The 71,750-nt window shown below is 44.8% G+C and overlaps 4 protein-coding genes across 4 annotated transcripts in view; 2 read left to right on the top strand and 2 right to left on the bottom strand.

Annotated features, from left to right (window-relative positions):
• The window catches only part of piezo1 (piezo type mechanosensitive ion channel component 1 (Er blood group)), a 190,040-nt gene extending 175,326 nt beyond the window's left edge, over window positions 1-14,714 (bottom strand). Inside the window, 1 exon segment of the mRNA XM_061691070.1 lies at window positions 14,427-14,714. Within this exon segment, the coding sequence (XP_061547054.1) occupies window positions 14,427-14,490 (64 nt within the window). The 5' untranslated portion in view covers window positions 14,491-14,714.
• Window positions 14,715-23,553: 8,839 nt separating this feature from the next.
• On the top strand, window positions 23,554-30,287 carry cdt1 (chromatin licensing and DNA replication factor 1). The gene is made up of 10 exons (XM_061690131.1): window positions 23,554-24,103; window positions 25,148-25,282; window positions 26,252-26,493; window positions 26,623-26,817; window positions 27,343-27,488; window positions 28,078-28,178; window positions 28,267-28,455; window positions 28,543-28,695; window positions 29,009-29,210; window positions 29,332-30,287. Exons 1-10 carry the CDS (start codon window positions 23,717-23,719, stop codon window positions 29,505-29,507), a joined length of 1,926 nt encoding a protein of 641 aa, XP_061546115.1. The 5' UTR covers window positions 23,554-23,716; the 3' UTR covers window positions 29,508-30,287.
• Window positions 30,288-35,121: 4,834 nt separating this feature from the next.
• aprt (adenine phosphoribosyltransferase) lies at window positions 35,122-52,610 on the top strand. Its single transcript, XM_061690759.1, has 6 exons — window positions 35,122-35,683; window positions 40,476-40,579; window positions 43,345-43,478; window positions 50,180-50,258; window positions 50,763-50,852; window positions 52,339-52,610. Exons 1-6 carry the CDS (start codon window positions 35,595-35,597, stop codon window positions 52,539-52,541), a joined length of 699 nt encoding a protein of 232 aa, XP_061546743.1. The 5' UTR covers window positions 35,122-35,594; the 3' UTR covers window positions 52,542-52,610.
• A 9,296-nt stretch (window positions 52,611-61,906) lies between these two features.
• On the bottom strand, window positions 61,907-71,492 carry kcnk18 (potassium channel, subfamily K, member 18). Its single transcript, XM_061690879.1, has 4 exons — window positions 71,467-71,492; window positions 68,649-68,965; window positions 68,295-68,441; window positions 61,907-62,730 (listed from the first exon to the last, which is right to left on the bottom strand). Exons 1-4 carry the CDS (start codon window positions 71,490-71,492, stop codon window positions 61,907-61,909), a joined length of 1,314 nt encoding a protein of 437 aa, XP_061546863.1.
• Window positions 71,493-71,750: the final 258 nt, after the last annotated feature.

Below are 71,750 nucleotides of genomic sequence, written 5' to 3'. Positions count from 1 at the left end.
GTCCCCCTTCTTAAAAAGGGGGACCAACACCCCAGTCTTCCAATCCAGAGGCACTGTCCTGATGTCCACGCGATGTTGCAGAGGCGTGTCAACCAGGACAGCCCCACAACATCCAGAGCCTTTAGGAACTCCGGGCGAATCTCATCCACCCCCGGGGCCTTGCCACAGAGGAGCTTTTTAACTACCTCTGTGACCTCAAACCCAGAGATAGGAGAGCCCGTCTCTGAGAACCCACACTCTGCTTCCTTATGGGAAGGCGTGTCGGTGGAATTGAGGAGGTCTTCGATGTATTCTCCCCACCGACTCACAACGTCCCGAGTCGAGGTCAGCAGCGCCCCATCCCCACTATACACAGCGTTGGTGGTGCACTGCTTTCCTCTCCTGAGACGTCGGATGGTGGACCAGAATTTCCTCGAAGCCGTCCGGAAGTCTTTCTCCATGGCCTCACCGAACTCCTCCCATACCAGAGTTTTTGCTTCAGCGACCACCAGAGCTGCATTCCGCTTGGCCACCCATCAGCTGCCTCAGGAGTCCCACAGGCCAAAAAGGCCCGATAGGACTCCTTCTTCAGCTTGACGGCATCCCTCACCGTTGGTGTCCAACAATTCAAGGAAAGGTGGAAATTGGAATATTTTTTCACTGAAATATGCAACAACTGTGTCTGCCTCATTTGCAAGGAGAATGTGGCTGTTTTTAAAGAGTTCAATGTCAAGAGACATTACCAAACAAGAGATGCTAACACCTACGACAAGTTTAAAGCGAACGAACGCAGCGAAGAATTCAAGCAACTGGAAGCTAGTTTAATGTCACAGCAGCAGTTTTTCCCAAGAAATCAAATGAAAACTCCACAAAGGCCAGTTATGAGGTGGCAGCGCTGATTTCTAAGCACTGCAAACCTTTTACTGAGACTGAGTTTATCAAAGACTGTGTGATGACCACGGTGAAGGAAATCTGTCCTGAGAAGCAGCAAGATTTTGTCAAGGTTTGCCTGGCACGTAACACTGTGGCACGCAGAATTGATGAAGTGTCATCAGATATCAAGACAAAGTTGGGAGCCAGAGGAGATAAGTTTTGACTTTTTTTCTTTAGTTTGCGACGAAAGCACGGACGCATCTCACACTGCTCAGTGACTTATTTTTTTGAGGGGAGTGGACAATGAAATGAACGTGACTGAAGAGCTACTTGACCTCCAAAGCCTTAAAAAACAAACAAGAAGAACCGATTTATACTCTTCTGTTTGCGCCCCCGTAGATGACATGAAACTCCAGTGGAATCAAATTTCTGGGATTATTCCAGATGGCGTACCTTCCACGACCGGAGTGGATTATCAACAATAATATGCAACAAAGTCAGCGAAGAAGGAGGTAAAGCTGTAAAACTCTACGGTATCATTCACCAGCAAGTTCTATGTGCCAAACATCTCAAATATGAACATGTTATGAAACCGGTGATTAAGGCTATTAACTATATCCACTCCAAAGCGCTGTGCCACCGTCAGTTTCAAAAATTTCTCATCGAGATACATGCTGAATATGGAGATGTTGTCTATCACACCGACGTGAGATGGCTCAGTCGTCGCTCTGCACTGCATCGCTTCTACTCTCTTAGTCAGCAAATCGGAGCGTTCTTGGCAGAGAAGGGACAGCCTATGCGAGAACTACGTGACCCAGTTTGGCTGGTTGATGTGGGTTTTCTTAGTTGACTGTCTGTCATTTACAATGACTAATATAAAAATCTCAGTGAATTAATTTTGTTTTATTAGGATCAAAACCACTTCTGAATAAGATGACTTATTTCCCTGTTTTTGAACTTTAAAAGTTCAGTGAACATTTAATTGCTCATGATATCTCATGTCATTCAGACGAACCAAAAGACATGTTTAAGAATCTTGAAATTTTAATTAAAAGTCAAATACGAAAGGCAGTCTGGTTTGCTAAAATTTGTTTAGATTTATTGGTGTTCCATGTAAAAAAGAATGTCAGGCTAAATGGTCGGCCGCCCACATTTTCACCTCACCAAATCTGGCCCTCTTTGCAAAAGGTTTGGACACCCCTGTTCTAAGACAACCAGAACAGTCCAGTTGCGGTCTCTTCAATCCCCTGAGAATGAAATGATGTGGATGAATGAGAATATTGACAGGCATGTGCACCATCTGTTCGCTTTAGCTCCATCTTCTCTCACCAGCAACGCCCAAGTTCACGAACGCTCCTGATATTTCTCACTGTATTGTTAAATTGCTGCCACAACAGATTCTGTAAGGAAACCGTTTGTTCTGATTTTACTCTGACAAGGTATTAGATATTGTACCCATCAATGACTAAAAACTACACTTTACACTGATCTGATCAGCTTGATCGGTATCCGCCGATAATGAACATTTTATTCTGATCGGCTTTAATGTCATAATTTGCCAATGCTCCACAAAAGACATTAGTCCGCGTTGCCATCGTGTATAGAATATTTGAATCCAAAAGCTACTTTATTTTTAGCGTTGTTGCGTCTTTTGATGTAGTACTGTAAATATCTTGCAGTAAGTTTTTTTTTTTTTTTAAAACAGGTCGGCGGTGTGGGACAGACAGAACATCTGAGACAGAAAACACGTAGTGCCTGGATCAGACAAATTTGGTTTTTCACGATTGCACCATGTCAGACTACTGCAATGAAATCTTCCATTCCGATACCACCGCATCCCATCTTTTACGATCACTGGGCTTTATCTTGTCAACTCAAACGCGACCGGATACACTCATTACCATGGCAACGACAACAACAATGGATCGCGCCGTGTGTATTATAAGAATAAATGGGGAGAACCGTGGTGGTGGTCACCAGTGCTTGGGAGAGGACATTCATTTAGGTATGTTCACGTACTTTTAATACGATACGGCTCGCAAGCAGGCAACAAAACGTTATGTAGCCTAGCAAGCTGGCGGTAGTACTAATAGTTGTACGTGAACATTCAGGCGTTCTGTCGAATCATGCGCTAAAGTTTCAGTGTGTGTGAAGTATTTTTATTACAATAAAATAGTTACAGTACATTAGCACCCATTTCTGTCATGTCGGAATGTTGGTTTGACGTGACTGATTAGAATACATGACCTGGCAAGAGAATACTTAATGAAGATAGTATACAGTACACAAGTATATACAGGAAATGAACAAGTCATATAAATAGACACACACACACACACATATATATATATATATACATATACATATATACATATATATATACATATACATATATACATATATATATATATATATATATATATATATATACATATACACATATATATATATACATATATATATATAGATATACAGCACCCCATATTGACACCACAAAAATTGAATTGTTGAAAGTTTTGCAAATTTATTAAAAAAGAAAAACTGAAATATCACACAGCCATAAGTATTGAGACCCTTTGCTGAGGATGTAGTAGAAGCACCCTTTTGAGGTATTACAGCCACGAGTCTTTTTGGGAATGATGCAACAAGTTGCTCGCAGCTGGATTTAGGGATCATCTGCCTTTCCTTGCAGATACTCTCCAGTTCTGTCAGGTTGTATGGTGAACGTTGGTGGGCTATAATTTATACAGGATTGTACATTTCCCTATTACTCCACTGCATGTTTGAAATAAATGTTTTATCAATCAATAAAAAAAATAATGTAACTTTTGCCATATAGTGGAGTGGAAAAGCATGTAATTGTTCTGCCTGACACTATATGTTGCTGGCATAGATACTGCAGGTGAACAAAGACACATTGTTGAAATCAAATAAATACTTTTTGGCCCAGTTGAGTGAAATTGGATTATTTCCTGTGACACATGATGATGATCCTGATGATCGCTCACTGTACACCAATGTGCCTTACCAAAGTGGTTGGGAACCACTGCTTTATACACACACACGCGCGAGCATGAATTGGAAGAGCTATTTGGCTTTAATCTAATCTAAAGTGCCCCCCACTTTTTATCAAAAGTGCCCCTTTTTTTCTTCATGCACCCTCGAGGACCCTGCAGAGGGTGTAGAGCTGGTCCACTGTTCCACAGCCAGGACGAAAACCACACTGCTCCTCCTGAATCTGAGATTCAACTTCCCGACGGACCCTGCTCTCCAGCAACCCAGATTAGACTTTCCCAGGGAGGCTGACGAGTGGGATCCCCCTGTAGTTGGAACACACACTCTCTGGTCCCCCTTCTTAAAAAGAACACCGCTCGGGTTCTGATCGGGAAAGCCGTTCCACCCAATCCCGCCCTTCCAGGTCTCACTGTCCTTGCCCACCTGAGCATTGAAATCCCCCAGCAGAACGATGGAGTCCCCAGTGTGAGCACTCTCCAGCACCTCCTCCAAGGACTCCAAAAAGGGTGGGTACTCTGAACCGCTGTTTGGTGCATAGCCACAAACAACAGTCAAGACCCGTCCCCTCCAACCGAAGTGGAAGAGAGTCCAAACCCTCTCGAGAGGACTGGTTCCAGAGCCCAAGCTGTGTGTGGAGGCGAGTCCGACTATATCTAGTCGGAACTTCTCGACCTCACACACCAGCATGGGCTCCTTCCCTGCCAGAGAGGTGACATTCCACGTCCATAGAGCCAGCTTCTGTCGCCGGAGATCGGATTGCCAAGGTCCGTGCCTTCGGCCACCGTCCAGCTCGCACTGCACCCGACCCCTATGGCCCCTTCCACAGGTGGTGACCCCATAGGAAGGGGGACTCACGTTGCCCTTTCGGGCTGTGCCCGGCCGGGTCCCATGGGTGCAGGCCCGGCCACCAGACGCTCACCTTCAAGCCCCACCTCCAGGCCTGGCTACAGAGGGGGGCCCCAGTGACCCGCGTCCGGCAAGGGAAAGCTAGATCCATTTGTTTCTTTCTTCATAGGGGTTTTTGGAGCCGTGCTTCTCACCTAGGACTTGTTTGCCATGGGTGACCCTACCAGAGGCGTGAAGCCCCAGACAACTTAGCACCTAGGATCATTGGGACACACAAACCCCTCCACCACGATAAGGTGACGGCTTCCAGGAGGGGACAATATAATACAATCAATTAAATACAATTTATCATGGATAAAAATACTGTATATTTGCAGACAATGTTTATTATGATATGCAAATGAATTGGTGATGTGTATACAAACAGGTGCAATAATTTGTGTATACAAACGGGTGCAATAATTTTGGTGCTGATAAAGTAATATTGCAGGAATTTTGAAGTATGTGTGAGTGGCTCTTAAGTTGTAGAACTGGGATCCGGAGTTGGCAGGGGCTTGGAGGACCACGTGCTTCCCATCCTGTGCTCCTCAGCAGAAAGAAAAATGCCACCGCTCCTCAAACCTCTCAGCAATTTTCTTCCACTCCTCTGTGGTGGGCACAGCCATGAAGTCACACACCAGGTACTCCCAAGTCGCTGTTGCCACATCAGGGAATATCGTGGAGCCCCCAACACGGAAAATAGTGTTTGGTCCTGAATGAGTATCTGCAGAACATAAAACCTTGAACTTTGACCACAGTTTTATTCAAGATACTGTAGTAGTCTAGACACATAAAACATAATGATGATAATCACATACAGTCATGGCTGAAAACATTGGCACCTCACAGGACCATGACTGTATTGTCTATTTTATATATTTATCGGGGGGGGGGGGGGGGGGGGGGGGGGGGGGGAACACAACAACAACCTCATATCCTTATTTTTCCAGTATTTAGCAATCAGAAATAGTTTTGTAAATCCCAATCGACCTAAAACAGAAACATGTGAGACTTTTCATGTCAGACAGTCACAAATCAGGGGGGGGGGGGGGGGGGGGGGGGGGGGGGGGAAGTGTACCGTCTTGTTATGTAATCAAAACTATGTTGAAATAACTAAATCACGACCGTACATCATCGATATATTGAATACAGTACATCAAACGGATACATAAAACGTGTTGCTCGTGGTTGTACTGCTTTATTGATATGGCTATATATTGCCGCTTTCCAAAATAAAAAAAATACATCATAAATTCATTTTGAGGTTGTACACATTTCATAGATGTGTACGGCTGTTGATCAGATAATGTTATCGATACGACCTCATTCATGCCATTCCTTTCATCAATCCATTGCTTTTTACAATTTGGCAGCATGATGTACAACCTCAATTCCAATGAAGTTGGGACGTTGTGTTAATCATAAATAAAAACAGAATACAATGATTTCCAAATTATGTTCAACCGATATTTAATTGAATACACTACAGAGACAAGATATTTCATGTTCAAACTGATAAACTTTATTGCTTTTAGCAAATCATTAACTTGGAATTTTATGGCTGCAACATGTTCCATTATAGCTGGGACAGGGTCATGTTTCCCACTGTGTTACATCACCTTTTCTTTGAACAACATTCAATAAACGTTTGGGAACTGAGGACACAAATTGTTGAAGCTTTGTAGGTGGAATTCTTTCCCATTCTTGCTCGATGTACAGCTTCAGCTGTTCAACAGTCCGGGCTCTCCGTTGTCGTATTTTACGCTTCATAACGCACCACACATTTTCAATGGGAGACAGGTCTGGACTGCACGCAGGCCAGTCTAGTACCCGCACTCTTACTACGAAGCCACACTGTTGTAACACGTGCAGAAGGTGGTTTGCCATTGTCTTGCTGAAATAAGCAGCGGCGTCCATGAAAAAGACGTCGCTTGGATGGCAGCATATGTTTCTCCAAAACCTGTATGTACCTTTCAGCATTAATGGTGCCTTCACAGATGTGTAAGTTACCCATGCCATTGGCACTAACACAGCCCCATACCATCACAGATGCTGGCTTTTGAACTTTGCGTCCAGAACAGTCCGGATGGTTCTTTTCCTTTTTGGCCCGGAGGACACGACGTCCACAATTTTAAAAAACAATTTGAACTGTGGACTCGTCGGACCACAGAACACCTTTCCACTTTGCATCAGTCCATCTTAGATGAGCTCGGGCCCAGAGAAGCCGGTGGCGTTTCTGGGTGTTGTTGACAAATGGCTTTTGCTTTGCATAGTAGAGTTTCAAATTGCACTTACGGATGTAGCGCCGAACTGTATTGACTGACATTGGTTTTCTGAAGTGTTCCCGAGCCCACGTGATGATTTCCTTTACACATCGATGTCGGTTTTTGATGCATCGCCGCCTGAAGGATCGAAGGTCACGGGCATTCAATGTTGGTTGTCGGCCTTTTCTTTTGGCTCCTTTTCTACCCAATCATGGCACCCACCTGTTCCCAATGAGCCTGTTCACCTGTGGGATGTGTTTGAGCATTCCTCAACTTTCTGTCTTTTTTGCCAACTGTCCCAGCTTTTTTGGAATGTGTTGCAGCCATAAAATTCTAAGTAAATGATTATTTGTTGAAAACAAAGTTTGTCAGTTTTTACATTAAATATCTTGTCTTTATAGTGTATTCAATTAAATATAGGTTCAACATGATTTGCAAATCATTGTCTTCTGCTTTTATTTATGTTGACCACAACATCCCAACTTCGTTGTAATTGGGGTTGTAGTTATTTCAACATCATTTTTGACACATTTATTAGCATTGTAGTAAACTTGCAGTGTGTTACACAGTACATATAGTGAATCTAAATTTATTGTGAAACACCAACTAATAACAAAACGAAACTGCCACTCACCGGAGACAATTGGACAGGTGCTCCGCAGCTGAGATGGAACGCCTGAAGTTTAGTAGTTTGTTGAGAAATCCTCGGACCGATTGGAGCCAACAGGTCGTCAAACTGGGCACAGGTTAGCCTCATGTAGCACTGGAAGCTACAGTCATCCAGAAGCAGCTCCTGGAGAAAGCGTGAAATTCACCAAGGTGCGTGCACCTCTGGATGGCGTTTGGCATTCCGAAGACGTTTGGACTTCCAATGAGTACAGAGCCACAATACGGGTCAAATCGCCGTCTATTGCTGCTCGTGTATCAGGGGGAAATTCTGTCTTCGCCTCCCGGAGGAGAAGCCCCTCCTCTTCCACGTTTACAGCGCTAATGAAGCAAATGCGCAGTCAATGTGTATTTTTTACTCCCGTGATCAAACTCAAGCGAGGGACGCGAGGCGAAGCGATCTTTCACATCCGGTGGGAACGTAGCATTCGTCTTTTTGGGGCGTAATCCTAAACTCAGAAGGTCCTAAAGACTGTACGTAGGCTTTGCCCAACATGGAGTGGTGTTTTCAAGCAAAAATACACACAAATACAAACAAAAGCAGTACAGAGTGTGCTGTGACGAGACGCCATTATGCCAGCTGGAGCAGCGTCACTGGCGTCGGGAAGAATCGATACTGTCTAAAATGTTAATACAGCTGACACCAGAAGATCGATTCTAAAATTGAATATCGATACTTCAGTTATTAAGGTACTGCATTTTCAGTATTGTATCAGAAAGGAAATTGGTGCTATGGATCATAAGCAGACACACAAAAGGAGCACATCGCAACATAAGCACAAGCGCGGCAAAAGCCCAAATCTATTTGCAGCGCCCAAAATGAATTGTGGTGGCCTGCCACAAATAAATGTATATGTGGGAAACCCTGGAATTATTTTTACACTCGAAGCGCACATTCAAACACAGTCTCAATGTTGTGTTTTACAACAACGCCTAATTACATATGCAACTTCCAGTGCAACCGCGGTGGCTGAAATTGCGAGGCCCGCGCTCAATGTCGCCAGTGATGGTCATCCGGCCACCGCCATTCACATGAATGGAAGCAAAAGATAATCCATAAGAAAAGCGCCCGCCCACAGGGTGCGGGACCTCCACCACCACGGCACTCTCGCCGTCCTGTGGGGGGGACACGGAGCAATCCCTCGTTGCCGCCGAAGACAACCAAGGCGTCACGTCGGCGAGATGAGTGCCCGCCCAAGTGTGCGCAAATCCCTGTGAAGCACACTTAACCAAGCGCTGGACCGCTGGTCCACCAATAGAGGTGAGCCGGCTGAGACACAAGAGAGGTGGCTGCCGCGAGCTTGTCCCTCGCACCCACCCATGTGAATGGAAGTGGCCGGACGACTGTCGCTGGCGACGATGAACGCAAGCCTGGCCGCTCCAACTGCCACAAGCAACGTGAAAAAACAAAAATCCCAAATACAGCCAGGTCTTGTTGTAAAACACAACATATGTATACTTTATAGAGTGTATTTTATGGCTCTGCAGGAGCGTTGTTTCATTCACGAACGTTTTGTTGAAAAGAACAAATCTTTTCTTTCGAACGTACTGAACTGAATCAGTTTATGAAATGATTCATTCTTTGACCTTGGCCGCCGCCCTGAGCGAGTCGGCCGGGAGCGCAAACGGAACTGCTGTAGCGTTTGGTCGCTCACTTCTGGGTCTTCGGCAAATGACCAATGAGCAGCCAGCGTGCAGGCAGTGATTTCCAACCTTTATATTTTACAATTGAAAAATCTCACGGCACACCAACAAACAAATATGTCACAAAAAGTGGATGCATTAATTACTGTTTGTACTTCCTGCCATCTAATAGAAGACCATTCATTTGTTCTGTCTGTCACTAAGCCTCACTTGCATAAATAGAGGATGTGTGTGATTTGCGATTCGCCAGCAATGTCACTCACTTTGGCGAATGACCAATGAGCAGCCAGCACTTGGCGAGCTGAATGTACTGCTGAACTGAATGTACTGATTAACTGAAAGTGAACTTCACGTAGTTCGCCACGAGTGCTTAGTTCGTTAAACGTCTTCGTTCGCGATAGCCACAAGTGATTCGTTTGTTGAACTTCTTCGTACGTGATCCTCAAAGGAACGATGTACTAGTACGTATGCAGTGAACTGTTCTGCCATGACTGATTCATGCGGATGTTTCTCCGAACTTGTCTGATGAGCGATACGTTCACGGAAGGAACGACGTAATACGCAGTAACGTACTCGTGACAGTTAACAGTTCGTCCTGACGTCCTTACGGAGTTAGCTTTCACTGGCAGTTTCAAGCTAACGGCTAATGTTGAGTCAGTCAAGCACATGAAAACAAGCACACACACACTCGGGGTGTTGGCAAAAATTGTTTGTCGAGTGTTGTTTTCTTATTGTTTGCATGTCAGTGCAACAAAACTCATTTTAACAACCAGACCTATACACATACACTTTATTGGTTGATTTGATAGATATGCCTGTTCGAGGTCAATCATGCCTACAAAGGAATACATCATATATTAATTGTATATTTAAATACTATACATAAAGTAGACCTGAGACTGATCTGATCGGAACAAAATGGGGAAAAATGTGTGTTGGTGGTCACCGGTGCTCAGGAGAGGACGTTTGTTTAAGGCTTGGTTGAGGTATGTTCACTTACTTTTAATACGATACCGCTCGCGGGCAACAAAACGTCATGTAGCCTAGCATCAGCTGGTTGTAAGTGAACTTGCAGGCGTTCTGTCGAACGGCCAGCATCAGCCAGTACCACAGGGAGGAGCTGAATGCACTACTGAAAAGAATGTAATGATGACCTGAAAGAGAACTGAATGTACCGTTAGCCACGAGTGATTCGTTTGTTGAACTTCTTCATTCGCGATCAGTTAGCCACGACTGATTCGTTTGTTGAACTTCTTCGTTCGCGATCCGTTAGCCACGAGTGATTCGTTTGTTGAACTTCTTCGTTCGCGATCCGTTAGCCACGAGTGATTCGTTTGTTGAACTTCTTTGTTCGCGATCCGTTAGCCACGAGTGATTCGTTTGTTGAACTTCTTCGTTCGCGATCCGTTAGCCACGAGTGATTCGTTTGTTGAACTTCTTCATTCGCGATCCGTTAGCCACGACTGATTCGTTTGTTGAACTTCTTCGTTCGCGATCCGTTAGCCACGAGTGATTCGTTTGTTGAACTTCTTCGTTCGCGATCCGTTAGCCACGACTGATTCGTTTGTTGAACTTCTTCGTTCGCGACCCGTTAGCCACGAGTAATTCGTTTGTTGAACTTCTTCGTTCGCGATCCGTTAGCCACGAGTGATTCGTTTGTTGAACTTCTTCGTTCGCGATCCGTTAGCCACGAGTAATTCGTTTGTTGAACTTCTTCGTTCGCGATCCGTTAGCCACGAGTGATTCGTTTGTTGAACTTCTTCGTTCGCGATCCGTTAGCCACGAGTGATTCGTTTGTTGAACTTCTTTGTTCGCGATCCGTTAGCCACGAGTGATTCGTTTGTTGAACTTCTTCGTTCGCGATCCGTTAGCCACGAGTGATTCGTTTGTTGAACTTCTTCGTTCGCGATCCGTTAGCCACGAGTAATTCGTTTGTTGAACTTCTTCGTTCGCGATCCGTTAGCCACGACTGATTCGTTTGTTGAACTTCTTCGTTCGCGATCCGTTAGCCACGAGTGATTCGTTTGTTGAACTTTGTCGTTCGCGATCCATTAGCCACGAGTGATTCGTTTGTTGAACTTCTTCGTTCGCGATCCGTTAGCCACGAGTGATTCGTTTGTTGAACTTCTTCATTCGCGATCCGTTAGCCACGACTGATTCGTTTGTTGAACTTCTTCGTTCGCGATCCGTTAGCCACGAGTGATTCGTTTGTTGAACTTCTTCGTTCGCGATCCGTTAGCCACGAGTGATTCGTTTGTTGAACTTCTTCGTTCGCGACCCGTTAGCCACGAGTAATTCGTTTGTTGAACTTCTTCGTTCGCGATCCGTTAGCCACGAGTGATTCGTTTGTTGAACTTCTTCGTTCGCGATCCGTTAGCCACGAGTGATTCGTTTGTTGAACTTCTTCGTTCGCGATCCGTTAGCCACGAGTGATTCGTTTGTTGAACTTCTTCGTTCGCGATCCGTTAGCCACCAGTGATTCGTTTGTTGAACTTCTTCGTTCGCGATCCGTTAGCCACGAGTGATTAGTTTGTTGAACTTCTTCGTTCGCGATCCGTGAGCCACGAGTGATTCGCTCGAGAACTGCAGTGTACTGTCAGTCATTCTGAACTTCCGGCGAATGACCAATGAGCAGCCAGCGTCAGGCAGCGCCGCTCAAACGGGGGAGGGACTAAATTGAACTGAAGATATACTGATGAACTAACTGTAACTGAACTGATGGCACTGTCATCCACGAGTGATTTGTTCGTTAAACTTCTTCATTCGCTACCTGCCAAGGAATGACGTAAGAGTACGTAAGCAGTGAACTGTCCTTCCATGAGTGACTCTGCGAACTAGTACGATGAGTGATTCGTTCACGCAAGGAATGACATATTATGCAGTGAACGAACTCACGAGTGATTTTAACCGTTTGTCCTTATCGGGATAGCTTTCACTAGTATCCGTTTCTCAAAGCTAACAACTATTTTTGAGTCAGTCAAGCAAAACAAAGCACACATATTTAACATGAATAAAAATTCATAATCAATGTCTATATGTACACATACGGCAGCACGGTGGGCGACTGATTAGAGCGTCTGCCTCACAGTTCTGAGGACCGGGGTACAATTCCCAGCCCCGCCTGTGTGGAGTTTGCATGTTCTCCCGTGCCTACGTGGGTTTTCTCCGGGCACTCCGCTTTCCTACCACATCCCAAAAGCATGCATGCTAGGTTAATTGAAGACTCTAAATTGCCCATAGGTGTGAATGTGAGTGCGAATGGTTGTTTGTTTCTATGTGCCCTGCGATTGGCTGGCAACCAGTTCAGGGTGTACCCCGCCTCCAGCCCGATAATACAGAAAATGGATGGGTCAAAACCAAAGCCGGGTGTTCGAGAGCTTGCTGACAGAGAGATAGGTTGGTGATAACTTTTTTTTTTTTTATCTCCCCGTCTTTCCAAGTTTACAATACGTGACAACAACAACGCATAGTCCTTCGTGAACGTGACCCCGAGGGATGAATCATTCACTGAATGAGGAAGCGCTTGAATTATTCTGTGAAAAAAAACCTTTTGAGCAAATCTTTTTCACCAACTGATTCTCGTGATTCAGTACATTGAAAAGAACTGCCGCGCCGACCACGACTCAGCGGCTCAGACTTGGTCGTTGAAACCCGGGAATGCTGTGTCGCTGTTTCGCTGAGTCGGGTGGGCGGGTAACAGTCACTAAGTGGTTAGGTATAATATGAATAGAATTACCAAAAATTCGTCATACAAATCCTGTCGTTTGCAAGCGGTTTTGGTGTTCAAAGGCTTTTGCATTCAAACGACAAACCACATCGATGTCAACCTTGAACCACATCACATACACATTTTGACCTATATTATGCATTAAACAGTGGGGGGGGGGGGGGGGGGGGGGGGGGAATTCTGATGGAAGGACACTTGTACAAGCGCAAAACATTATAACAACCCATAACGTAATCATAAGGTTATAAAGTTTATAAATCTACCCTTTTCAAATATAATAGGCCCATAACTGGCCAATAACATATTATAAAGTCCTTAACCTATAACATAATAACTTTTGTTATTATCTATGGACAATGTTACAGTGGTTGACATTTTTTTGTAAACAAATACATTTCTTCAGTACAATTCAGGGATATTTCACTTTTAAGTTCAATACATTTTCATTCAAACTGTGTTTTTTTTTCTGTATATAAACACTTAATGTTCAAACTGTGCATAATGTTACAATGGCTTACAATAATATATATATTTTTTTTTTTCAAACTGAGGAATCCAACCTCTGCCTCGATTTTGACCAACACTTAGGCCTACTACTCTACTGTATTTGAATGTCGGTCATTACGGTGGTACCGGAGGAGCCGATGATTTTGCAGGTGGTAGAGACGTTTGACAACCACTGGATTAAAGCATCCCTGTCTTTTCAACGCATGATGTGGAGTTCATTGTGGAGCATGGGTAGCCCCCCCCCCGAGTATTGCGCGCCCGCCCCCGCCCTCGCCCCACAAGTTGTACCGCCCTGCCTCTGAGCCTGCATTTCGAACAAGGTGTGCCCCAGGGGGCTAATAATGCATACATATCTCTTTGCCATTGCTCCTATATAAAAAAAATAAAATAAAAAAAAAACACTTGATTTCGCACCAGTGCGCTTCCACTTTCCACGTCACGTGTGCCACCCGATTCATATCCGGTTTGCGGTTCCGACACCCCCACAAGACACGCACCCACCGTGCGTGTCTTGTGGCCGTCGTCGAGATAATGTGCCCACTACGATTTTGGACACATCGCCGAGAGCGACATCGACGTGACATTTGCTCGGCGCACCTCGTTCGTTTTCAGCAAAACAAACCCAACAAACTTTATATTAAAAAAAACAACAACAACAACAACAAAAACACACAGCAAACTTTTTTTCTCCCCCCCCCCCCCATATCGCTTTCAGTAATGTGTCCACGGAGTAAAGATAAGAAAATAGTATTTTGTATTTTTTGTTTCGAAGAGTGAGCAGCATTCGGTTACGAATCACGGCAGCTGGAACGCCGCATAGAATTCTCGAAAAAGTCACAGTTGCCTTCAAAAGTCCGATGGCTTACCTGTTAGCAAGACGACTGGCAGACAAAAGCAGTAAATGAGCCACACAATCAGTTGAAGATCCATGTCCGAGCAGTTCGATGCGGTCTTTCAATTCATTTTCCACCCCCCCAAAAAAAAAAAATAGCCAACGAAATAAGTGACTGGTCGACTTTCGCCGTAGTGTTCGACTTCAAAACGCGTCGGAGGTGGAAGCAGAGGAAGGCGACTCATTGCTCATCGCACCGCTTTCTGACGGCGAGGGGAAAGCTGGAGTTGCATGTCTTCCGTTGGAAGGGAGCCCACTCCGAGTCATGTGGCTGGAAAAAGTGATTCGTGGGCAAGCGAGTGTCACAGAGGAATAATTCTTACTTGCCGCTCGGTCACCTCCCCTCTGAAAAACGCTCGCCGCGACTGCAGCGAAACGTTTATTTTGTCCCCCCCACTGCTTGAGTTGACATTCAACACGAAGACGCATTCTCAAACAGCTGTCAGCAAAAGATGCCACACCTGTTGCAAATAACCTTCTGTTTGCAAGTGAGTGGCGTCCTGCAGCTGCTCCAACCTTTTTGGACTCCTGCAATTCTCCGACAATTCCTACAATTCTTGCCAAGGACCCCTCGTATTCCTGATGTCATGGAAACAGAATTATGACTGTATGTTCACCCAAAATGCCATGTGATTTTTATTTTTTTAACAACCCCAATTCCAATGAAGTTGGGACAGAAATAAAAACACAATACAATGATTTGCACATCATGTTCAACCTATATTTAATTGAATATTTAAATGTTCAAACTGATCAACTTGATTGTTTTCAGCAAATAATCATGAACTTAGAATTTGATGGCTGCAACACGTTCCCAAAAAGCTGGGACGGGGTCATGTTTCCCACTGTGTTGCATCACCTTTTCTTTGACCAACATTCAATAAACGTTTGGGAACTAAACTTTCGCTAATTGTTGAAGCTTTGGAGGTGGAATTCTTTCCCATTCTTGCTTGACGTACAGCTTCAGCTGTTCAACAGTCGTATTTTACGCTTCATAATGTGCCACACGTTTTCAATGGGAGACAGGTCTCTAGTACCCGCACTCTTTTACGACGGAGCCACGCTGTTGTAACACGTGCAGAATGTGGTTTGGCATTGTCTCGCTGAAATAAGCAGGGGCGTCCGTGAAAAAGACGTCGCTTGGATGGCAGCATATGTTTCTCCAAAACCTGTATGTACCTTTCAGCATGAATGGTGCCTTCACAGATGTGTAAGTCACCCATGCCGTTGGCACTGACACAGCCCCATACCATCACGGATGCTGGCCTTTGAACTTTGCGTCCAGAACAGTCCGGATGGTTCTTTTCCTCTTTGGCCCGGAGGACACGACGTCCACAATTTCCAGAAACAATTTGAAATGTGGACTCGTCGGACCACAGAACACTTTTCCACTTTGCATCGGTCCATCTTAGAGGAGCTCGGGCCCAGAGAAGCCGGCGGCGTTTCTGGGTGTTGTTGATTCATGACTTTTGCTTTGCATAGTAGAGTTTTAAGTTTCACTTACGGATCTAGCGCCGAACTGTATTGACTGACATTGGTTTTCTGAAGTGTTCTTGAGCCCACGTGGTGATATCCTTGACACATTGATGTCGGCTTTTGCTGCAGCGCCGCCTGAGGGATCGAAGGTCACGGGCATTCGATGTTGGTTTTCGGCCTTGCCGCTTCCATGCAGTGATTTCTCCAGATTCTCTCAACCTTTTGATGATCTTATGGAGCGTAGATGATGAAATCCCTCAATTCCTTGCAATTGTACGTTGAGGAACATTGTCCTGAAACTGTTCGACTATTTTCACACGCACTTGTTCACAAAGAGGTGAACCTCGCCCCATCTTTGCTTGGGAATTCAAGCTCCTTGTCGACCCAATCATGGCACCCACCTGTTCCCAATTCGCCTGTTCACCTGTGGGATGTTCCAAACAGGTGTTTGATGAGCATTCCTCAACTTTCTCACTCTTTTTTGCCACCTGGTCCCAGCTTTTTTGGAACGTGTTGCAGCCATACAATTTTAAGTTAATTATTATTTGCTAAAAACAAAAATGTTTTTATCAGTTTGAACATGAAACATCTTGTCTTTGTAGTGTATTCAATGAAATATAGGTCGAACATGATTTGCAAATCATTGTATTCTGTTTTTATGTATGTTTAACACGTCCCAATCCTGCATGATGACAGCGGGAATGGGCTCCGGCACGCCCGCGACCCGCGTGAGGAGAAGCGGCTCAGAAAATGGATGGATGGATGTTCTTTTGCACTGAAGTCGGTTCACAAGAAACTTGCCTGATTTACCATTGTAGTCAAAGTGTGTCTCTTAACTGTTGTAGAAATTCAGTAGTTTTTGATGACGTCAAATTGATGTTTGGAGATTCTCGCGCATGCTTCCTGATGGAATGTCCAGCGTGGTTTCCTGCATGATTTTATATTCCGATCTGACCATTTTCCGGTAACGATGACATCGCGTTTGATCGGAGCACGGCATTATTTCATCTTAGCTCCTTGACCTGTTACTGTGTCAACTCCAAGCTGTTTTTGAGTTCGGTGATCTCTCGGCGAAGCAAGTCGGGTGTAATTGACAATTTCTTGTCGATTGAGAGGAGGACACTCGGCTGTGTTTCTGCCGAATCAAGTCAATTGTCAACAAATCTGGCTTTTTCTCTCTTCAGCGGCCGTTCAAGAGCGGAAGCTTGGATTCTCCACGATAGACGAGTTGGCCTTGACGTCGCTGTGAGAATCTCCAATGGCGCTCTGTGAGTTGCTGCTGTTAGCGAAGCTCGTGACGGAAAAGAGAAAGAACAAAGCAAAACAAAATCACAGCTGAAAAAGGAAAAAGAGAACATTTGTCTGGCGCCGCCATGTTTTCGTCTTCGGAGATCAAGCAGTCTCTCGCGTTGCCGCAGCATGCTCTCACGTTGTGCAAACGGTTTTGGCGCTCATGAGATTCTTGGCACAATGTTGTGTGTCCGTGTGTTTCTTGGCAGCCAAGGAATAAAGATTATTCGACCCAAGTACGTGTATCCTTTTACCCTGCCACATCGGTGACCCCAAGCAGCGGATGAGGAGGTGTCTTCCTCGGCAACGGTATCACCCCAGCTCTCGCAACCTCCCGTCGCCAGCGCCATAGCACAGTGACCCGGTTTAGTGGTTTCAGCGTGTTGAAGCGCTGTGCCACCTAATAGGAATCACTGCAGATGATCCAAAGTATTACATGGTTTTTACTGACCTATACCAACAGACAACGGGTCACGCTGTGCAGCTGTTACGCGCACCTCCAAGTAATGGAAAAAGTAATGTCGCACTTAAGCGACAAGGTACAGTGTCTTTGACTCGGAGAGGGCAGATAAGCTCCTTTCCCTGCCCGGGTTGGGCGATGGCACAGCAGTAGACCTTATGGACAATATGCTGTCGCTTTATGTCGGATGAAGGCGGTTTCATTTTCCCGCGCATTTTTCGACAGCAATTACGGTGTAGGTTAAGCCGATAGAGTCCTCCTTGCTGCGAGGTGGTTCGCGGTGCAGAGTGTGACGGCGGATCCCCTCCAGGCGGCTTCGGGGACGTGGAGCCGACGGTGGTGGCCGGTGTGGCCAGGAGGAAGTGACGCAAGAGGAACCTATGTTTCTTCCACCAGCGGTTCGGCGCAGAGGCTCGGCGGTGCGTTCCCCCCTGCACCTACGAGGCTCCGGGAAACGTTCAGTCGCGGCTGTGGGCGCCGGTGAAGTAAGCGAGCTGCTCTTCATCTCAGACTCATTGTCTAAGAGGCGTTTCCTGGTGGACAGTGGGTCTCAAGTAAGCTTGCTTCCTTCCACGGACACGGACAAGGCGGCTTTTGGGATGTGGGAGGAAACCGGAGTGCCCGGAGAAAAGCCACGCAGGCACGGGGAGAACATGCAAACTCCACACAGGCGGGGCCGGGGATTGAACCCCGCTCCTCAGAACTGTGAGGCTGACGCTCTAACCAGTCGTCCACCGTGCCCGCCTCAACATGAACAAATAACTTCAATATTAGTGTAGTTGAAGCCACATTCAATGAGCAACTTAGTGCAGACTTGACATGCCAAACAGCCACCTAAATGTAAACAAGCGCACCATTCTCAGTCCACTTCTTTCAAGACTATTAACTGATAGATAGACAGACAGACACAACTGGAGCAACCCTGCCGATTGTGCGGGGGTCCATGAAGGCAACTGTGTGTGTGTGCGCATAGTGTACAAATGAATGAACCTGAGTATTGTTCTCTTTCGAGAAACTTGATGTAGTGACTGTATTTCCAGCTTGAGTATGCCAATCCCTCTTCCCCGTCCATTGTGTTTGCGCCGCGGGCCGCTTGGGTGTACGTGGGTCGACTGACTATGTGCTGCAAATGTGCAATACGTCACGTGATGTCTGCCACGGGCGACTCCGTTTATAAATATTGCGCCTTTGTTTCAATATTGTTGTTAGTCGTTGTGGGCATTTTAGTTAGGGATAGCTAAGAATACAGTGTGTTTCCTTAGTTTTATTAGTCATGACTTAAACAAAGGTAGACTGACTCAATCCAGTGTCTTGGTGATTGACTTGCCTCATGTTCCCTAGCACTGTAGTTTGTGAATGATAAATAGCTGTAATTGTCTAAAATCACACGCGTATTAAGCTCTGGATCTCATCAACAAAAAAGTAACTCTGGGCAGATGTCAAAGTAACTGTAATCTGACTACTCTCACATAAAAAGTAAGCATTAGATTCCTTATGACGTCACCGGACCGCGCAACGCGTGACTTGGCAAAGTAACACTGACTGCGACTCACCACGACTCCATTCCTGCCATTTTTTGAAAAGTAGACCTGGTCTGCTGTTATCACCAGGTCCCCGTGAGCGCGGAGGATGTGTCTAATGACATGTGTCATGTCATTAGATGTGTCTGATCGTGGTAATAACCTTGTTCGAGCTGTTTGAACTTTCAAAGAGGAACTAGTGTCCTTTCTCGCCTCTGCTATACGCACTATTTATCGAACTACTGGCAATAGCAATACGGCAGAACACTAATATTAAAGGTATCCTGTACTCCTATGTTAGAACACAAAATGAATCTTTAAGCAGATGATATCATTCTTTATTTACAAGAACCCAAGGCATCACTTCAAACAGTTTTTAACTTCATTAAGACATTTTCTCAATTATCAGAATATGCTATCAATTGGTCAAAATCAATAATACTCTCTATAACGACTAACTCATGGAATCCTTCCTCCTGGTAAGGTCTATTCAGGGCTACTGGAGATGAGGGTCCGTCGGGAAATCGAATCTCAGATTCAGGAGGAGCAGTGTGGTTTTCGTCCTGGTCGTGGAACAGTGGACCAACTCTACACCCTTGGCAGGGTCCTCCAGGGTGCACGGGAGTTCGCCCAACCACTCTACATATGTTTTGTGGACTTGGAGAAGGCGTTCGGCCGTGTCCCTCTGGGAGTTCTCTCGGGGGTGCTTCAGGAGCATGGGGTGCCGAACCCCTGATACGGGCTGTTCAGTCCTTGTACGACCAGTGACCAAACTATGACACTGCCGGCAGTAAGTCGGACTCGTTTCCGGTGAGGGTTGGACTCTGCCAAGGCTGCCCTTTGTCACTGATTCTGTTAATTACTTTTATGAACAGAAGTTCTCGGCGGTCCGGTTTGGTGGCTTCAGTATTGCATTTCTGCTTTTTGCAGATTTTGTGGTTCTGTTGACTTCATCAAGCCATGATCTCCAACTGTCACTGGAGCGGTTCACTGGAGCGGGAACACCCCGGGATCCCCTCGGAAGAGCTGGAGGAAGTGGCTGGGCAGTGGGAAGTCTGGGCTTTCCCTGCTGAGGCTGCTGCCCCTGCGACCCGACCTCAGATAAGTGTAGGAAAATGGACAGATGGCTGGAACATGGAATCCTGCGGACCAAAATCCAAACTTTCCTATTCCGACTGGGGATATCAAATATCTCGTTTTAATTGTGCCAAAATGCTGCGTACCCTTCAAAATAAAAGGCTCCATGCTTAAAACAGGCAGTCAAGTTAAAACTTGCACATACAAACCATTTGACGTGATAAAACAGTTGCAAATAACTATTTTAACAATGCTATATTTAACTTTTAGTTGAAACAATAATGAATGAATATTCAGTCCATTGGGTTAGTTCCACACACATTGCCTTTGATTTCATAGGTTTGATATTGATACTGGTTATGAAGAACCCCAAGTCAAATGTTCATTTAGTTTCTGCTAAGAAAATGGATGTTCATCATTTGGACACCCTTTATTTAAACCATGCAAACCTTTTGGACCCAGCCCCCTAAAAGAATCAGAATCGAGAATTGTTTGGAACCGGAATCGCTCAAATTCAAACGATGCCCAACCCGAAGCAAAGGGAATGACAAACAAGTAAATGTAGAATATATATTTATATATATATATATATATATTTTTTAAAGGACAACTAACTGTCGGTAACTCTTAATTTAGATGATTTATAGATAACTCATAGATGATGAATTATTTTAGATGATAGGGAACAAGCATTCTCACGTCAACGAGTGAGGCTGGATGTCTTCGTTCTGCTTCGAGAAGTGTCACTGTCTTCTGAATTGGCCTTTCCGGGGAGACAGGTTTAGAGATGCGCTTCCTGCTGATATCCAAAATTGAATCACTCCTCATTAGTTTCACTTTCCTCACTCTTCCATTCTGTCCAGGATACACTTCGACGATCTTTGCCAAGCCCCATTGGTTACGTGTGCTTGAATCATCTTGCAGGAGCACAATGTCATTGACCTGAGCATTTCTCCGCTCTTTTGTCCATTTTTGGCTACGTTGAAGGTTTAGCACACTCCTTCCTCCACCTCGTACAGAAGGTATTGGCTAAGAGTTGAACACGACGCCACCTTTTCCGTAGCTAAAGATCCTCCTTGACTAACCTACCCGGAGGTGGGGCAACGATTATGGATTTCATTTCTGTGGTTTGGTGTCAAGGGTTCTGGGCTAGATAGGTCCCGAAGATGGTCGGTTGTAAGTGGTCTACTCTTGACAGCTGTTATGAGATCATACAGGAATCTTCGTAGCGAAGAGCTGTCAAGTTGTTTGGCTGATTGTTGAAGGATCGACATCAGCACACTTCTTATTGTTCGAGTTTGTCTTTCCCAAACACCACCTATGTGTCTTGATGCTGGAGTATTAATTAGAAACTCACATTCCAGTTTTTCCCATTTGGTTTTAGCCTTCTTCACACATCTGAAGATGAGAAATGACATAACCTTACTGCAAACGAGAATCCAATCGTAGCTTGTTGCCTTTGTCATTGGTCTGCATTGTCTTAGAATATTTAAGAGATTGCATAATGTGAAAATGCTGTTTCTTGGACCATGTTTATGATTATCATCTCTTTCTCTCTTCAAGCGTGCTAGCTTGACTTCATTTTTGTTTGTGATTTGTTTTCTCTCTCTCAGATAGCGCTGGAGTCTGGGAACAGCTTTGATCATTGTTGACCAGTCTGAGAACTTTTGCAGGCGATCTAGATGTGGCCTTTGTTGATTTGCTTGCGTATTTAGGACTTGAACCCTTTTGACTTCTGGGTCACTAATTGATAGCTCTCCCACCTTGAATTCACCACTGGATACAACTTTCTGCCACCGAAGGGCCTGTGAACCACTTTGATGTTATGAGCGGTTCAGCTGTCAGGCCTCTTGTGGGATGGTCTGCAGGATTTGCTTTTCCAACCGGATATAGGGCCACACAAAACCAAGTGGATCAAATACGGAAGCGACTGTGGCTAAAACTCCTCTTCGGGTGAGTGGATTTTTATTGACAACATCCCTAAACTGAAACTCATTGGATTCCACACACCGTTGTATGCCAACTTCCCATCCCATATGCATTTCACCTTGCGCCATATCCAAATCCTTGGCGGCTACCGCACACTCTTTTCTTGGGAGCATAGCTAGGATCTAGGTGCTGTTGGAAATGAACTTGTGCAACTGAATTTGCCCTTCCTGCAGAGCTCACGTGCCTCATTTACTAGCTCTATGGCTTGCCTGTCAGTGTCAACACTCACCAAGCCATCATCTACGTAGAAGTTGGTTTTAATGAACTTGATAGTGTCTTCGCTGTAATCTCTCTCACCTTCAGAAGCTAGGTACTTCAGCCCGAAATTGGAGCAATCAAGGGAGGAAGCTGCACCAAATCGGTGAACTTTGGTAGATAGCAAACAGGGTTTCCAAAATAAGAATCTCAGATAATCTTGGTCTTTGGCACACACATGAAACTGGTGGAACATGCGTTCGATGTCACACGTAATAGCCACTGGGCCCTTGCCCTTGACCGGCAAACAGCACAGATGTGCTGAAACCCAGTCCGACACCCTCACCCTCCCCATCCCATACCAGACCCCCAGGAACCCTTTGATATGTATATGTGCCCAGATGTGATTAGTGAGTAAAATATATACTGTGAGTGGTGTGAGTGTGTGCTCAGTGAGTGATTAAGAGGCATGGCTCCTGCTGGTCGGGCCCATTACGCCGGACAAGCACTGACGAAGAGGGCTACCCCACCCCCCAATTAGAAATGAGGTCATCAGAGGGACAGCCAAGGATAGATATTTCGGGGACAAAGTTAGAGAGAGCAGAGGTCGATGGTTTGGACAAGTCCAGAAGAGAGAGAGTGAGTCTATTGGTCGAAGGATGATGAGGATGGAGCTGCCAGGCAAGAGAGCTAGAGGAAGACCAAAGAGAAGGTTCGTGGATGTTGTGAGGGAAGATATGAGGGCAGTTGGTGTTAGAGAGGATATCGGCTTCCATGGAAAAGGATGACACGCTGTGGCGACTCCTCAGGGGACAAGCCGAAAAGAAGCGAAGAAGAAGATGCCACATCCATGATGGCGGACGCGCTGACGTATCACCGCAACTGGGCAACCCGCCCCTAGAAGGCGTCTACGTATTTATGCCTATGTACATGTTTTTTTTTTTTTTCTTTTTTTTTAATCCTTTGAATAAGCGCAGCCATAGTTGTTTGTGGTGTTCTTTATTTCTCAGGTTTTTTGTACACTCCAAGAAACATATTTGTAATGTAAAAAAGTCATATAACGGAAGTAAAATGTCAGTGCGGTATTATTTCCAGAAAAAAAAAAAAAAAAAAATTATACTTCCGGGCTGTCGGGGGCGGATATAGGCGCGATTCGACACCGCGGGAAAGTTATTTGTTCATCCTGTGGCCACAACCTTTTTTTTTTTTTTTGCCTGCGACTGAAGACTTGTTAAGTTTTCACCGTATTTATTAATCATGTCTCAGGCTCTGGTCACAGATTTCTTCTCCCAGAGCAAGAAAAGGACAGCCAGTTCGCTCAAGCCCAGCGACTCGACCAAATCGGGATCAGTCGCCTCTCCGAACAAAGACCTTTTCTCGAATTCAGCCTCGAGCCAAATCCGCGATGAGTTCGTGCGAATTATCGACGCGGCGACGAGTTCGTCCAAAGGCGAGTGTGCTCCGGGTAAGAAGCCCAAAGCTCCCCGGCCCCCCTCAAAGCGGACCTCGCGAAACGCGCAACTTGGGACAGACGCGAGTTGGGCCTCCGCGCGGCGCAGCGCAACGGAGAAGAGGCGTCGGGTGGACGCCAAGACGACAACGGCGGCCACAAACAAATGTGTCTTCTCGCACCCGAAACAACAGGTAAGGCCAAAGTCTCATACCTTGTTCGCGCCCTCGGTTGCCAGGACCTTTGTCTTTTGGTAAGCAGTCGTCCACCGTGCCGCCTGATTAAAAAAAAAACACACACAAACAAACAACAACAACAACAACAACAAAAAACGTTAGACATCAGACATGATGAACCCAATTATTATGATGATGATTATTATTATGATTATTATATTATTATTATCTCCAAGACTTCTGTGTTAAATTCTCGGACGACAAATTACAAATGCCTGATGCAGATGATAACAATGGACTGTGGAAGACAATTAAAAACTGATTTTGAAGCTGGCAATCATGTTAGTACTTTTCAAAATGTGTTGGTTTTAGGGCTGCAACTGGAGAGTGCTCACCTCGTTAGTTCAGCATGATATACTTTCTATTGAAAGTGTTTATATAACCCTTGTCCGCATGACCATGACACAGACATTGCATCTAAATTATAAAATGTGATAAATTTGTTGCACATTTCTATAGCCTGCAAAAAAGAAAAATGTGAAGAATCAAGTCTTAATTTGATAGAATGGAATAGTTCAAATACATCATTTCGCTTCAGTTTGTCATCCACTTGTCTGCATAATAACTGGTCACAGGTATTTGGAGCTGAAAAATACAGTATAATATTTGAGTTTAAAAATAAATCGACGAATGAAGACACAGGAATGATTACCATTCCTTTTTTTTTTTTTTTTTTTTTTTTTACATCAGCATAATTCTCCAAATTATCCCCACCGCTACAATGGGGACTAAGTATAATTTTCCGTATTTTTTTTCATTTAAAAAAAAAAAAAAAAAAAAGGAACTTTATTTGCGCTCATGTATTTACAGTATTACGTCAAAAGCCACGCGACAAGGCTAAAAATAAACTCTCTTTAGGATTCAAATATACTGTGCACGATGGAGATGCGGAGCGAATGTGTTTTGTGGAGCCGATCAGTGACGTCATTGATGGTATCGGTGAATGATGACATTCAAGCCGATCGGCATGAAATGCTAATTATCGGCCTCACCTTTGTCCAGTCGACAGCTGAGCCGGTGCCCAATGGAGTTCCCGAGCAGCTTTCGGCTTCAGCAGCCTCGTTTCGAAACCAAGCTAGCATCTCACCACAGAAGGACGCCATCAAAAGCAAGAAAAATGGAGGACAGGCGATACGGGTAACATTGCATGTGTGCTCAACCCGAATCGAATATATATCATCTGAATCTGCCGCCAAAAGTACACACCGCAACTGAACACACGCACACGGCCAAGTTGATCAGTGGCTCTTCACTGCGCATTATGACTGAGAGAAAAACAGAAGTTGAGGAGGGTGAGCTGGAGATGCAGCGTTGGCACACTGGGCCATGAAACCGCTTCGCCAATGTGGCCGAACAGTATGAAAATCTCCTACCCACACTTGTGCGTCGTTAGCCACACTATCAGCTGTGTTTATGTGGCCAAACCTTTGGCCGCGCATATCCAGTCCTCGCCGCCACTGGGTTAAAGCTTGAACGGCGCGGGCCCAATTACAACCAGGCTTGGAGCTGAACGATTCGGGGAAAATGAAGTTTATCTTCAGTACGATTCACTGAACACCAGAAATAGTCGATAGCATGACCAACACGACGCTGGATCCAGCCAACAAATAACTCTTTCCTGTAGGCCGGGCCTGAATGTTATGACGATGAAGAACAAATCTTTATTTGACTATTGAATTGTGAAAAGAAAAACCTTCCATTCATCATCATCATCATCAGTAGATTAGTGAGTTATTAATTTCACTTCATTCCTTGTAAAAAAAAAAAAATGGATGATGCTCTCCACTGCTGTCTGTCAGCCGAATATAAATGGCGAGAGTGAGGCGAGTGGCACTTTTCATCACCAATAGGAGTATAAAAGCTGTTGAAATGGTAGACGATCTGAAATGTTCATTGTTCTTATCCAATAAAGTAAAAGTGGTGATGATTCCCTTATTTGATAGTCCTCGAGAAGTATTTGAAGGACTTTATCGAGAATCTCTCCAATTCAAAACTTAAGTTGAAGATGAACATTAATATTCAAAATCTTTGGTGGTCAATATAATAGAATGTATTGAGCTGTCAGATAATTCTCTCGCCGCAAATCTGACGCAATCTATCTTTCAGACTCATTGTGGGGAAAATATGACAGCCAACAAGTTTCTCCTGATGAGGATCCAGAAACAAGCCGAGGAGTTCGCCACCGCCGCGTCGTGTACTTCAAATTCCGCACCAACCGTTTCATCCGCCATTGCTATGTCAATGTCAGCTGTGGCTCGAGCAAAAGAGCTGGCTGCTAAAGCTAAGAGGACAAAGGAGAAAGACTCTGAGGATGAAAAGATACAGAAAGAGACTCCAGCTCGGGAGAGGTGAGGTTATCATGTTTTTGAGCTTGCACTGTGTTGCGGTAAAAGTATGTACCCTTCTGTATTATGTGGCAGCAATGGTGTCCTGCCCGGGATTAGACGCCAAACTTTTTTTTTGTTTTCTCGTCTCAGTATTCAACAGCCAGCATACCAGCAGTATCACAATCTAGCCCAGGATACTCCCCCAGGCCTCTCCCTGCCTTATCAGTTCAAGGTACTGGCTGAGATGTTTAGGAGCATGGACACAGTGGTTGCCATGCTGTTCAACCGCTCGGAGACGGCGACCTTCTCCAAGATCAAAAAAGGAGTGCAGGACATGATGCACAAGTAGGTGTGACTGTACAGTGTTCCCACATCCATTTGTGCTTTGCCCATTGTGAACTGAATTGTGAATCATAGATTCTTTACTTTTTGGGGGGGACATATTTGCTGAAAACTTGCATGTTCGCTGGTTTGTGCTCTTGTGGACGTCATGTCCTCCGTCCGGGCCAAAGAGGGAAAGAACGCAAAGTTCAAAAGCCAGCATCTGTGACGGTATGGGTCTGTGTTAGTGCCAATGTCATGGGGAACTTGCACAACTGTGAAAGCACCATTCATGCTCAAAGGTACATACAGGTTTTGGAGAAACATATGCTGCCATCCAAGCGACGTCTTTTTCACGGACGCCCCTGCTTATTTCAGCAAGGCAATGCCAAACCACATTCTGCACGTGTTACAACAGCGTGGCTTCGTCGTAAAAGAGTCATACTACAGTCTTCAGAGATTGCGTTGTGCACAAGTGTTGGACTGGAACATCAGCTGTTGTATTTAGAATTGTAACATTGCACATTTGCCTTGTCTTGGTATCTGCAGGCGGTTTGAAGAACACCACATTGGCCAAATGAAGACGGTTTTTCCTGAGGCTTACAGCTTCAGACAGGAAAAGAACATACCAACGTACAACAACTGTATTAAGAAGGGCAGCTACCAGCTCACCATGGAACCTGTCATACTTTGTGGTTCGTGCTCTTTTTCTCACCTGAAATGCAATGTCGCTTGTTCAAAGAGTCAGAGGCTCAAAAGTGCATTTTCGGTTTTCGTTTCGCTCTTTACTTTTCACCAAAAGAAGACGGCCGAAGCGGGCTGTCGTGATGATTAATTAACAAGAGACAGGACGGCTAAGCTATCGTGACGTGTTGTCACAAAACACCAAAATAAGCGTTTGGATGATACTAGACTTGACACCAATCTGATCCGCTACACCCAATCGGCCGGATCAGGTCGGCCGATATTTTTTTATTTTGTGATCGGCTCCAATGGGGATGTTCAGCGCTGCCGTCGTGTACGAATCCGAAAGCCATTCTGTTTTGAGAACGGTCGCGTGCCCTTTTGAGCTGAAACTGTTGCGCTGTGGGCGGAAGTTCCGCTTCAGCGTCCTTGATCATCGAATCACAAATCCAATAGCACCCTTCTTTTATCGAACCGTCCATTGGAACCGTTACTTAGGTTCATGAGTGTTTTGGGTTACAAATGGGATCATGAAATGAATTAAGCAATAGAGGGTGCAGGAAATACTTTTATTGAATAACGTGCCGTGATCATTTTTAGGCCCAAAAGAAGGTCGACCCATCTTGACGGCCTCTGATCTTTTGGCGAGACGACACACCTTCCATCACAACCTCCTTTCGATTGCGAAACACCACCACAAGGTCGGCTTTAATCGTCTGAATTCTGCAGCAAATGCGTTGCGTTGGTGTGGATGAGGACAATTCTGATGCAGTCTCTCTTCTTTTGCAGCTTTTCCTCTCCTCGCTAGTACCTCAAGTGTGTGTGCCAGAAGAAAAACTGACCCGCTGGCACCCGAAGTTTAATGTGGACACTCTGCCAGCTGTGCAAGCAAGCTTACTTCCTCAACCTCCTTGCATTGATAAACTTATATCTGCCCAGGAGGTGTTGGACAAGGCCCATTCTTTCATCACACCCAAGGTCCTTCCAAAAGGATTTTGTGCTCTGCGCAATATCAACGCATTCCAATTTTCTGCGCAAATTTAATATTTGGTTTCTTTCACCCAGATGGAGAAAGCTCTGGTTTCTCTGGTTCAGAAGACGGGGGATCAGAATGGCCAATGTACAAAGACGTCTCCACAAAATCGAAACGGCACGCGAACGGCTTCACCTCGTATTCCAAATGCCCTGAATGGAGTTTCACAGTCCTTGTTAGACAGAGTATGTATTTCACGCGGTTTTTGTTTTGAGATGTTGCCCCAACGGCAGAATTCTCCAAAATCACACGACTTATTGTGCACTGTTAAAAAAAAAAAAAAAAAAAAACTTTATTTTCATACAAAATAACGGGAACGCCCACATTTTAGGGTTGTTTACTCTGCCTTGAAGGTGAGTAAAATGACATAAGTCGATGGGAGAATCTGCGGAGCCAGACAAGTGTGCGACTGCTTGTTTTGTTTTTTTTCCCCCACACGGGCGAATATGGTCCTAAGTGTCTGTGGTGCTTTTTTTTTTTTTTTTTTTGCTGTTCTAGATTCGGGAAAAGGAAGCCCAGAAGCTCCAGGCTGCCATGACCAGAAGTCCTTCTCAAGAAGGGCGTCTCTTGATGATGTCCCGGCTCGGGGAGCTCGCTCGGATTCTTCGGAATGTTTTTGTATCGGAAAAAAAACCTGCTTTAATGATGGAAGTCGTGTGTAACCGGATGGCTGCCAGCTACAGATCTGATCTCACTTCAGGTTGGTCAACCTATCCAAGACACACAAAAAAAAAAAAAAAAAAGATGAATCGTAATTTATGAGGAAGAGGCGTTCGGAAAACGGATTGTACTATTAGCTGATCTATTCGCTTTGCTTTTAGGGGAAATGGAGAAGCACATCCGATTGCTGGCAGAGCTCAACCCCGACTGGCTCGCCATACATCCAGTCAGAAAGGACTTGTACCTTAAATTGAACAAGCACATGGACCTCCGTGTAATTCTGGATAAATTAAGCTGCAGCATCAGAGAAGAGGAAAAACTAAGTGCAATATTGTGACTTAAATCAAGCGCCTGTCACAGTTAACAGTTGCTTTGTTTAAAAACAGTCAAAAGGAGTTTGTGAGCAACACTTCACGGGATATGGCGGTGTTGTGAAGGGGTGTGTAACAGGAAGCATGTTTTTGTTCCCCGGAATCTGTAGTAGGGTTTCGAAACTTTTTTTTTTTTTTTTTTTTTTAAAGAGATATACACATCACTATTTTGAATCGTGGGACAATATTAAATGAACAACAACAAAAACAATTGTCTCCTTTTGTAGCTGGAACAGCTTCTGAAAAAGCTAAGGTGCCATCATGCTGTCGAAACACAATGTTTTTTTTTTTCCTCCTGTGATCTTTGTGACGGCTTTATAAAATACTGTTTAAGTTGTGACGTTTCAACAAAGAGACGCATTAAAATGCGACGGGATTGATTTTGTTCCTCCTGCCATGCAACGAAGCCCCGAATACGAACCCTGTTGGAGGGTTTCCTCTTACATCGGAGTAATTCTGCTCATTTGTTCACATCAAATAATATGCAAGTATCAATTGCCTAAAAGTGTAAATCACACAAGGCTACTCTAAAAGTCGTCTTGTATATGTTGAATGGTAGTGTGAAATTATATTTTGTTCAAAGAGGGCTGTGTGGACTGGAAGAGAGATCGGAATTACCCCCCCCCCCCCCCCCCAAAAAAAAAATTGGTTTCCTCAATCAGGTCAACCTTTTGAACTCTGGCCATGTTTTTGTTTACATCGACAGGTTGTTTTGTCAATTCTGGAAGAAGAATAAAAAATGCTTCCCGAGCGCCTGATGTTGTACGCATTTCTTTTTTTCCAGCGCTAACTGTGGTGATGCGCACTTTTGAGTCTCCGCTGCAAATCCTGGGCGGTGCTCTTTTCCGCTCTATCCCTCCCTCTCCAGCATTGATCACCACAAAAAAAAACAAAAAAACGTGGCGTCCGTTCTTTTTTCACGGCAAAGTTCAGATGTAGCGAGTGAAATGACCGTGGAAACTGCGTGGCTGGCGTACGCGCGTTTCTGCAGCTGTTTGTGCTTTGGCGACATTTAGAGGCGATGCTGGGAAACTGTTCTCCATAAATCTGCACATCATGAACACATCTCACACACATGAACAATCAGCACTGATGAACAATTCATGCCCGACGACATTTGATTTATCTGAATACACTCCTGTTGCCGTCCGCAACCCCACCTCCTGGAGCTCAGTTCTTCCATGGGTCAAATACGCCCACAACTCCTTCACCAGCGCGTCTCCGTTCGTGGCCTGCTATGGTTTCCAACCTCCGTGGTTTAAGGAGCACGCGGTGGTGGTGAGCGATCACTTGAGAAGGGTCAAGTCCGTGTGGAAGGACGCCATAGCGGCCTTAGTCCGATCTGCGGAGAGGACGAAACGACTTGCGACCTTCGTCGTTCCTCTGCACCTGAGTACAAGGTGGGTCAGTCCGTTTGGCTTTCCTCCCGTGACCTCCCACTCCAAACAGAATCCCGCAAACTCACTCCACGCTTTATCGGTCCGTTTTCCATCACATCCCGACTTCAACTCCTGCAGTCTCTTAAAATTCATCCGACCTTCTACGCGTCATTGCTTAAGCCTGTCTCCACCTGCGCCTTGAGCCGTACCCCCTCCACCCCCCGTGTTATCGACAACCATCTGGTCGTCACGGTTTCACGCATCCTCGACGCGAGGCTTCTCCAATGAATGCATGCTTTTGGGATGTGGGAGGAAACCGGCGTGCCCGGAGAAAACCCACGCAGGCACGCGGAGAACATGCAAACTCCATACAGGCGGGGCCGGGGATTGAAACCGGGTCCTCAGAACTGTGAGGCAGACGCTCGAAGCATTCATCCACCGTGCCGGTGATATAATCATATGAGAGTATAATAATACAAGTGCATCTAATTAATTCTAATTGTAAGAATAATGGACAGTGACATTGTCATGTAGTACATGAAATCAAATATCTTAGAAAAAGGCCGCAATGTAGGCAACAAGTGAACTTGTTGGTTTGACTTCAAATGCAGTGGTATCGAAGCAATGAGCTCAACCCCTCCCGGCGAACCCCTCACCAGGTGTTACGTCTGCCATGCGCGCTCTGTGAACTGATAACTGTGTCTTGAGCCTATTGCATATGTGAAATGCATACATGTGAGCCTTCAGCCATCAAATAACTGAACATATTTGACAATACAAGACAACATAAGCATGCAACAATGGAAGACAGTAAAAAAAAAAAAAAAGAATATGGACTACTTCTGTGCATATTTAACTTTCAGCCCTTGCGCTTTATGCTGTTTTTATCCTCTGTGATGATGCATGACTCTATGTCGGGAAGTGCTAATGTAATGTTAATTTTTTTGTGCTATCACCAAATAAAAGTGAATGGGAATTAGAGCGAGAGAGAGACAGAGACTGTACAATGGAAGTGTACACAATTTCTACTCACCAAAAACAGTTTTGTTGTGTTATTTTGGATGACAGGCCAATCATTTTTGGGTGCGGTGTAGTTTGTCCAAGTGTACTTGCCGTAGTGTGACGTCATTAACAGGCGCAAGTGCTAATTTGCAAGTGCTGTTGGGAAGTGCTCATGTCATGTTAATTTTATGTGCTATCACCAAATAAAAGTGAATGGGAATTAGAGCGAGAGAGAGACAGAGACTGTACAATGGAAGTGTACACAATTTTTACTCACTAAAAACAGTTTTGTTGTGTTATTTTGTATGACAGGCCAATCATTTTTGAGTGCGGTGTAGTTTGTCCAAGTGGACTTGCCGTAGTGTGACGTCATTAACAGGCGCAAGTGCTAATGTAATGTGTAAATTTTTTGTGCTATCACCAAATAAAAGTGAATGGGAATTAGAGCGAGAGAGAGACAGAGACTGTACAATGGAAGTGTACACAATTTCTACTCACCAAAAACAGTTTTGTTGTGTCATTTTGTATGACAGGCCAATCATTTTTGAGTGCGGTGTAGTTTGTCCAAGTGGACTTGCCGTAGTGTGACGTCATTAACAGGCGCAAGTGCTAATTTGCAAGTGCTGTCGGGAAGTGCTAATGTAATGTTAGTTTTTTGTGCTATCACCAAATAAAAGTGAATGGGAATTAGAGCGAGAGAGAGACAGAGACTGTACAATGGAAGTGTACACAATTTTTACTCACTAAAAACAGTTTTGTCGTGTTATTTTGTATGACAGGCCAATCATTTTTGAGTGCGGTGCAGTTTGTCCAAGTGGACTTGCCGTAGTGTGACGTCATTAACAGGCGCAAGTGCTAATGTAATGTGTTCATTTTTTGTGCTATCACCAAATAAAAGTGAATGGGAATTAGAGCGAGAGAGAGACAGAGACTGTACAATGGAAGTGTACACAATTTTTACTCACTAAAAACAGTTTTGTTGTGTTATTCTGTATGACAGGCCAATCATTTTTGGGTGCGGTGTAGTTTGTCCAAGTGTACTTGCCGTAGTGTGACGTCATTAACAGGCGCAAGTGCTAATGTAATGTGTTCATTTTTTGTGCTATCACCAAATAAAAGTGAATGGGAATTAGAGCGAGAGAGAGACAGAGACTGTGCAATGATAAGTGTACACAATTTCTACTCACTAAAAACAGTTTTGTTGTGTTATTTTGTATGACAGGCCAAGCATTTTTGGGTGCGGTGTAGTTTGTCCAAGTGTACTTGCCGTAGTGTGACGTCATTAACAGGCGCAAGTGCTAATTTGCAAGTGCTGTTGGGAAGTGCTAATGTCATGTTAATTGTATGTGCTATCACCAAATAAAAGTGAATGGGAATTAGAGCGAGAGAGAGACAGAGACTGTACAATGGAAGTGTACACAATTTCTACTCACCAAAAACAGTTTTGTTGTGTCATTTTGTATGACAGGCCAATCATTTTTGAGTGCGGTGTAGTTTGTCCAAGTGGACTTGCCGTAGTGTGACGTCATTAACAGGCGCAAGTGCTAATTTGCAAGTGCTGTCGGGAAGTGCTAATGTAATGTTAGTTTTTTGTGCTATCACCAAATAAAAGTGAATGGGAATTAGAGCGAGAGAGAGACAGAGACTGTACAATGGAAGTGTACACAATTTTTACTCACTAAAAACAGTTTTGTCGTGTTATTTTGTATGACAGGCCAATCATTTTTGAGTGCGGTGCAGTTTGTCCAAGTGGACTTGCCGTAGTGTGACGTCATTAACAGGCGCAAGTGCTAATGTAATGTGTTCATTTTTTGTGCTATCACCAAATAAAAGTGAATGGGAATTAGAGCGAGAGAGAGACAGAGACTGTACAATGGAAGTGTACACAATTTTTACTCACTAAAAACAGTTTTGTTGTGTTATTCTGTATGACAGGCCAATCATTTTTGGGTGCGGTGTAGTTTGTCCAAGTGTACTTGCCGTAGTGTGACGTCATTAACAGGCGCAAGTGCTAATGTAATGTGTTCATTTTTTGTGCTATCACCAAATAAAAGTGAATGGGAATTAGAGCGAGAGAGAGACAGAGACTGTGCAATGATAAGTGTACACAATTTCTACTCACTAAAAACAGTTTTGTTGTGTTATTTTGTATGACAGGCCAAGCATTTTTGGGTGCGGTGTAGTTTGTCCAAGTGTACTTGCCGTAGTGTGACGTCATTAACAGGCGCAAGTGCTAATTTGCAAGTGCTGTTGGGAAGTGCTAATGTCATGTTAATTGTATGTGCTATCACCAAATAAAAGTGAATGGGAATTAGAGCGAGAGAGAGACAGAGACTGTACAATGGAAGTGTACACAATTTCTACTCACCAAAAACAGTTTTGTTGTTTTATTTTTATGACAGGCCAATCATTTTTGGGTGCGGTGTAGTTTGTCCAAGTGTACTTGCCGTAGTGTGACGTCATTAACAGGCGCAAGTGCTAATGTAATGTGTTCATTTTTTGTGCTATCACCAAATAAAAGTGAATGGGAATTAGAGCGAGAGAGAGACAGAGACTGTACAATGGAAGTGTACACAATTTTTACTCACTAAAAACAGTTTTGTTGTGTTATTCTGTATGACAGGCCAATCATTTTTGGGTGCGGTGTAGTTTGTCAAAGTGTACTTGCCGTAGTGTGACGTCATTAACAGGCGCAAGTGCTAATTTGCAAGTGCTGTCGGGAAGTGCTAATGTAATGTGTTCATTTTTTGTGCTATCACCAAATAAAACTGAATGGGAATTAGAGCGAGAGAGAGACAGAGACTGTACAATGGAAGTGTACACAATTTTTACTCACTAAAAACAGTTTTGTTGTGTTATTCTGTATGACAGGCCAATCATTTTTGGGTGCGGTGTAGTTTGTCCAAGTGTACTTGCCGTAGTGTGACATCATTAACAGGCGCAAGTGCTAATGTAATGAGTTCATTTTTTGTGCTATCACCAAATAAAAGTGAATGGGAATTTGAGCGAGAGAGAGACCGAGACTGTACAATGGAAGTGTACACAATTTCTACTCACCAAAAACAGTTTTGTTGTGTTATTTTGTATGACAGGCCAATCATTTTTGGGTGCGGTGTAGTTTGTCCAAGTGTACTTGCCGTAGTGTGACGTCATTAACAGGCGCAAGCCCCCGAGCCCATCTGGCCATGAACACTAGATACGCAAGCACCGTGAGCAGCTTGGCTATCCGACGTTCCTACGCGGCAGCCATGTTGGGGAGGTCGACGTTTTCGTCAAAAGCAAAGCGTGGACATTGAAATGAAATTGTAACTTTCTCAGTTGTCAACCAATTTTTACGACTTTGACGTTTTTTTGTCAATGCCAAAGCGTGTGCTATTAATACAGAACAGTTTTCAAATAGAGCCCAAACATATTTTTAGCTGTGAAAGCTAATTCCCGTTTCCCTTGCTGTGCTTGTTCAACCTCGTTCTTTTGGTTTGATTGCCGTCCACACACAGCGGAACGAGCTGCCGATTTTGACCCGCCTCGCTTAGCGTCGCCGGAGGCACGCAGCTCAAAAGAGCCCTGTCCTATTTACCCATTCATATCTGTCGATCCGAGCACGTCTCCATGTTGTGCCTCTGAACGTACAACAGTCAACTTTTCTTCGGATATCCAGTGTTATTCTGCTTCATGGAAGGACACGCCGAATCCAAAATTCAACTGCTTCGTCGACATATCCATGCATTTCCGGACTTTCCCAAGAAGGGCATCTTGTTTAGGTAAGGTGAGATATTTTGTCATGTTTGATGCTTTTGTCGTGGCGTCTAATTGCAGGTGTATGCGTAAAAGTTCAAATTATAATCGATTTTCCCGTGAGGTCAAGATTTTAAATGTGACCTTTTTGGGTTTAAAAATAAGTTTCCAACTCTCATAACCTTCCCATTTTATAAAGGTTCGTATGATTGGAAAGCCCTCCCAAACACAGAAACAGACCGCATATAATAATGATGGTCAATGATTTTTTTTATTTTTATTATCAATTAATTCCGAAGTTAAAATTTGAAACTGTGGCACTCAAAGCATGCATAGGAAAAAAAAATAATAATAATTCCGAGCACTTTATTGAGATGTTAAAATCCATCCATTTTCGGAGCCGCTTCTCCTCACGCGGGTCGCGGGCGTGCTGGAGCCTGTCACAGTGGGTCCCCCCAAAAAATGTGTACGCGAATTGACCAATTTACATAAAATGTGTCAGAAGCATCGAAAAACATAGAATACGCATTATTATATGGATTAGAAAATTCATCATTTATTTTGTACTTATTTAACCAGGGAAACCTCATTGAGATTAAAAATCTCACGCATCGTAAACGTTTTGAAGGGGCCTTTGTCGACTATAAATTAGGGGGGGGGGGGAAATTAGGTCGCAACTGACCCTTGGCAATGATGTATCCGAAGAAGTGAACGGAGGAGAGATGGAATTCACACTTCTCTGGTTTCACAAAAAGGCGGTTTTCGAGGAGGCGTGGAAGGACTTGGCGGACATGCAGGTGATGTTCTTCAGGGGAGCGAGAGAAGATGAGGATATCGTCAAGATATACAAAGACGAACCGGTTGAGCATGTCACGGAGGATGTCGTTAATGAAGGTTTGGAAAACTGCGGCGCCGTTGGTTCATCCAACAGGAATGACCAGGTACTCAAAGTGTTCGAGGGGAGTGTTGAAGGCCGTCTTCCATTCGTACCCTTCTCGAATGTGGATGAGATGATCGGTGAGATGATGATGATGTTGCACAGGTCCAATTTGATGAATATTTGAGTGTCACAGAGGGGTTCGAAGGAGGCATCAATGAGTGGCAGGGGGGCTTTCCCCCCCCCCCCCCCCCCACTATGCCATGTCGCTGAGATCACGGAAGTCAATACAGGGGTGGAGAGTGGTATCTTTCTTCTCAACTAAGAAGAATCCGGCTCCAAGTGGGGAAGAGGACGGCCGGATGAGTCCGGAGGCAAGGGAGTCACAAATAGAATTTTCCATGGCCTCTTTTTCGGGATGGGAAAGATTAAAGAGATGGCTGGAAGGAAAAGAGGCTCCTGGCAAGAGGTCCATGGTGTAGTCGTGGTGGCCGGGGGGGATAGCGAGGTAATGAAATTCTTCAGGGACCCGGGAGAGATCGGTTGGAGTCGCTGGAACGGGAGGGGCTCGAGGGGAAGCTGGAGCTGACTCTGAGGTGAGCCCGGTCTTTTGGTTTGAGAGTGCAGGTGACCAGACTGTCCATAATAGATGCATAATCACTGAGAAAAGCGGCGCTGACGTTCCAGGGGTCCAAACGGGTCTTACTTAGTTGCATAGGCTCCTACCAGTCTCGTGGAGGGTCAAGGGGAGGTAGCAGGGGGTTCTGGGTGCTCCGGAGTGGCTGGGGGCGCTGTGCCAGTGGTTGGTGTTATGCTGCAGGTTCTATTTCTCCGCTCACAAACTCTTTCACGAAGCTGATTGTCCAATTTGATGGTGAAGGAAATCAATTATTTGAGAGAGGCGGGTTCTTCCCTGGCTGTGAGCTTGTTTTTGAGCTGTTCAGTTAATGCCTTAACAAAAATTCCACTTAAAGCGGCGTCGTCCTAACCACATTCACTCGTAAGTATTCTGAAATCTATGGAGTACGACGCCACAGAACTTGAACCTTGGGTGAGGTCTAGGAGGCGCCGAGTGGCTTCCCAACGCTGGACAGGGTGATCGAAAACCTTTTTTAACTCGTCTGAAAATGAATTAAATGTCGCAAGGAGAGGAGAGGAATTCTGCCAAAGCTCCGTAGCCCATTTAGCAGCTCTTCCCCGCAGGAGGTTAATGATGAATGCGACCTTTGATTTGTCTGTGAGGTAACTAAGGTGTTGAAGGTCAAAGACTAATGAGCAGTTTAATAGAAATTGGCTCCATGAACCTATGTCCCTGGAGTACGGTTCGGGAGGAGGAACGTGAGGCTCTTTGTACGGGAGGCGGGGTTGGTCGGAGGCTACAGGCTCGGGGGAATACTCATGGGAGGATTGCTGAGGTTGCTCTGGGAGGACAGGAGAGATGCTTGTTGTGGAGGGCCATTTAGTGAATCCATGATCTCGCAGAGGGCTCCGTCCTGTCTGCTTTCCTCAACGCTTCTGGAGCTGCTGGGTCCATGATGGCCAGAGTATTCTGCCACAATACTAATCGTATCAGTTTTGACTGGACCCCAAAGCAGACTGAAGCGGAGGGAGTAGATTTACAATGGTTTATTGAGGGTTGACTCAGGGTAAGGATATCCAAGGCGAGATGGCGGACCGTTGGGACAAGGTGCGTATTGGAGCAGAAACCAAGCAATGAATTCTAAGGAATTGTCTGCAGACCTCCGAGACCAGATTGTGTCAAAGCACAAATCTGGGGAATGATACAAAAGAATTTCTGCAGCATTGAAGATCCCGAAAAGCACTGTGGTCTCGATTATTTGGAAATGCAAGACGTTTGGAACCACCAGGACCATTCCTAGATCTGGCCCGTCCACCAAACTGAGTAACTGGGGAAGAAGGACCTTGGTCAGAGAGGTGAACAAGAACCCTATGGGCACTAAGGCGAAGCTCCAGTGTTCCCTTGTGGCGATAGAACCATCCAGAAGCTCAACCATTGCTAACGCACTCCACCAATCAGGCCTTTATGGTAGAGTGGCCAGACAGATGCCACTTCTCACTAAAAGACACATGGCAGCCCACTTGGAGTTTGGCACCTTAAGGATTGTCAGACCTTCAGAAACAAAATTCTCTGGTCAGATTAAACCAAAATAGAACTTTTTGTCCTGAATTGCAAGTGTCATATCTGGAGAAGAAGAGGCACTGCTCATCACCTGGCTAACGCCATCCCGACTGTGAAGCATGGTGGTGGCAGCATCATGCTGCGGGGCTGTTTTTCTGCTGCAGGAACTGGGTGACTCGTCTGCATAGAAGGTAAGATGACAGCTGCCAAATATAGAGAAGTTCTTCCAGAATTTGCTCCAGAGTGCTCTGGAACTCAGACTAGGGCGTCGATTCATCTTCAACACGACAATGACCTGAAGCACACAGCCAAGATGACAAAGGAGCGGCTTCAGAAGCAACCTCTGAATGTCCTCGAGTGGCCCAGCCAGAGCCCAGGCTCGAATCCAATCGAACATCTCTGGAAAGAGCTAAAAATGGCTGTCCACCGACGCTGCCCATCCAACCTGACTGACCTTGAGAGGATCTGCAGAGAAGAATTGGAGAAAATGCCCCAAAACGGGTGTGCCAAGCTCGTAGAGACATACCCAAGAAGACTTGAAGCTGTGATTGCTGCCAAAGGCGCTTCAACAAAATATTCAGCCAAGGGTGTGAATACTTACGTACCTATTATGTTGAAATTTTCAATACATTTGCACAACTATCTGAAAATGTTTTTACTTTGTCATTATGGGGTATTTTTTGCAGATTTTTATTTGTTTTACATTTTAAATTCTTTTATTTAAAACAAAAAGAAAAGTATACTCAAAAAATCTTTCGAATAAGTCTGTAACATAGCAAAATGTGGAAAAAGTGATGGGGTGTGAATACTTTCGGGTGGCACTGTAACCGGAGGCAATGGTTTATTCGGTTCACATTTTATACTCCCTCAGCTTGTTGGTCTACTTTCTTTGCCCCATATTTCTTTAATGCCTGGATCAGACTAGACCAAGACAATTTTGGTCTACCCCGATTGCACTACGTCAGACTACTACCATCAAATCTTGCAGTATCTTGGGTAGACGGCGGCAACACTACACGACGGGAGCTGTGTTGATGTATCACACTACACGGAAGACATCCAAAAACCCAAACATGCTAGGCTTTTCTTTTTGGCGCCATACAGTTATCGTAGGGCCAAATCGTTGGTGTTGGATTATGTCACATTACAAGAAATGTTGTCGTCGATTTTTGCCATAGTCTTTTGTCGTCGAGAGACCGCTTCCTCTTGTGGCATCACGCAGTCTCGGACCAATCCTAGCTCGGCCTCGGTGTCTGCTTACGTTCGGAAAGTCAGTCCGATGCGGTCATCGTGCCCCGAGATTGCGGCGCTCGGAGATAGAGCGCGCTCCGTTTTCTATAACGTTACTGATGAACGTGTTGGCTATTGGCAGCGATGCGTCACTATGTCCGCCGTATTGAATGCGTCGGTTCTGCTTGTATCGAACGGCACACTCCAACAACGCGCCGAGTTTCCGAACGTTCCGGGGTGCCGAGAGCGCACGCCGAGTGAACTTCCCAAGGTTGATAGTATGTGCGGCTGTTGTATCGATTCATCTATGTGTTTGTGAGAAGAACTGGTTGTGTATCTGTAATAGGATGTATCAAACAAAATGTGTATGCAGTGTTGTGTCAGCGTGCAGCCAGTCAGTTCCCTCAACCAACACTGCACACTTATTTCAATTAAATTTGGATTGATATGATTTATGGACAAAACATCTTAAACGTCCTGCACAAAGGCTCAGAATGAACTTTGCCTAGCTGTGTTAACTTTTCACAAATGTATATCCATGTGCGTAATGTTAAGTTTGTGTCTCCCGCAGAGATATATGTCCCATCCTGAAAGATCCAAGTGCCTTAACAGCAGTTATTGACCTGTTTGAAGAGCATGTGAAAAACGAAAATTGGGAGGTCGATCTGATTGTAGGTAAGGAACCTCACCTCTGAAAGAAAAGCATCATCACATTTATTGATGTGATGAAGAACGCTCGGAATAGATCTCATTTCATCCAGGTCATTGTATTCTCAGGGGATTGAATCGATAGCAGCAGGACTTTTTTCGGGTGTTTCGCCTCTCATCCCAGCAGGCTTATTTTTATTTAAAAAAAAAAAAAAAAAGCAAACATTTTATTAACCCTTTATTTAACAAGGTGGTCGTACTGAGAAAAGAGAGATCTTTTGGAAGTGAAACCTGGCCAAGATGACATTTCTGACAATAAAGACATTAAATGAACATAAAACATTACAAAAAGGTAAATAAAATAACATGACAATGTACAGCAACACATTCCAAGGGAATCAATTGAAATGAGCTAATGAGGGTTTTATGAACAGGTTTTTGTAAGTTTCATGACTTTTTGAAAGCTATTCGTGCAAAGTAGAGAAGAGCCGTGAGAGCCTTCTTGCCCCCAAGTTTAGTCTTGAAACTCGGAACTAGGAGCGGGAGAAAAAAAATGGACTTCCTTGGATCAGTCGACTTCCAAAATAGTTCGACACACATTTCTCCGGCGGCGCCATACGCGCATCTTCCATACAGCCATATCCACATATCCCTCCATTCTACTGTGTTTGATCAAGCGCTCGTCTCAGGAAAGTCGGTACTGCAGGCACGAACATGAATTCAGTAAGGCAGTCACCCAATGGCGATAAAGTTCCCTCCAAAGGTAATGGAACGGCAAGGTCAATTCCTTTGTTTTTGTTGTATATTGAAGACACTCGGGTTTCAGATCAAAAGATGAATGACACAAAGGTTCAGAATTCCAGCTTTCATTTCATGTTATTTACATCTAGACGTGGAAAAAAACTTTTTGTTTGAAGCCAGCCACTTTTCAAGTGAGCAAAAAGTGACTGGCGGGCGTTTCTGGTTGCTACGTTCTCACCGGATGTGGAAGATCGCTTCGCCTCGCGTCCCTCGCTTGAGTTTGTTCGCGGGAGTCAAAAATACACATTGAACGCGCATTTGCTTCGCGAGCGGCGTAAATGCGGAAGAGCAGGAGGCGAAGACGGCATTTCCCCTGCCATACGCGAGCAGCAATAGACGACGATTTGACCTGTATTGTGGCTCTGCGCTCGTGGAAGCCGAAACCTCTTCGGAATGCCCAACGCTGGTGTGCTCGGGTCCACAACACCATCCGGAGGTGCACGCAGCTTGGTGAATTTCACCGCCTTCTCCAGGAGCTGCTTCTGCATGCCGACAGCTTCCAGTGCTACATGAGGCCATGTGTCTAGTTTGAAGACCTGTTGGCTCCAATCGGTCCAAGGATTTCCCTACAAACTACTTCAGGCGTTCCGTCTCAGCTATCAGCTATACCTGTCCGTTTGTCTCTGGTGAGTGGCAATTTCGTGTCGTTATTATTTGGTGTGTCACACGAAATTAAGATTCACTCCAAGTCTCACCTTTTCCTGTTTTAGGTCAATTGGGATTTACAAAACTATTTCCATGTATTTATTTGTATTATTATTGTTTTTCTAGATCAATATATAAAATAGACAATGCAGTCATAGTCCCGGGAGGCGCCAAGGTTTTCAGCCGTGACTGTATGTGATTAGCATAATTATGTTTTATGTATCGAGACTACTAAAGTATCTTTATTTCAGCTGTGGTCAATTTCAAGGTTTTATGTTCTGCAGATACTCATTCAGGACCAGGGCAAACATTTTCCATCTTGGGGGCTCCACGATATTATAGGTTTGAGGAGCGGTGGAATTTTTCTTTCTGCTATGAAGCACAGGGTGGGAAGCCCCTGCCAACTCCGGATACCAGTTCTACAATTGTTCTTCAAAATTCCTGCAATATTACTTTATCAGCACCAAAATTATTGCACCTATTTGTACACACATCACCACCAATTCATTTGCATATCATAATAAACATTGTCTGCTCATATACAGTATTTGATCCACGCTACATTGTACTTAATTGATTGTAGTCTATTGTGAGGCAATAAAGCATCACTTTTGAAATGGCTACGCTGTAAAATGTATGGACTGGATTTAGCAGGTTACCAAACAAAACAGTTGCTTGAAGAGTGTGTTTTAAAATGAATTGAAACAAAAACAGGAATTTTGTCCTTAATATGCAAACAAAAAAACACAACGGAGTATGACAGGAACAATGGTGAAAGGATATTGATAACTTTGCATTTCTCACAGCTCTGGCTGACTATATGAACAAAATAATGTATCTATTCTTATATGACCAAAAAAACCAATAGATTCACTAGGTAGAACTCACTACCAGGTGATGTTCGGTTGACAGCTCCCCCCCTTCTTTTCACCCGAGTGTCCAAGACACGCGGCAGCAAGTCAGGCGACATGACCAACAAAGTCGCTCATCGAACTGCGGCCTAGGGTTTCCTGGTGCCATGTGCATATGTGGACACCCTGATGCCTGAACATGGTGTTCCTTGTAGACAGTCTATGACGAGCACAGATGCCTTTCCATGCCTTTTTGCGGCTCGCGTTTTTCATGTGTTTCATACCTTTTCCCTCTGTCATTTCACATTTTTACACACAACTTAATTTCTGAGTTTATTTATTTGACTTTCTTTGTATGTATGGATTAGGGTTGTTCCCAACATCTTTTTTTTTTTTTTTTTTTTCCCCAGATCAATAGCACCTTTAGGATCCTATATAGTGGTGTATAGTGTGTTTGTGTCTCTGTGCATGATTACATTTGTGTTTGACTGGCAGGTTTAGATGCTCGTGGGTTCCTGTTTGGGCCGCTTCTTGCCCAGCGTCTGGGAGTTGGTTTTGTCATGGTCAGGAAGAAAGGAAAACTGCCAGGAGCCACTGTGTGTGTGGCATACGATTTGGAATATGGGAAGGTACTGAACACACACACACACACACACATTGATCAGTATTCTATCGTGATTTTCCCAACAGACCCCACCGTTAAAAGTGCTTTAGCTCAATATCTTCCAGAACTGAGACTTTAAACCCCTAAATGCTGCTTTCAGTTTCTGTAATAACCTAATTGTTCATTTTCATTGTCTGTGGACTTTAAAGGTCAGAGGACAAAGATGTTATGGGGTCATTTAAAATTTAGATTTCCGTGGTTTGTATGTTATGTAATACATGCACGTCACTTCCAGCAAGTTGTCCACTATAGTTTAGTTAAAAATGAGGTTTTTATTACGCGTATTGAGCACTCACCGAACATACAGCTCAAGTCACCGGGGTGTGGTTACGCTACCCACCGCAAGGGCTACCGGAAGTGACGTTGCAATTGCCAAAGACGGCGTGCTACACTCTATACGCAATGGCGAGCAACGTGTTGGAATATGAGGAGGAAGAGGATTTAGACATACAGGAACATCCAACTGAACTTGGCATCGTCAAACCGTACACGTTTGAGCCGATCGGGAGGTCGGAACCTGAAAGTGACGACGACGAGCAAGCCAAGTAGCAGCTGTGCAACGGAAAAAGAGAGTGGCCACTGGGCCCTGCAGAACGGATTGGAAATACAGAGTGGTTTGTTTGTGCATCCCATAAATCCTTTACTTTACTTGCTCCAGCATCATCACTTATCGATAGAGACTTCGAGTCATGAATAAAATATAACAGGCATGCACATGGGGTCAGACCATTGAGGAAAAAACAGCATGTCTTTTTATGCAGTCATGGCTGGAAATAAGGGGTGCCATTAGTTTTTAGCATGACTATACGTATTATATAGTCACATATATACGCGTGTGTGTGTGTATATACGGCTTTATGGCAGAGTGGCCCAACGGAAGCCTCTCCTCAGTGCAAGACACATGAAAGCCTGCATGGAGTTTTCTTTAAAAAAAAAAACACCTGAAGATACTCCAAGATGGTGAGAAATAAGATTGTCTGGTCTGAAGAGACCAAGATATAACTTTTTGGCCTTAATTTTAAGCGGTATGTGTGGAGAAAACCAGGCACTGCTCCTCACCTGTCCAATACAGTCCCAACAGTGAAGCATGGTGGCGGCAGCATCATGCTGTGGGGGTGTTTTTCAGCTGCAGGGACAGGACGACCGGTTGCAATCGAAGGAAAGGTGAATGTGGACAAGTACAGGGATGTCATGCACCTTCTCCAGAGTGCTGAGAACCTCAGACTGGACCGAAGGTTCACCTTCAAAAAAGACAAGGACCCTAAGCACACAGCTAAAATACCGAAGTGGTTGCAGAACTCCGTGACTGTTTTTGAATGGTCCAGCCAGAGCCCTGACTTAAACCCAATTGAGCATCTCTGGAAAGACCTGAAAATGGCTACCCACCAATGTTCACCATCCAACCTGACAGAACTGGAGAGGATCTGCAAGGAGGAATGGCAGAGGATCCCCAAATCCAGGTGTGAAAAACTTGTTGCATCGTTCCCAAAAAGGACTCATGGCTGTATTAGCTCAAAAGGGTGCTTCTGATAAATAATGAGCACAGCGTCTAAATACGTATGGCTGTGTGTTTTTCAGTTTTTCTTTTTTAATAAATCTGCAAAATTTTCAACAATTCAGTTTTTTTTTTTCTTGTCAATATGGGGTGCTGTGTGTACGTTAATGAGGAAATAAATTGTACGTGAATGATTTTAGCAAATGGCTGCAATATAACAGAGTCAAAAATGTAAGGGGGTCTGAATACCCACCTTCCGTACCCAACTGTGTGTGTGTGTGTGTGTGTGTGTGTGTGTGTGTGTGTGTATATGTATATATATATATATATATATATATATAGATATAGATATAACTATAGATATATATAGATATAGTGCAGGAATCGAGCTAATTCTTTGAAAATGACTTAAGAATTAGCTAATTTCTTTATAACATTATTTTTCAACATTATCCTAACATTTTGACTAAATAAAAATAAAGTTAAAAGAACGTCAGTTTTCATTCCACTGCTTTTACAGATGTTTTAGATATTTTCCATGGTATCATTTCAGTACCGGTATAAAGGTAGTTTATGCAAGTATAGTATCAAAGTCCGAATTTGGGTATCATTACACCATTACCTTGCAAAGTAAGAATTATGGTTTAATTGGATAAAATAGAAACCCATTTCAACAGCTCAGAAAAAAAAGTGTCAAAGTTCAGTGCAATGTTTAGCGGACATGCCACGCAAAACATGCCACGCGGCACCCCAACCTCGCACGACCGACGCTCCTCGCCGAGGTAGACGTTAACTCCAGAGTCACGCGCAGACTCTAAACGGATTAACACAATAAACGATCTTTAACAGGACACAGACATTTGCTTTGCCTTTTCCGACGCTAAGTGAATCACGTCTGCCTGGTACTTCAAAGCGGAGACACAAGGATGCTGAGTTAATTAACTCCCCACCAGTCGAAGGATTGGACCCACAGAGACGCCTGCACCCTGCTGAGACCTGCTACTTGGGAGTTGGAACAGGCAACAGCGACACTTACGGGCGACGGAACGACACTACAGACATGAGCTCATAAGACAGTCTTTGACTCGACGGGGAGTCAATATTTGAAGAACTTTACATGAACACCACTAGTGACTATTGCTGCAAACTTGAATGTCTACCGTCAAATCTGTTGTTAACTGAACCAGATGAAATTCGCACCCCACGCCACAAATGTCACATGAAAATAGTAATGTTCTCCACACCACATAACATTCATTACAGGTATGAAAGAGGATGAGCGTGGAACAATGCATGGGTGGGAAAATGGGCTTGTTATCTTAAATCCAATAATTAATATTTTATTCCACTGGTTTTAAACCCCTGGAGGTGGGGCTCGAAGGCGAGCGCCCGGTGGCCGGGCCTGCACCCATGGGGCCCGGCTGGGCACAGCCCGAAAGGGTAACGTGGGTCCCCCTTCCCATGGGCTCACCACCTGTGGGAGGGGCCATAGGGGTCGGGTGCAATGCGAGCTGGGCGGCAGCCGAAGGCGGGGACCTTGGCGATCCGATCCCCGGCTACAGAAGCTGACTCTAGGGACGTGGAATGTCACCTCTCTGGCAGGGAAAGAGCCCGAGCTGGTGTGTAAGGTCGAGAAGTTCCGACTAGATATAGTCGGACTCGCCTCCACGCACAGCTTGGGCTCTGGTACCAGTCCTCTCGAGAGGGGTTGGACTCTCTTCCACTCTGGAGTTGCCCACAGTGAGAGGCGCCGAGCAGGTGTGGGTATACTTATTGCTTCCCGGCTCGGCGCCTGTACGTTGGGGTTCACCCCGGTGGACGAGAGGGTAGCCTCCCTCCGCCTTCGGGTGGGGGGACGGGTCCTGACTCTTGTTTGTGCCTATGCACCAAACACCAGTTCAGAGTACCCACCCTTTTTGGAGTCCTTGGAGGGGGTGCTGGAGAGCGCTCCCGCTGGGGACTCCATCATTCTGCTGGGGGACTTCAGTGCTCACGTGGGCAATGACAGTGAGACCTGGAAGGGCATGATTGGGAGGAACCAGAGCGGTGTTCTGTTATTGGACTTATGTGCTCGTCACGGATTGTCCAAAACGAACACCATGTTCAAGCATAAGGGTGTCCACACGTGCACCTGGCACCAGGACACCGTAGGTCGCAGTTCGATGATCAACTTTGTGGTCGTGTCATCATGTTGCTCATGTTCCGGGGGAGGCGAGGGACATAGAGTCCGAGTGGACCATGTTCCGCGCCTCCATTGCTGAGGCGGCCGACCGGAGTTGTGGCCGTAAGGTGGTTGGTGCCTGTCGTGGCGGCAATCCCCGAACCCGTTGGTGGACACCAATGGTGAGGGATGCCGTCAAGCTGAAGGAGTCCTATCGGGCCTTTTTGGCCTGTGGGACTCCTGAGGCAGCTGATGGGTACCGGCTGGCCAAGCGAAATGCAGCTTTGGTGGTCGCTGAAGCAAAAACTCGGGCATGGGAGGAGTTCGGTGAGGCCATGGGGAAAGACTTCCGGACGGCTTCGAGGAAATTCTGGTCCACCATCCGACGTCTCAGGAGGGGAAAGCAGTGCACCATCAACACTGTGTATAGTGGGGATGGGGCACTGCTGACCTCGACTCGGGACGTTGTGAGCCGGTGGGGAGAATACTTCGAAGACCTCCTCAATTCCACTGACACGCCTTCCCATGAGGGAGAAGAGTCTGGGTTCTCTGAGGTGGGCTCTCCTATCTCTGGGGTTGAGGTCACCAAGGTGGTTAAAAAGCTCCTCGGTGGCAGGGCCCCGGGGATGGATGAGATTCACCCGGAGTTCCTCAAGGCTCTGGATGTTGTAGGGCTGTCCTGGTTGACACGCCTCTGCAACATCGCGTGGACATCGGGGACAGTGCCTATGGATTGGCAGACCGGGGTGGTGGTCCCCCTTTTTAAGAAGGGGGACCAGAGGGTGTGTTCCAACTACAGGGGGATCACACTCCTCAGCCTCCCTGGTAAGGTCTATTCAGGGGTGCTGGAGAGGAGGGTCCGTCGGGAAGTTGAATCCCAGATTCAGGAGGAGCAGTGTGGTTTTCGTCCTGGCCGTGGAACAGTGGACCAGTTCTACACCCTTGGCAGGGTCCTCGAGGGTGCATGGGAGTTCGCCCAACCAGTCTACATGTGTTTTGTGGACTTGGAGAAGGCGTTCGACCGTGTCCCTCGGGTGGTCCTGTGGAGGGTGCTTCGGGAGTATGGGGTACCGAACCCCCTGATACGGGCTGTTCTGTCCCTGTACGACCGGAGTCAGAGTTTGGTCCGCATATCCGGCAGTAAGTCGGACTCGTTTCCGGTGAGGTTTGGGCTCCGCCAAGGCTGCCCTTTGGCACCGATTCTGTTCATAACTTTTATGGACAGAATTTCTAGGCGCAGCCGAGGCGTAGAGGGGGTCCGGTTTGGTGGCCTCAGTATTGCATCTCTGATTTTTGCAGATGATGTGGTTCTGTTGGCTTCATCAAGCCGTGACCTCCAACTCTCACTGGAGCAGTTCGCAGCCGAGTGTGAAGCGGCCGGGATGAGAATCAGCACCTCCAAATCTGAAACCGTGGTCCTCAGTCGGAAAAGGGTGGCGTGCCCTCTCCAGGTCGGGGATTAGATCCTGCCCCAAGTGGAGGAGTTCAAGTATCTTGGGGTCTTGTTCACAAGTGAGGGAAGAATGGAGCGGGAGATCGACAGGCGGATTGGTGCAGCGTCTGCAGTGATGCGGACTTTGTATCGATCCGTTGTGGCAAAGAAGGAGCTAAGTTGAAAGGCGAAGCTCTCAATTTACCGGTCGATCTACGTTCCTACCCTCACTTATGGTCACGAGCTGTGGGTCGTGACCGAAACAACGAGATCCCGGATACAAGCGGCCGAAATGAGTTTCCTCCGCAGGGTGTCCGGGCTCTCCCTTAGAGAGAGGGCGAGAAGCTCGGTTATCCGGGAGGATCTCAGAGTAGAGCCGTTACTCCTGCACATCGAGAGGAGCCAGATGAGGTGGCTGGGGCATCTGATTCGGATGCCTCCCGGACGTGAGGTGTTCTGGGCACGTCCCACCGGGAGGAGACCTCGGGGACGACTCAGGACACGCTGGAGAAACTACGTCTCTCGGCTGGCCTGGGAACGCCTCGGGATCCCCCCGGAAGAGCTGGATGAAGTGGCTGGGGAAAGGGAAGTCTGGGCGTCCCTGCTAAAGCTACTGCCCCCGCGACCCGACCTCGGATAAGCGGTAGAAGATGGATGGATGGATGGTTTTAAACCACAAAATAATCCTAGAATGGAAAAATAATGCCAAAAGGCAGTCCAGCCCCGCGGTGTTCGCGAAGGTGAATGTTTTTGGAGTCTTGGTGGGGAAGACTTCCTTTGGTCACCCCGACCAACTCGCCGAGAACCGCGCCAGGCAGGACGCCCACCTCACCCGAGGTGGCAAGGACTCATCGGACGATCCTCTGCTGCAGCTTCCCGCAAGCGCTCCGAGCCACCCTGCTTGGAGGCCCGAACTCAGTCTGAGGGAACGGAGACGGATGCAAAGCGCCCGCTCCGAACGTCACCAGAGAGACGTCCTGCCTGAGAACTCGTTGGCCTCCTGCTCTTCCTCCGTTTTTCCTCCCTCCCTTCCGTCAAATCCATCTCTTCCCGGTGCGGAGCGGGCCGGCCGTACGCTCGGGAGCCTCACTCGCCTGCCTCAAACGTGTTCCGGACACGTAAATCCAACATTGCGGTCTACTAAAAGTACAGATTAGTGCATATTTGGGTTTATATTAACGAGACCAGGAGTCCTCAGCTATATGCATTCACTACACGCCCATTCTGCTCATCTCACGTCACAAATCCCTTCCTTCGCCAACTCATTTTTATTATTAAATCTTCTATCAAATTCACCACTTGCATTGATTGTGTGTGCTTGGGTTCGGAACGAAACGTCTAGAAAGTCTAGAACTGAAAGTATGAAGTATTCCCATAAGAGACTGATTAAAAAAAGGTTTGTCGTCATTTCGCCTCAAGTTAAACTTGAGGTTATACCTATCAAATATATTTATAACGCTGTAATTTTAAATTACGATAACACGGAAGTGACGCAGGCGCCGCTTCCAACTCCTCGTTTTCTTCTAAATTACGCACAATTCTTACGTCACCGGTATACCATTTGTTGTACTGTTCTAGGCAGAAGCAGAAATCCAAGAGGATGCAGTGACACCAGGACAGAAAGTAGTGCTTCTTGATGACCTTCTTGCAACTGGAGGTGAGATGTTTCATTTGTCGTGAAAGCTAGTTTGGCAAATGTTTAATGCAGGCATTGTGAATGTGCGCAGCAAAACCTGGATTACTCGCAAATTGTTTCTGGGCGATTTCACACTTGCATCCCTTTGGATTCCGGCTCCAACACATCGCTCGCAAGCTCGCGGTAGCTTGCCAAGCCTCTTTCCAGTCACTCGCCAAGGAGTCAAAAATACAATCGCTCACATTCGTCCCTTTGTACAAACAATAAAAATTCCTATCCAATCGAAGTCACAGGTGTCCTGCCCCCTTCAAGATTCAATTATTTTTAACTCATGGTCAATCAAACATTTGTGCTGTGGTGCTGTCTGTCATTGGCACGGGGCAGAAGGAATGACCAGGCCAAACCACTCTCTGACTCTGCTGACCAGGTGCTGGTATATGTGCAAAAAATTCGAAATTCGCCGTTTTTGCTCAACAAATGTTATTTGGTGTCTCGTATTCACAATGTTTGGCCTATGTTCTCCAGGTACTCTGTTTGCAGCATGCGAACTACTGAAGAAACAAGATGCGGAAATTCAAGGCTGCATGGTGGTTATTGAACTGACAGAACTGAAAGGTATTGACAGACTGAAACCACACAACGTATTCTCTCTGGTTCAGTACTGACGACGATCGCATTCTTCCTGTCATAAATTACACAGCTGTCAGGTTTTTTGAACACATTTTACCGCACCAAAGAAAAATGGACCCTCTTCAACCTGTACTGTCATCTACTGTATAATTTAAGAATGAATTCTAAAGTGTTTTTCAATTCTTTGTTAATGATTGTAATGTGTTGTTGTCTTAATTAGCTATGGAAAAAAAACTTTTTGCTATGCACATTAGGGAACACGGTGAAATTAAAGAGGAAAACAATGTTTTCACAATTGCCATTGAGAATTTTAGTGTGTCACTAAAATGGTTAACTTAAAATACAGCCTCAAAAGGTTGCAAATGTGTCGTAGTCGGTGCATCGAAAGATTCCTTCAAGTGTATGTTACTGTATTTCCTTGTCAGAAGAGTTCCTCTGAGGGGTTTGACAGAAAAACGGAGACAAATGTGTCAGAAACAAATACTAAGAAAAAGTGAAAAAAATATCCAAAAAAACAGCGCCCTCAACAAAATTACTCAGAAAAACGAGCTTTTTAAAAAAAAATCCAAGTGAATGCAATACGCTTCCGTAAATTCCGTATTTTTTCCCCCGTTTTTCTGAGCAATTCCCCCACGTTTTTCTGACACATTTTTTTCTAATTTTTGACTAATAACAACACCATCTATGTGACTCAAAGACAGGAGTATCTCCCAGTGTCTGAAACCCATATCAAAATAAAACTTGATCCAACTAAATAAGCCGGTCATGTTGCTTACGACGGAGTCCGCAAAGAGTCACTTGCAGTTCTCAGGTTCTCGCGTGAGTTCGATGTGTCCCGATAACTGAGGGCAGTTGGTGTTCGAGAGGATGATGCACTGCGGCGACCCCTAACGGGACAAGTTGAAAGGAAGAGAAGAAGAAATGTGGCTAAACCTAACTTCCCATTTCTGCCGCAACGATAGGGTGACTTTCACGAAAAATGAAACTGCAAAAAATCAAAAAGGTGAAGGACATTTTATTGGCTAACTTCACTAACAAGTATATTCATGTTGACCAACAGCATAACATTGCCAATATTTCTGCAGTTGTGATTGAATTAACCCTTCACAAGACTTCAACTATTTTGTATTCAAAATTGGAAGATTTCCAAGACTGAAAATTAGGGAGATCCTGAACTGCAGTGTCCAGTATAGAAATACAGTAATAAGCAACTGTAAGATATTTTCTTGTTCTATTACTGAAATAGGTTATAATGTGACATTAGGGTTGGGCGATCTGACAATAAAAAAGATCATGATTCATATTTTTTCCATATCATCCGATCTCGATTATCATCACGATTGTTTTATAGTGCAACCTCAATTTAACGGAGCCCAATTTAACAGACTTTGGATTTAAGGGACATAGAATAGTGTCCAGTTGGAATTTTAAATCACCTCTCCCATGCTCAATTTGGATACATTTGGGGCAGACGTGGACCAATGGTTAAGATCATCGCCTGCCACCGTGTGGGATTTAGGTTCAAGACCCCGACTGGACCATCCATCAACATCCCCCGGACTCACGGCTGCGGTGTCCTTGAGCAAGACACTGATACCCCCAAATGCTCCCCGGGCGCTTCAGCTGCCCCCTGCTCCAGTGTGTTCCACTAACGTGTGTATGTGCTCACTGTGATGGGTAAAATGCGGAAAACAAATTTCGTGTACATTCATGCATGTTCATGACAATAAAAGGTGATTCTTCTTCGAAACTTTTAATCTTTTCAAACATTGGAAAGGTTTTTTTGTACTGTGCTGGATGTTTATAGGCCACAAAAATAGTGTGAAGCAATTTTATACAGTACTGGTGTCTTAGGCAATGAAAAAAAGTGCTTAAATTTTAGTGGACATTCAGATATAACGGACGGCCCTTTTGTCCGTTAAATTGAGGTTCCATTGTGTATTATCTTTGAACTTTTAAAAAAAGCCAGTTTTAAAGCATTTGTACTGAAAACTAGAGTCTAGAGAGTGGTTCAACATTTTATTAATGCATTTTGTTAACGATACTCCTAGTCAATATTTAAAACGGTAACTCCAACATCTGAGCAAACTCAGCAAATTAGCCAAATAAAGTCAAATATAGAAAACTATAAAAACAATATTCACTTAACAGTGCAATGAATGCAGAAAAAAATATAACACAACAGCGCACTAGTTTGAAGTCCAGAGTATTTTGGAGGTTCAAGAGATGAACTAAAACTAATGAATCATGAAGACACCTTGGATTCTAAACCTTATCATTCTCCTGTTCCCTGTTAACCATATTGCTACTTTCAAATGTGCATTATCTTTAATAAATAAAAATACAGATGAACTAGTTTTGCCATTTTACAAACGACCTGAATAATGATGACACGATTGATGGTTGCTGTGTCTGGTGGCCTCACCCACTAGCAGTGGCTAACTGCCAACGCTAAGTGTTCTGTGCTGTGAGTGGGAAGCTGTGCTCACTGCACTCACATTTTAATGCTTTCCACATAGCGCTTGGGTGGTACGTCTTCAAATGAATAAACACAACGTTGCCCGTTTTTGAGGGTGCCGACATAACCTGCACAACGGCCAGTTAAAGGTACAGGATCTTGTAAATGCAAGCAACATTTGAATGTAGCTTCACTTCACGACTCCCACCCCCTCCGGTGAGTCTCAGGCCGCAGCCTGATCAAACAGCTGTTTGGAACATCCCACAGGTGGACAGGCTCATTGGGAACAGGTGGGTGCCGTGATTGGGTAGAAAAGGAGCTTGCCTGAATTGCTCAGTCATTCACAAGCAAAGATGGGGCGAGGTTCACCTCCCTGTGAACAAGTGCGTGAGAAAATAGTCCCAACAGTTTAAGGACAATGTTCCTCAACGTACAATTGCGAGGAATTGAGGGATTTCATCATCTACGGTCCATAATATCATCAAAAGGTTCAGAGAATCTGGAGAAATCGCTGCATGTGCGAGGCCGAAAACCAACATTGGATGCCTGTGAGAAAAGACACATTTTAACTGTCGTCTGAAAATTTTTTATTTCAAACCTCAAACCGTCAGACAGAAAATCTAACAACGGTACATATGTTCCGTTTGGGCATGACAAATTATTGCAGGTCCTGGCTCAGTAATTATGCATAACAGACTGTGTCATTGGCATCCCTTGGACAAAAATGCTGAGGCAGATTTGATCATACGCAAGAAAGTCCTTCGATTGCCAATCTACTCAAAACCCTTCACTCGTTATTTACATGACCTCGTGTTGACACAGACAGGTTTTTGGGAGAAAGGAAAAGTACCGAGCTGGAGATTTTATTCCACCCAACTTTTTGTAATATGGTCGAGAGCATTTGTTATGTGCAGTATTTACATTCAGTCATGTTTTGATTATCAGTCTCAAAGATAATGATAATATACAAATAATGATGTTAGTATAAAGTTGATAATGGATATTAGGTTGGACCATATTGACGCTCTACTGATAATGTATCTAATGAAATAACGATCGATGCACGAACAAAATACTATCTAGATATGGTAGACATGTTATCACACAGCCGTAAGTATCCAGACCCTTTGCTGTGACACTCATATACAGCTCACAGTGCACGTCAGAGCAAATGAGAATCATGAGGTCAAAGGAACTGCCTGAAGAGCTCAGAGACAGAATTGTAGCAAGGCACAGATCTGGCCATGGTTACAAAAAAATTTCTGCTGCACTTAAGGTTCCTAAGCGCACAGTGGCCTCCATAATCCTGAAATGGAAGACGTTTGGGACGACCAGAACCCTTCCAAGAGCTGGCCGTCCGGTCGAACTGAGCAATCGGGGGAGAAGAGCCTTGGTGAGAGAGGTCAAGAAGAACTCAAAGATCACTGTGGCTGAGCTCCAGAGATGCAGTCGGGAGATGGGAGAAAGTTCTAGAAAGTCAACCATCACTGCAGCCCTCCACCAGTCGGGGCTTTATGGCAGAGTGGCCCGACGGAAGCCTCTCCTCAGTCCAAAACACATGAAAGCCCGCATGGAGTTTGCTAAAAAAACACCTGAAGGACTCCAAGATGGTGAGAAATAAGATCCTCTGGTCTAATGAGACCAAGATAGAAATTGTTGGCCTTAATTAAAGTGTAATGTGTGGAGAAAACCAGGCACTGCTCATCATCACCTGTCCAATACAGTGAAGCATGGTGGTGGTAGCATCATGCTGTGGGGGTGTTTTTCAGCTGCAAGGACAGGGAGACTGGTTGTAATCAAAAAGATTAATGCGGCCAAGTACAGAGATATCCTGGACAAAAACCTTCTCCAGAGTGCTCAGAACCTCAGACTGGGCCGAAGGTTCACCTTCAAAAAAGACAATGACCCTCAGCACACAGCCAAAATAACGAAGGAGTGGCTTCAGAACAACACCAGAGCCCTGATTTAAACCCAATTGAGCATCTCTGGAAAGACCTGAAAATGGCTGCCCACCAACATTCACAATCCAACCTGACAGAACTGGAGAGGATCTGCAAGGAGGAATGGCAGATGATCACCAAATCCAGGTGTGAAAAACCTGTTGCATCAAAGACTCACGGCTGTATGAGCTCAAAAGGGTGCTTCTTCTCAAAACTAAGCAAAGGGTCTGAATACTTATGACTGTGTGATATTTCAGTTTTTCTTTTTTAATAAATCTGCAAAAATGTCAACAATTACGTTTTTTTCTGTCAATACGGGGTGCTGTGTGTACATTAATGTGGCTGGGGCCTTTCCAAGTCCTCCTTGTGACCCACACTGCAGTGGAAATTGCCAAAAGAGCTATGTGGGTTCACGCGTCACATTGCAAGAAGGTCAAGGTCCAAGCGCCTCCTATGGTCCCGACTCCTCCACTTCCTTCACCTTCTACGACGGATGACCGTAAAGGTCACGCACTTGCGTAACTCGAAGAACAGAAGAAAGACAATGACTAAAACCCTTCCTTGGTGGTTCAGCGTCAACTCTAATAATTCTTGTGATAAAAACGTGTGTTGCATTGTGTATTGAGGCTCCCACTTGGACAGTTGACGCAATTTTGTACCTTACCAGACGCGACCACTATGACAAATTTCCTTGGTTACATAACAGTGCCACTACGCCTGCTAATTGCACCTCCTACAGCATGCATGTTTGGTTTCTGTATGCCCTTCTAGTGGCATGCTCTCCAAATCGTTCTAACTGCTATGTTTGTTCTTTCATGCAGCATGCTGCAGCAAACCCAGATGTTATGCATCATCACTCCCCCTATTGCTTTGACAGACCACTCAATACATTATCTCTGCCACAGCCCGTTCCCGTCGTCGCAGACGGGCCCAATTTAACGAACACGATCCAGTTTGGGGCACAGATCACACCGATCCCCACCGATCACAAGGTTTGGAGAACAGGTGCCAGGTATTATACTCACTATTTCCTCAAATTGGAGTGGGCAAAATCATGTTATAATATGAAACTGTAAGTTATCTCAGTACACACACACACATCCATACAGTGGAACTTCGATTTAACGGACCCTGATTTAACAGAAAGAAAATAGTGTCCCGTTGTAACTCAAAATCACCATTTTCATGCACTTATGGGGTAGGTTTGGATAAACTTTACAACCTTTCTTTGACTGTACTGGGTGTGTTTAGCCCAAGAAAAAAAAAGACACCAGACACAGACACCACATGATGAATGTTGTTTTCCCACACGTGATTGTGTCAAATGCTATTTTAACACAAACACATTATTGCCAATAACATTTGTTTGCAGCTATCATTTATTACTTTGCGAGGTTTTCAAAAATATCTGTCCTTTCTGCCCCACCCTGGATAACATTTCCCCAACTCTGCACTACAAAATGTTATTTGTGGTCTGGAGTACAAAGCTCGTGGTTTGTTTTGTTTGTGTGCTTAGCAGCACAATTCACATCACCTGTTGAATTATTATCACCTAATTGAGTACCAAATACCTGAATTCATAAATTCACTTCGAACCAATTCAACAAGCTGCAAATGCAGCACCAAAATTAGCTTTATCATAATGAAAAATAAGATGGCTGTTTTCATTTGGATCACTTTGGACCTTTTATGGAACATTCACTCATTTGGGTTGACATATGGAAAGATTTTGTCGAAATTGTGCACATTTGTCACGAGGTCAACGTGATGATATAAGGTTTTTGCACATGCTGTACACATACGATGGCTTTAGTCTTGTTTGTGCCGAGAAGCTTTGAGATCGGTTGCAAAGTAATGAAAGATGTGTGAGCTTGTGTGTCAGAGGTAGTCATTTTTCGTTTTTACAAGCACACAAGTAAGCGGCTGGAAAACTGTAATTGGGAATATAAAGAGAGTCTGTAGATATACATAGAAGTTCCTCTTTGTGGCAAACCGGATAAAGAAAATGACCCAAGGGACACCAGTCGACTCAAGACATCCTTACAATATTGAGTTGATACAGTATAGTGAATATTAATACAGCATAGCGAATGCAATGCTTTCCATTCACAGAAGTGGGCGGCTGTGCCAGAGGTGTCAAATTCAGGGTTAGAGCACGGAGAACGAAGAGGAGTTTCCATCTGTCTGGCAAGTACATTTTGAGGAGGTTTATTTATTTGCATTCTGTCTCCTAAGTCAGGTTGATTACAATCATTTGTAGACAAGCGGAGAGCTACGTTTTGAGTAAAGCACAATATATAGATGGATAAGTACGAGTTAAGGTTTCTTGAAGAAATAGCAGACAGAAGAATCTGGGAAGTCCTTCTGTGCCCCAGAGTTTTACGATTGGCGGAGCATATGGTAGCGCAAGGGACTGTGGTCGGCGTGGTTGCAAATCATGCACAACTGTAAAATCGAGAGCAAGAACAAAGGCTAGTTAGACTTAAAAATGTAGGGGACACTCTTGAGGTAATTTGGTAATTGGTATTAAGCAGGTCACCTGCCCTTGGACAGAAATAAAGGTAAATCCTGCAACATACCTATATTTAGGAGTTTTCGGTGTAAGGATAGTTAAGTTTTACTTCAGTCAGTAAAGTCAGACGTCTCCCTTGTCAGCGGGGTTTGTAGAGTCACTCGAACAAATTGTGGGAGAAATTATGGCAAGAAATACTTTTGCCGTTGTGGGAGTATGAGATCATGCAGTCCTCAGACGGGCTTCTACTTCAAAGTTTGTATTAAGCCTAGGTAGGGGTTTGAGGAGAGAGGTCACAAAGGAGCAAAACTCCAGTTTGATTTCACCTACCGTTTGTCAGAAATTCTGCTCGTCGTTTTGTTAGAAAATGCCTCACTAAGCATCCTACGTCCCACATGTAAATTTAGATGGAACAAGAACATCTACTTTACCTCTATTGCAACTTACCTCTAGAACTCTCCCCTTTATACCAGTTATAGGCCAGAACCGCCGTTCGTCATATATCATTTAAAAAAGTTAAAACTGTTTCTTTTTCTTTTTTCTCACGCCCTGTCAAGGTAATGGTGACGGGCCTGGGGAAGGGGATGCCGGCTGCTGTGTCCCGGAGAGACTCGACGGTCATGGAAACACGGAATACTGCCACCTGGTGTTCAAATGGACATATCGCAGGCAATGCCATACAGGTGCGTCTCAATATCTTAGAATATGGTAGAAAGTCAATTCATTTCAGTACTACCAAATGATATCGATTCATCGAACACTTGAGACAATACTTTTCAGAGGGCAAATTCATGCCTAACTTCTACATTAAAAATCATTTCCATTATTTCTTGTTTGTTATCAAATATTCTAGTTTCCAGAGATCATCGAAATTATACATATACAGTATATTTTAAAAATATCATGAACTATTTCGCTTTGAGTGTGTGTCGTGCATCTCTATAGTATGAGTTTCACTTTTTGAATTGAACTATTCAATTCAATTGAGCTTTGAACATCATTCAAATTTGTTGCGATGTCCCTGTATTAGATTCGATTTTATTGTAATTCCACAGACTACAAGCACCGAGACAACAAAATGCAGTTGAAAATCTACACAGAAGGGAAAAAAGAGCATAAAGTGCGGAATGTGTGTATAGGAATTGAAGTAGAAGGAGTTCTTCCCTCACTCCTCAACAAGACCTCGAGATACTTGAACTCCTCCACTTGGGGGAGGATCTCATCCCCGACCCAGAGAGGACACAACACCCTTTTCCAACTGAGGACCACAGCTTTTGCAGTGCTGATTCACATCCCAACTGCTTTACACTCTGCTGTGAACCGCTCTAGCGAGAGTTAAGGATCATGGCTTGATGAAGCCAACAGAACCACGTTATCTGCAAAAAGCAGAGACGATACTAAGATCGTCAAACCGGTCCCCCTCAATGCCTCGGCTGTGCCTCGAACATCCATCCATAAAGGTTATGAACCTTATGTAATCGGTGACAAAGGGCAGCCTGGGCGAAGTCCAACCCTCACTGGAAACTGATTCAATTTACTGACGGCCAGTGTTAGGGAGTAACAAATTACATGTAACGGGATCACTTAATTTAATTACAAAATTTCAGTAATTGTGATATTACTGGGCTAAAGTATGTAATTAAATTACAGTTGCTTTTGGAAATTGTGATGATTACAATTTTCGTTACAGTTCAAAAATTGCCACAAAAGCTCGGATTGATCAAATAGTTGTTTCCTTCCACCTTCTAAAGCTGACATTTGATTGGCTCTCTCTGGTCATGTGCCATTTTGCCGCTTTGTGATTGGCTCGCTCGTCAGGCACCATTCTGCTCCGCTACGCTGTTATGGCAGTCAGCAAGTTTGCAACAGTGCCACTGATACACAAGACTTTCATGGCTTGGAAATACAGTAAATACTACATATAGACAAAAAGATAAGGGCCGACATATTAGCACAGTGCAAAGAGCGCTTGCCGGCAGCGAAGGGGCTGTCCACGTCGGAACAGCCGACACATTTACAGGTTCGTAACCCTACCAGTTATTGGCACGCTGTAACTGGAAGCACTCAGATACAATGGAATCAGAATCAACTTGATTGGCCAAGTATGTTACAAGAAACACAAGGAATTTGTCTCCGGTCGTTGGAGCTGGTCTAGTATGACAACAAACAGCCACTATGACAACCCATAGATTTAGGACATAAAAAACACAAGTATGGAGCGTCATTGAGCAATAAAAGTGTACCACTGGTGTGGTGATGCAGATATAATAATGTCACATGTGCAAAGGATGCATGTGATTAATAATGCAATGATCTGGTACAGTGACGATTGTACAAATTTGTGCAGAGTTCTCAAACACATACTGTAAGTGGGTAGTAGTATGCAAACAGTACCGTGTGATACAACAGTGAGTGTGCAAACAATGTAGAAGTGTCCCGACAGAGATGTGCAAAATTGGCAGCATGTTAGAATGAAATTGTAATTGCAAGTCAACTGTTTAAGAAGTTAATGGCAAGAGGGAAGAAACCGTTGGAATGCCTGCTGGTTTTAGTTTGCATTGTTCGATAGTGCCTGAGGGAAAGAGCTGGAATAGCTGGTGACCAGGATGTGGAGGGTCCAAGAAGATTTTGCGTTTTAGTCCAGGCAGCGTCCAAGTCCTCAAGAGTCCAAATGCCTCAATAGCTCCTACGGCAGGCCATGCTTCCTCAGGACCCGCAGGAAGTATATCCTCTGCTGGGCCTTTTTTAGGATGGAGTTGATATTGGTCTCCCACTTAAGGTCCTGAGAGACTGTCATTCCCGGGAACTTGAAGGTCTTGACGGTTGACACAGGGCAGTTGGACAGTGTCAGGGGCAACTGTGGTGAAGGATGTTTCCTGAAGTCCACAACCATCTCTACTGTCTTGAGCGTGTCCAGCTCCAGCTTGTGTTGGCTGCATCAAAGCTTCAGCCACTCCACTTTTTGTCGATACACAGACTCATCACCGTCTTTAATGAGGTCAATGACTGTGACCTCACCTGCTGTGTCCGGCCCATCAGGAAGCTGTAGCTCCACTGACAGATGGCAGGTGTGACATTGAGGTGGAGAAGATTGGAGGAGAGGGGTTCGGGGATTATGGTGTTGAACGCAGGCAAACTGCAGGGGGTCCGGTAGGAGTCCTGCGATGCTCTTGAGATGGTCCAGCACGAGGCGTTCAAAGGACTTGATGTCCACAGATGTCAGAGCGATAGGTCGCTCGTCATTCAGTCCTGAAATTGCAAGTTTCTTGCAGGGTCGGATGATGGTGGAGCATTTGAGGAAGCCGTACTGGGTCGTACTGACCCACAAGCACTCCCTGGTTAGACAAAGCCTGACACAATTGCTCAGCGTCTGCATGATCCTTTGGCCGGAGTATTTTGTTAGGATTGGCATACGGCCAATGGATGGAACACAATGCAGAAACACAGAGGATGAACAATTACACAGGTTTTATTTAACCGAAAGAGCACACAAGTGTGAAGCACAACAATCTTAAGTAAAGAAAACAAAGACAACAATAAGATCTTTGTGAAAAACAAGTGCACGTGGATTGCAAATCCAAACAAAAGGAAGTGGACGGAGCTGCAGCAGAAGGAAGGTACAGGTTTAGATACGAAATACTGAATATTACCGACACAAGAAAGAATACAGATTGTGAAAAATCACAGAAGTACGAACTAATACAAAAAACAAATTCCTGGAACAACAAGACAGCGATCCAACATGTAAGAAGCGAGACTCACCAAAAGCGATGGCAAGAAGCAAAGCACTAAGTAAGGTAATACTCCGGCATCTTCCTTCCACTTAAGCTGCACCTAAATACCAAGCGAGGCAATTGCGACCAGGTGACGCAAGAAAGCCCCACCCACCAGCGAACTCGAGAGGACTGTGAAAACAGAGAATGACAACGCCAGACAGAACACGACCGATACTGTATCAAGATGCCCAGAAGGTTGTTGAATATCACTTTGGGCATAAGCATTAGGCAAATGCACACATTTTTTATTGATTTATTTTTTGACTTTGCTCATGCTTCTAAGTAAAATGGCACCCCAAAGGAGACGTTGGTAACGACGTTGAGCTTTTCAAATATCAAAGAACCCTGGTGACTTATTTCTTGTCTTCGTTTCTGTTTTCCCTGCTTAGGATCTTGATGCAGTGGCGGTAGCAGTTTACAAGCCGTGTCTGGCTCAGCTTAAATGCCATGGACATGATGGCCATGCCCGAAATGATGAAGAGGGAGGTGAGCATAAAAAACTTGGGATGATGAGGCACAATGTCTCCAAAACCAATTGTCGTGATTGTGATAAAACAGAAGTAGTAAGGGTCAAATCCTTTCATTTCTGTCTCCCACACTGGCAGAATCAACCCTCCAAGAAAAATGTAAGCAAACACTATGAAAAGAATAAGCACAAATGGTACATTGAGCGTTTCCATCGTATCTCCTATTCCTGTTAAGTCCCATATGGCAAATCCTTTGGGCAATGGCAGCATACGATTCAGTTCTGGGCAGGACAGGCTCCTGAGCAGGGGACCGGTTCGTAGGAGATTCTCTTTGGCAATAATCTTGTCAAAGATCTCTCTGTTTTTTTGGAGCTGCATGGAATTGGATTTCACATTCACTTGACTTTGCAACACTTCCCGGATGTTCAGCCCTTCATGAACCACCACGTCATGGCTGAAAACAATGGTACCATCTTCCAAGGTCTGATGGTTCGACTCCCTCGCTTGCATCTGAGTCCTTAGTTGGGACCAGCTGTGTGAGCGCAGGACTTTGAAAAAGGCGTGAATATGAACATATGCTTTGGTCATCATAGTAGCCAGGAAGTCACCAACATCAAGCATGATTAAAAGCATTAGCGGAATGCCCACCATAGCGTACAAGACACACGCCACCTTACCAGGCAGGGTGACTGGATAGATGGCCCCATAGCCTGCAAAGGACATGAAACAAAATGAACACTTTGAGCATGAGAAACACTCAACAAGAACACACAAAAATACTGTACAGTATTAAAAAAAATAATAATCTTTCGATCTTAAAAAAAGAATATATTCCTATAATAAGACAGCTTGGGCATTTTAATGTGCATTTAAAGAGTAACTGCTGCACCTTATATGGTAGTGTATGCTGATTTGAGGTTTTTGTTTGCCTGTTTGTTTAATGTGCCGATTGGTGTTGGATAAAACTATTTTGGTCTCTGGAAGTTTGGGATTTGGCAGCGCTGTATCTCCCCTTGGATAACAGTTCAAAAGGTGATCGCCTGGATGGAAGGGGTCCTTAATTATGTTCGACGCTCTGCAGTTAGCCTGATATGGGGAGGTATGCAAGAAGGGCGAGGGGGTAGGGTGTGGTATGCAGTTGTGCAGCCCGCATACCACACTGAGAAGGCGGTACGTGAGGATGCTGTGTAAAATGCCTCCGGTAGCTTCCTTTCCACATGATTCCTCTTGAGCAGTCTGACAAAGTAAATTGACAAGTGAGAAATGCTGACTTCTCAAAGATTCCAATAAACTGATTTCAAGCAACCACTTCCCGTCTGGAGTCAATTATCTACTTGAAACAGTGTACTCAAATAACGGGCGTTGTAGCTATGACCACATAATGTTGCTGACTAAATCCACAACAACACACAGAGGAAAATGTGCTTTTAACCCCGAATAAGCTTTTTGTGGTGATGGAAAAGCATTCTGCTCTCCCCTTTGAATTGCAGGCTTCAGCCATTAGCTGACTTAATCATTCATTTTACAACTGACTACCAACAGACTGGTGAAACGTTTCAACTTTTAATCCATACATTCATGCCAAAAGAAGGAATTGTAAAACTGAAACAAGAGAAGACTAAAGTTCCTCACATACCACTTTGCAAAAAATCCAAAGTATTGGACTCGTGGAGAGTTATACTCCAACCGACTGGGCCAGGTCCTGAGGCAGAAGCACTTTCCTGAGGCATCCACATGCGACACTTCATCTCTTTAAATGGACTCATGCCAATTTAGCCAACACCGTATGGTACTATGCAATAAAGTTGCCCACTCGACATCCATTGCAGCCTGGTCGTTCTGAAAGGGGGATCGCTCCATCTGTGGTCCCTCTGCAGGGTTTCTTATTCCTCCCCAAATGGGGTTTTGAGTTTTTCCTTGACCGATTGGGGGGTTTAGATCACAGGATGGCATCCATCTTTGTCAACTCTGGGCCTGTGAACCCCTTTGAGACTGTTGTGATTAAGGGCTATACAAATAAACTAACTGGAAGTGTACCTGCTCAATCTAATACGACCCAATGTAAGAGCTGCATCAAAAATTCAGCAGTAGTTCCAAAACATTTCAAAGATTTTTTAAATTTTTTTATTCACAATGTTTTCGTTATTTTATTTCACAAAACATCTATCCATCCATTTTCTTAACCGCTTCTCCTCATGTGGATCGCGGGCTGCTGGAGCCTATCCCAGGTATCTGGATAGGCTAAGGATCTAAACATTCCTCAATTAAATACACAAATTAAAGACAGCCTTGATGTTTCTTTAGCCATCACATAATTTCATAACGCATTAACAAATATGAAATCGGGACGAGCGCCTGGCCCGGATGGAATCTCAGTCGCATTCATTAACTATTTCTGGCCAATACTAGCTCCTCTATTTCTCAGAACAGTCAAGGAGATAAACGATAAAGGTCAAGGAGATAAACGATGTAGTCCCACTGGGGTAACCTCCAGGGGAGTGTTGGTGGTGTGATGGTGACCCGCCCATGTTCCGTGGGTGCTTGCGCCCACCTGGGTACCCCGCTCTGGCTGCTAGTGGGGGCGGTGGGGCCCCTCTGTCGCTCCTTGGGCCTGCTTCCTCCTCTTCTCTCTGTTCCTTGCGTCCTGCTGCGGTCGCCTCTTCCTCTTCCCGTGGGGGAGCTGGGTGGTCCCCTGCGGGCTTTGTGTTTTTTGTCCCCGCCTGGTTTGGGGGGGTGGTGTCCACTTCCCACACTTGGGGGCGGGTAGTGGGTGCTGGCGGAAATGTGGGTTCGCGGGGGGGTCCGGGAGTCGGTGCTGTGAGTCTGGGTGGGGCAGCCCTCTTCATCGGTGGTTGTCCGGCCTGATGAGCCCGACCTGCAGGAGCCATTTCTCTTAATCACTCACTGAGCACACGCTCCCACCACTCACTGTATATCGTTTTCTAACTAATCACATCTGGGCACATGTAAATACCAAGGGGTTCCCGGGGGACTGGTATGGGGTCGAGAGGGTGTGGGTGTCGGACCAGGTTTCAGCGCGTCTGTGCTGTTTCCCGGTCCGTGTGTCCGTGGCATTGGGTCCCTGCGGCCCCCACTGGGTGGCCAGTTGTCGGGGCGCCTCGGTGGGGTCGACGGACCGCCCAGGCTCCCTCGGTGTGGGACGTGTCCCTTCCACCGGACTGCTCTCGGGTGGACCCCTGGGCCTGATCTCACCCCTTGATTGATTGGGTGGGGTCCTCAGCCTCCACGGTGCGGGCACAGCAATTACAGGACACTTCTGTCAGTCTTTGTGCATGTAAAACGGTATCAATTCACTTGCATTGTCTGCAGGCACACACCCCTGGGTCTCTTTCACTGGGTGTGGGGCCACTCACTTATTGCGACAAATAACCCATAAATATGCAAATTGCTTGTGTATCCCCTCACTCATACTCTCGTCCTATGGACTTTTATAATTTACATAGTCACTCCCACACCACTTCAGTTGTACAGCCGGGTTCACGACCCTTGTCCTACATCCTTCTTCTCCTGTCCTTGTCCTGTCCTTCCCTCACAGGCTGTAGCACTACAGCCCCATGCAACACTCATATTTAATGCTTCATTGTTGTAGATATTGTAATGACTTACTTTTCTCATCCTGTTTACAATTAGTGCTTTGTCTTTTGTCTTCGTTTCTCTCTCCCCTCTCGAAACTTTGTTCTGTTCGACTCTGATTCTCAATAAACCTCAATTATAATACTAAGAAACCACAGCGGAAGCTTAAAAACTCCACTGTGACTTAAAAACTCAACTGTTCCGGCATAAAAGGGAAACATATCTTCCATTTTGCTTGACCGAATAGCCGAACAGGACCCAAAAATAAATAAATTGAATAAATAAATAAGTAAATAAAAAACATTAGGTGTGAAAGTTGACTACACATTAGATTAGCAGTGTCAAACGTACGGCCCACGGGCCAGAACCGGCCCGTCGGGGGGTCTAATCTGGCCCGCAGTCACTGTTCTGCCTATCACTCAAGTTTTAGTTCATTTATACGTATAAACTCCTATTTTGAAACTCATGCTTTTATTTTGACACAAGTACAATAGAACCGGAAGTGCTATTAATCGCATGACTTGACATGCACGAAACTGAGAGAGAGAAAAAAGATCGGTGCAGCGAGGCACGCCTCCTATTAATAAGCAGTAAGAGAGTGAGACTTTGTGTGAAGTAATGCCAATTTCCAGTATGTATCATATTATGTATTGTTTGTTCAGTAATTTCATGTGCAGTTAAAAATGAGTTTGTGAAGTTAATTGGGACATGGGTTTATTAAAGCCCGGATAAATAATGGTTAGTTTACAAACAGGGTTTATTAAAGCCCGGATAAACATGTTTAGTTTACAAACAGATCATGCGAGTGACTCGCTGTGGTGGCGAGCCCCTGACAAGGAAAACCTGGAAGTCTTAGTGAGATGTAAGCTACAAGATAATTTGATGCATGCTAATAGTTGGAGAGGGGTTTGCTAATTGTTTGTGCAGACTAATGGTAACCTCATATAAATTAATTGTTTGTGTTTTCAGCTTTTTATGGCAAGTTTGATTTTCTATTTTGTACTTGCTGTGGATATGTGTCCTTAACAGACATAGCAAATAAATGTATTTTGTTTGAATTTTTTATTTTTATTTCACTCTGGGCGGCACGGTGGACAATTGGTTAGCACATCTGCTTCACATTTCTGAGGACCAGGATACAAATCCCAGCCTCGCCTGTGTGGAGTTTGCATGTTCTTCCCGTGCCTGCGTGAGTTTTCTCAGGGCACTCCGGTTTCCTCCCAGATCCCAAAACATGCGTGGTAGGTTGGTCCGGCGTGGCAGGCAGTGCAACTGTGCACCAGAGGCGGCTTAGACCGGTGTTGGCAATTTCGTAGCCGAGCGCAGGCCAGCGGACCTAATAGTGGGCATACTGTGCTACTGTGGGTGTGTTTACAGCCAACTTAATTCACCACAAAAAAAAAACCGACTCCTTTTATTCCCTTTAAATGTGGCCCAATGACAGTCTTGACAGAGACATCTCTGTGCGGAAGAGTACGATGCGTAATCGCAGCGATCACGCGTGAGTGGAAGATTGTCACTACTCTGGCGATGGTGTGGCGGCAGACAATTCGAGTGGGTACACAAAATGAGCTGCTGAGAACCGCTGGCGACTTAAATACTGTGTCCACAGAGCTCAGGATCAGTCTAGCTGGGACCCATAAAATTCACCAAAATCACATTAGTCCAGCAGTCAAGCCAGTTAGATGTGATCTGAGCAGGCATAGGTTTAGACCAACTCTCTGCCCCCAAATTGTCACTCTGCCAGGTGCATCTCAATGGACACACCTTTGCTGTGCCGGAACGCCCAGCTTGGCTCGGACCGGTCTGCTAAATTGGCAAACGCGCAACGAGCCTTACGCTTGCACGAAAATCAGAATCCGCTGGCAATTGCACCCCATTGCATAGGCGCTGCCTATGAAAATCAAGCCCAATGTTTCCAATAGCACAGTGGGCTCTAGTTGATCTCAACTCTTATTTGAGATCTTTGGCTCTGACTGATCAGTTTTCCTGGGAAGTTGTCCCAAACTTGAGTTATTTAGGAATTAAAGAGGCCGCTATTGCTCTTGGGATTATTGGTGTCGCCTTATCCTAGTGTATGCTTCGCCATTATCCTATCGGTGAGCACTTGGGTCTTGTTTTTCCAGACGTATGTAGTTTTCAAAATCATGTCATTAATTCCCGTGAAGGGGTCATCTTCAAGATGATCAGTTTGCACAAAGTTGGAAACATAATTTTCCAAAATATCACAATGGGATAAAATTATAAGTACGGGTAACAGACTATTTGATTTAAGGTAGTCCCAAGTCTTTAGTTGTCTTTGCCATTGCAGCTAGGACTCTGCTTCCAATGTTTGAATAGTTATCTCACTTGGGGATACACTGGAATTAAAGTTTGCCATAGCCGCTGCTGAGATTTTGGGGTGTCAGATTTTGTGTGTTCTTAACGGTACTTGAAATTTTGATATTTTCCGCCATCGAGTCAATGTCATTATAAAGACAGTTTACACTTTAATTTGAGCTGGCCTTTTATCAGACTCTGAATATTTTGTTGTCCATACAAACTCTATGTAAACAATTAGAAGTTGCCAAATGAGATACACTGTGGTTGTCCTTGACCACACATTTCTAGCTTCATGAGTAATCATTTTAGGTTGGTTAATCCATGCTTATTCATTTGTAAGGAATTGAACTGAACTTACCAACTGTTGTGAATACTGTGCACACGAAGAACATGGAGCCAAAGAAGGTCCAGCTGTCAGGTTGCTGGAGCCATGAGGTCTGAAAACCATCTTTAATCATAAGCTCCATCTCCTTGACTATGTCTTGGTGGCTGTATGATGCGCTATCTATAATTTAAAAAAGTTCGATCATTTGTGTGTGAGGGGTAAGTAACCTCATTAGCAGATTTTGGATATGGATAAGTTTAATGTTAACCTGCAAAAGAATGCACACTCCATGCAGTAGGTTTGATTCAGGATTAGAGAAAAGCAAATGAGATACAGTCAATGAAACAGAATGCAATTGCAGCAATCAGCATTAATTGTCAAACGTACTGGTGCGATGTTGGACATGCCGGATAATTTGTCCCAAGAAGTAATGGTACTCCTGTTTGGTGGGGGGTGCTCTCCCTTCAATGTATTGGAACAAAAGCGCGCCCAGCGCTGCGTAAATGACCAGAGACAGGCACAGCATAATGTGAGGAAGCAGCTTCCAAAACCGCGCAATGCAAGCGGTAGGCTCGCAGATGGGGTTTATTTCTTGCTTGTCTAGCGCAGATTTCATTTTCTCCCTCCTCCTATGTCCTCGTCTTCTTCCACCGTTGCACAAGCTCTGACAGTTGCCGTTGGAAGCGTCGATGCTCCCGTCTTGCCTTGATGTACCACAAATGTGCTCAGGGTCTGCTTAGACAGTGTGCGCGCACACACACACACACACACACACACACATTACTAACACAACACTTGCACTCCCAGGGGACATCCACTATGTACCTAAGTGCCTTAGTGCATGGCAGAGAAGACACTTGTACTTCTTTGGAAATTAAGCTCACTAAAAGGCCTATAGCTATGGGTATATATATATATATATATATATATATATATATATATATATATATATATCCATCATCAATCCATCCATTATCTACATCGTTTATCCTCTCACTAGGGTCGCGGGTATGCTGGAGCCTATCCCAGCTAATTGCGGGCAGGAGGCGAGGTACACCCTGAACCGGTTGCCAGCCAATCGCAGGGCACATACAAACAAACAACCATTCGCACTCACATTCACACCTACGGGCAATTTAGAGTCTCCAATTCATGCATGTTTTTGGGATGTGGGAGGAAACCGGAGTGCCCGGAGAAAAGCCACACAGGCACGGGGACAACATGCAAACTCCACACAGGTATTACATTATTCGCTGTGAAAACAAGGTAAATGTTCAATTATGCCCCATCTTGTAATGTTACCAAAAGAAAATATATGTATCTGCACCTTTTTTCAGGATCAGCTCCAATATCTAATGGGTTCTTCTTTCTGGCGTTTTGGTTTTTCCTACCCCTCCCCTCCACAAAATCGGCAGTCTCTTTTGTGTTATCCTGATAAGTAATAACAAAAAATTTATGCAAAAGTACCAAATTGGACTTACAAATGTAAGACGGCAGCAAATCCAAGTTGCATGAATACATCACATATCAACAGTACGCCGCATAGTGGATGACATCAGTGCTAATGCTTAGGAAACACGATCTTCAAAGCAATTATATGAGACATCACGTTTGCATCATTGTCTTTGTGTGTGACATACTTTCCCCCCCCCTCCACACTATGTCATATGTTTATGCTGTATCATCCATTGTATATTCACGAACGATAAGAATATTGAATCAGCGTAGTTGTGAGACAGGATTGAAAAAAGGATTCACTATAGCTGAGAAAACAATAATTTTAGACCAGACCACAGTTGTAAAGTTGGAAAGGAATCTTTCTCCCAACATCAAATTGGAGCACAGTATCAAGATTAGGGATGAGAATCATACATGTAATCGAACGGGCATAATAATTGATTAATCTTTTTTTTCTGTCCAGTTCGGCTGTTCGGTGAAGCAGAATGGAGGATCTGTATCCCTTTTATGCCGGAACAGTTTTAATGTTGAAGACAAAGCACTAGTTGTAAACAAGATGAGAAAGGTAAAGCATTACATATCTCGAACAATGAAACATTAGATATGAGTGTTGTATGGGCAGCAGTGCTACACCCTGTGAGGAAAGGACTGGACAAGATAGGACACGACTGGACAGGACAAGAACAGGAGGGGAAGCATGCAGGACAAGGGTCGTGAATCCGGCTCTCCAACTGAAGTGTAGTGGGAGTGGCTATGTAAATTATAAACGTCTATAGGACCAGAGAGTGAGCGAGGGGATACCCAAGAAAGTCGCATAGTCATAACTCAATTGTCACAATGAGTGGGTGTTCCCACACCCAGCAAAAAAGTCCCAAGGGTGTGTGCCTGCAGACACATGCAAGTGAATTCACACCATTTTGCATGCACAATGACCATCAGAAGTGTTCCGAAATTGCTGTGCCTACACCACGGTGGCTGAGGACCCCACCCAATCAATCGAGAGGCAGGATCGAGCCCAGGCGTCCACCCGAGAGCAGATCGGCGGATGGGACACGTCCCACACCGCTGTGCCTAGAAATTCATTCCATAAAAGTTATGAACAGAATCAATGACAAGGGCAGCCTTGGCAGAGTCCCAACACTCACTGGAGACGAATCGGACGTGCTGCTGGCAATGAGAACCAAACTCTGACACCGGTCCTACTAGGACTGAACAGCCCGTATTATGGGTCCCGGAGCACTCTACACAGGACTCTCCAAGGAACACGGTCGAATGTAGACTGGTTGGGGAACTCCCATGCACCCTCTAGAACCTTGCAGAGGGTGTAGACCTGGTCCACTGTTCCACAGCCAGGATGTCAACCACACTGCTCCTCCTCAATCTAAAATTCGACTACCCGATGGACCCTCTTCTCCAGCACCCCTAAATAGACTTCACCAGGGAGTCTGATCCCCTGCAGTTGGAACACACCCTCTGGTCCTCCTCCTTAAACAGGGTTACCACTACACCGGTCTGCCAATCAATCAATCAATCAATCAACCAACCAACCAACCAATCAATCAATCAATCGCAGGAACTATACAAAACCCAATCCCTCCCATCCTCAGATATATAGTGGGTACGGAAAGTATTCAGAGCCACTTAAATGTTTCACTCTTTGATATATTGCAGCCATTTGCTAAAATAATATAAGAACTTTTTTTTTTTTTAGCTAATACAGCCATGCGTCTTTTTGGAAGTTTTTCACCCCTGGATCTGGGGATCCTCTGCCATTCCTCCTTGCAGATCTTCTGCAGTTCTGTCAGGTTGGATGGTGAACATTTGTAGACAGCCATATTCAGGTCTCTCCAGTGATGCTCAATTGGGTTGAAGTCAGGGCTCTGGCTGGGCCATTCTTAGCTTTGTGCTTAGGGTCATTGTCTTGTTGGAAGGTGAACCTTTGGCCCATTCGGAGGGCTTGAGCACTCTGGCGAAGGTTTTCGTCCAGGATAATCCCTTTATTTGGCCGCATTCATCTTTCCTTCGATTCCA

The sequence above is a fragment of the Phycodurus eques genome, chromosome 11 (genome assembly GCF_024500275.1).
Source record: "Phycodurus eques isolate BA_2022a chromosome 11, UOR_Pequ_1.1, whole genome shotgun sequence".
NCBI lineage: Eukaryota > Metazoa > Chordata > Actinopteri > Syngnathiformes > Syngnathidae > Phycodurus > Phycodurus eques.
This window is presented reverse-complemented; position numbering and strand designations above follow the sequence as displayed.

Coding starts and splice junctions, on each gene's coding strand:
- aprt (XM_061690759.1), top strand. CDS start 35,595: ATGGAAGGACACGCCGAATCCAAAATTCAACTGCTTCGTCGACATATC. Junction 50,259..50,762: donor TGACCTTCTTGCAACTGGAG/GTGAGATGTTTC, acceptor TATGTTCTCCAG/GTACTCTGTTTGCAGCATGC. Junction 50,853..52,338: donor TGAACTGACAGAACTGAAAG/GTATTGACAGAC, acceptor CATTTGGGGCAG/ACGTGGACCAATGGTTAAGA.
- kcnk18 (XM_061690879.1), bottom strand. CDS start 71,492: ATGGCAGAGGATCCCCAGATCCAGGG. Junction 68,442..68,648: donor GCATGTCCAACATCGCACCA/GTACGTTTGACA, acceptor TTTAAATTATAG/ATAGCGCATCATACAGCCAC. Junction 62,731..68,294: donor CACAGTATTCACAACAGTTG/GTAAGTTCAGTT, acceptor TGTCCTTTGCAG/GCTATGGGGCCATCTATCCA.
- cdt1 (XM_061690131.1), top strand. CDS start 23,717: ATGTCTCAGGCTCTGGTCACAGATTTCTTCTCCCAGAGCAAGAAAAGG. Junction 28,456..28,542: donor ATTCTTTCATCACACCCAAG/GTCCTTCCAAAA, acceptor TCTTTCACCCAG/ATGGAGAAAGCTCTGGTTTC. Junction 29,211..29,331: donor CAGATCTGATCTCACTTCAG/GTTGGTCAACCT, acceptor CTTTGCTTTTAG/GGGAAATGGAGAAGCACATC.